This window comes from Scardinius erythrophthalmus (genome assembly GCF_964197995.2).
Source record: "Scardinius erythrophthalmus genome assembly, chromosome: 3".
NCBI lineage: Eukaryota > Metazoa > Chordata > Actinopteri > Cypriniformes > Leuciscidae > Scardinius > Scardinius erythrophthalmus.
The window spans coordinates 50686560-50758648 of record NC_138223.1 but is presented as its reverse complement, the minus strand read 5'-3'; the positions used below and the strand labels follow the sequence as shown (position 1 = coordinate 50758648).

Here is a 72089-nt window from a genome sequence, read left to right as displayed (position 1 = left end):
TCTCTATAGCTTCCCCATAAGCAGTGTGGTGCATTGACCATGACTTACCCCCGACAGCGTCCTGTGAGCCGAGCTCCGGTCCAGTTTTGGTCAAGATTAAATTAGTCCGGCAAGATTGCTGGGGTCACGGCAATAAAGCTTTTTTCTTCTCAAATCAATATGTGTTCAAAAGAGTGATATATTTGCGTCACTAAAACGTTGTCTATGGAGAGGTCAGACCTCGTAATGGCTTGGCACTATTTTCTCCCCTGTCATATCACTGCGCGCTGCCGCTATCTACAGCCAGCTGCGAGCTGCGCAGGCACACACCACTTTTTCAATTGTTCGGCAGTGTTTACAGCAGTGTTTACGTGCTCAGAACAGCTACACGAACGAGCTAACATAGCTACTCACCAAGAGCGATCAGTTTGTACAAGCTTTGTAGAAAATGGTGCGGACTTGTGACTATCCGGACTGTACAAACAAAGATGTGGCGCTTTCTCCTCACACATTTCAAAGATTTCCTGTGGCAGATGTTGCTCTGAGGCGACTATCGTTCTCTTTACGAGCTGTAAACAAAGTGACACGTGCTCGGCTCCCAGCTGGCTGTAGGTAGCGGCATCGCGCAGTGATATGATGGGGAAGAAAATAGTGCCAAGCCATTACGAGGTCTGACCTCTCCATAGACAGCGGTTTTGTGACGCAAATATATCACTCTTTTGAACACATATTGATTTGAGAAGAAAAAAGCTTTATTGCCGTGACCCCAGCAAACTTGCCGGACTAATTTCATCTTGACCAAAACTGGACCGGAGCTCGGCTCACAGGACGTTGTCGGGGGTAAGTCATGGTCAATGCACCACACTGCTTATGGGGAAGCTATAGAGATTCATGTCTAAAATCCTGAACTATCCCTTTAATACAGGTTTGGAAGAACATTAGAGTGCGTAAATGATGAGATCATTTTTATTCTCGGGTGAACTATTCCTTTAAGGACAAGCGGCAGCGTGTTTACTATTACTACTGTCTCTTTTAAGAGCTGCGCGCGACGCGTCTAATATACGGGCGTTTCTTCAACTACGGGCACTTTTAGGCTTGTGAAGTTGAATAAAAAAAACTTGTTCAGAAGTCACGTAACACAGTCTCATAAGTTTAAATAATTTGTCTAGTTTTAAGGTCTGTAAGAGGACAAACTTAGATTACAAGAGAAATTGTTAATATTTTACATTTTTTCCGACCTGCAATGAATAAATGTCATTTCCACCACATCTCTATATACAGCTGTTATTTAAAAACAGAATAACTTATGCCACTCAAGAATTGTCTAAGATCATTTTTGTAACTAGTTTTATCAGTTTTTCCACAATGTACAAAAATTATACATTTGTCAATGAGATAAATTAACTGTCCTAAGGACCAAATGGTGAACTGTACACCTGTCACTCTCTGAAATTTAATTTTGGTTAGGGCAAGAGCTTATTAGAAAATAAATAACTTGAATTTTTATATTAAGTAGAGCATGATCTCGTAAATTGTGGATACATATTTAATGTGTGATGAGAACTTTTTAAATGTTTTTAAAAAAATGTGTGTGGTGATGGAAATGACAGGGTGGTGGTGGAAATGACAATGAATTAACGTGAATGTAGAGAAACAGTAATATTTAGAGAAATATTTATTTGAAAAATATATTTTGAAAACTCTTAAACTCATCACACTCAGTAAACTCAATTCACAACGTCAATCTACTCTTGCAATCCATATCAATTGTACTTTGTAATCATAAATGTCATTTCCACCACATGCTGTCATTTCCAACACAGAGGGCAGTGTGGTGGAAATGACATTTCTGTAGTTTTTTGTGAAAAAAGGGAAGATAGCTTCACTGATAGCTTTGATTTAATACTCAGCATTTCATGCATGCAAAATATTCTTATTTAACTTACATTTTTTTACTTTTTAAAAACACCCTTGAAGGTACAGCATGTTTCCACCACATGCTGTCATTTCCACCACAGAGGGCAGTGTGGTGGAAATGACATTTCTGTAGTTTTTTGTGAAAAAAGGGAAGATAGCTTCACTTATCAGCTTTGAATTAATACTCAGCATTTCATGCATGCAAAATATTCTTATTTAACTTAAAAAATTTTACTTTTTAAAAACACCCTTGAATGTACAGCATGTTTCCACGACATGCTGTCATTTCCACCACAGAGGGCAGTGTGGTGGAAATGACTGTGGTGGAAATGACATTTCTGTAGTTTTTTGTGAAAAAATGGAAGATAGCTGCACTGATTAGCTTTAAATTAATACTTAGCATTTCATGTATGTAAAATACTCTTATTTAACTTAAAATTTTTAACTTTTTAAAAACACCCTTGAAGGTACAGCATGTTTGGAAATGACGTAGAATAAATATATTAACTGATCAAGCAATATTTACCTTGATTTTTCTTATTTGTTCTTGATGAAAATTTAAAATTGCCTCCATGTCCAACATGTGCTCTGATGTCTCTGAACATTTCCATAGAAACCACCTAAACAATATTTCACACAAACTTTTTAAAGGGACATTACAGTGTTGTGGTGGAAATGACACCAATACTGTGCGACAGCTATATTTTGTATAAAAAGTAATATTGATGGTGGTCTCACATTAAATACTATAATGTATTTTAATTATTTTACTAGTGCTTAATTTAAGTATATTAATAGTTACCAGATAAGCCATACTTTTAAACTGTATTTTCATTGTTGAAGTTAAAAAGTCTGGGTGTGCGACAAGGAGAAAACAGTGATTTTGACACCTATAAGGAGGTTGAAAAGTATGAAAAAATCATAATAGAAAGGTAGTAAAAAGTTTTTAAGGAGGTTTTATTGTTAGTTTGAAAAAGAAAGAGGATTTTGTCCAAAATTGTATGTATTTTTAAAAATATGACCAAAGTACATAAAAGTGCCCATAGTCTAAGAATCACCCATACACGCATTTGACAAGCAGATTTTCTCTCAGTTTTCTCAAGTTTGCTTTCACTTTAGACATAACCGACTTTGTTTATGTAAACCTTGTGTGTATTTGACAGTATTAGCACAATAAAACTCGAAAGATAACTTAGTCCAGTATCCAGGCGCTGGTAGACAGGCTTTTAGTGCATGTGTGAGCTTCACATGTACGCACTGAGAAACGCACACGTTAGAACAGCGCATCAGCAAGCGAATTAAATGTTTAACCGACAAGGCATTAAAGCACATGCAAAAATGCAGGGGCAACTTGTGCTTTTAGGGGGCACACCTTTAACATTCATATTAACCTATTTTCAGTATTATTTCAGGTCATTTTTCACCATGTCATGCATGACTGCAATCTCTAGGAAAAGCTAATAAATTATATTAGCTAAGCTAATAAAACAATTTCAATTCAAATGAATGTTTCATTATGTTTAATTGTAGTGTGATATAATGACCAATAACACATTTTTAGCATCGAAGCACATCTAGGCACTTTTTTACACCTGGGGTGGGCGATATGGCAATAATATCATATCACAAATTTTTTCTTCAGGAAAATCACGATTTTATCGCAATTCTTTTTTCATGTTGGTTTTACTATTTTGCATGTGACTGAGCATTACAGCCAAACTAATGTCCCTATTTTAAAAACAAAGCCTTATAGGTAACAAAATATAGGTAACAAAATATAAAATAAAAAAGAATGGCAGACATTTAGGCCAAAGTGGCGAAGATAAAAATCGTTGTCACTTTTCTTTGTTATTAAAAATTAAGAACGGAGATACATATTACACATACACAACTTAATAAACAAATGAAATAAACAGTGCTTTATTTTTTCAGCTATACACAGCAAAAAGTCCAGTGTTAAATTAACTCTCCTGGGAGTTTATATGGCTCCAGAGTCAGTGTTAAAATATGAGTGTTAAATTAACACTCGAGAGTGTTAAAGGTAATGAGCTCATTAAGTGATGCATTGAGTGATGATTGACCAATATTGAAGACACCTGATGTTAGCAAGCAGAATCACCAAAGGAGAAAATCTAATTTTTAAGACACCGTTATGGAGATCAGTGTTTGCTTTAGTTGGGCTCTTCACCCATAAAACATTAATTTTAAATTGTGTTTGGCTGTTGTATCTGAGTTATAACTCTCAGATGAACAAAGAGAAAAGGTGATCAGGTGGCATTGGTTATGATTTGATAATCATAATTTGACCTGAATATCAACTCTCATTTAGAGAATCAGATTTACCTTGTTGATTACAGCAGCCTGTGATTCTACAGCAAATGATTTTTATCATTATCAATATAATCCAAAATATTTCTTAAAAATTGTTATTATAAAAAGACTAAGAACATTAGTTTATTTAGACACACTGACATCAATAATCAGCCTGTGAATCTCAACAATGGTGACAATAATAAAGCATGTTGCAGTGCATTCTGGGTGCCACCAATCAAAACTCATTTATGGCTCCCATCATGCATTGCGGTATGAATAAATTATGATCTGAATTGTCTTACTAATTTCCTTTTCCTAATTGAATATTCTGTTTGTCACCATATTTGAGATTCATACACTGATTCTTGATGTCTGTATGTGCCTAATAGAAAGATTTTGTTTTATCAGAACAACTTTTAAGATATCCTTTAGACTAGTTAGAAAAAATGATATTATGCTGTAGAATCACAGTGATGCTGTAATCAACAATATACATTTAAGTCAGAGATTAAACTCTAAATGAGTTCAGTGATACAGGTGAAATTATGATTATGTCAAAACATAACCAACGCCACCTGATCAACTTTCTCTTGTTCATCTGGCAGTTATAACTCAGATACAACAGGCAAAGACAATCTAATGTTTACAGTTTATGGGTCAAGAGCCCAACTAAAGCAAACACTGATCTCCATAACGGTGTCTTAAAAAAACAGATTTTCTTCTTCAGTGATTCTGCTTGTTAACATCAGGTGTTTTCAATAATGCTCAATCATCACTCAATTAATCACTTAATGAGCTCATTAACTTTAACACTCTTGAGTGTTAATTTAACACTCATATTTTAACACTGACTCTGGAGCCATATAAACTCCCAGGAGAGTTAATTTAACACTGGACTTTTTGCTGTGTAGGTGTATTTAACAGAAGAATTGAAGAAAGTAATTAAATGAACAAATATGAAAATAAAACACAACAGACTTAAAGTTCTTAGTCAAGAGCAGTGAAGTTCTTAGTCATTTCATCTGTGTGTTTTGTTGTTTTATTAACATTAAAGGGATAGTTCTCCCCCAAAAAACTCATAATCTACTCTCTTAAGTTGTTTTAAACCTGAATAAGTTTCTTTCTTCTGTTGAAAATAAACGTTATTTGAAAGAATGTGAGTAACCAAACAGTTGATGTACCCCTGTGACTTCCATAGTATATTATTTTCCTACTATGTATGGAAGTCAATGGGGACCAGCAACTGTTTGGTTTTGGGTGAACTATCTCTTTAAGGACAAGCGGCAGCATGTCTATTATTAAGACTACTGTCTCTTTAAGAACTGCATGCGACGCGTCTAATATACACGCATATGACAAGCAGATTTTTATTAATTTTCTCTGTTTGCTTTCACTTTAGACATAACTAACTTTGTTTATGTAAACATTGTCTGTATTTGACAGTATTAGCGCAATATAAGACTCACAAGATAACTTAGTCCAGTAACAGGCTTTTAGTGCATGTGCGCGTCGAGTGTACGCGCTCAGTAAAGTGCATATTTGAACAGCGCATCAGCAGCGAATGACATGTTTAACTGGCAAGGCTTTAAAGCAAATAATGAACTTTTGTGAACTGCAGTGTCCCGTTCCTCTGCGTTAACATTTTATGTGAATATACGTCGCGTAATTCAGTATGTTGGGACAGAGGCGCCAGAACAGCAACTGATAGAATGCACGATATTTCTTCAAAAGCAGATCGTGGAGACATTTTAATCGTCCACGATCAAAAATCGTCATATCGCACACCCCTAGTCCCTTGTACTACCAACAACCTGCAATAGCAAAGCGAAACCTGACCTTCCATGCTGCCCCACCACAACCATATGTGCCTCTTCAGAATTACCGCCTACAGCCATCCAGTTGCATGTTTGTCTGCACTGAACCACAACAGCTTCACCATAGGAGTCTGGAGGTCACCTGGGACATGGCACACCAATATGAATGTGCTACCAGAGAACAAAGTTCATGTACTGAATGGCATCAGCTGAGGAGGCATAGACTGACTGCCTCACGATTCAGAGAGATCTGCCAGGTAGAAGACTGAAGAAGGTCTGGCTAACCGGATAGTGCAAGGGACCCGTCAGACGGCGGCTATGAAGAGGGGACACGAATTAGATGCTATCTGGGAATATTGTCAAATAAAAAGGGTCAACCACTACTCCTGTGGTTTGGTCATTCACCCTGACGCTCCTTGGCTGGGGGCGTCTCCAGATGGGATCATCTTTGACCCTTCAGAGCCATGTCCGTTTGGGCTGATTGAGAATGTTAAAAGCTACGTTGACTGCCCATATTTGAAAATGGAGTCAGGCAAATTGGAGCCAAAAAATAAAAAAATAAAAAAAAAATGCTTATTACTGGCAAGTACAGGGGCAGATGCTAATTACTGGAATGGATTGGTGTGATTTTGTAGTTTCAGCTGAGGAAGACATACTCACCCAAAGAGTTTACAGAGATGTTTTGGATGCAATCAGAGAAAAAGTAGACAGGTTTTATTTCTCTGTCTACATACGAAAACAAATAAAAGTGATGCAGAAACCCATGTTTTGTCATTAACAATTTTAGTATTGATATGTTTTAACGGAATCAATACCAAATAAGTAGCTTGTGGGAATCGATATATAGTAATATCTTCCTGTTCTCACACTCTCTCTCTCTCTATTTTAGACATGTATTTTACATAAAGGTTTTACTAAAAAAAAAGGCAAATTCATGACATAAATATGAATTTAATTGCTGACATGTGGCACAGTATGTGTGCTTTGATATTTTAAACATGCACAGTGTCATTCATCATTCCACATAATTTGCACACAGGAATCACGCGCATAAGGACGATTAAAATCACATATAAACGCAGGGAGACATGGATTTCATAAAAAAAGTGTCGGATGTTCCTGAGCTGATGAATAAAGCTGCTGATGAAAGATGCAAGTGACAAACTGAACAAAACCATGTCTGGAGGAACCAAGATGATGTTCAAGACACCAAGAAAAATTGTGCGGAGCATTGCAGCTGATATTAAAAAAAGTTTTAGATGACTAACAAAATAGTGCTATTATATTTTGAATATAATGTTAACTTTCTCATAAGGTATTTACTAATTTATCACTCTATGTTTCCTTGAATATTTGAATTTTATATAGTTTGTAAATGTCTATTACATATTTTCATATATAATTAAGAGAGCTAGTATAACACATTTGATTGTCATCAAGTCTTGCTTCAGCTCTGTAGTGTATAATGTGTGGCTATGAAGTGCATTATTTGATGTAAATGTTCAGTGTAAACCTTTAAAAATCAGACAATTAAAATGTATATTTCTGAAAGTGTGTTATGCATGCACACATTATTTTAGAGTCTTCTGATGGACATAACATGTAGATAAAGTGTAGTGCAACTTACCTCTCTTCACACAGTGTCAAAGCACTGCATCTTGTGGGAAAAGAAACAAGTGAATAGAGAGCCTAAGTCCCTCCCCTTCCGGTCGACCACCATGGGACCTTATTTCGGAAAAAATATTGTATGGGAGTCAATGGCGAGAGACAACAAATATTTTGATCTCGTTTGAATTGTGCCCTGATTTAGGCTACACATATGATGTTTGTCAATTTAAAAGATACATTTTAAAGTCAAGAAAGTCGCAGCTTGATGTAAAACTGCTGAGGTATAAGACTGTGAAAATAAGTAATTACAAAGACTACAAACCCAGAAGGCGCACATGGGACGTCACAACTTTCTCTTTCGACTTTCTCTCAATGAATGAAGCAAACTTTACTGAAGCTAACGTCTGTCATTTTTTCTATAGTCTTACATTATAATCGTAACGTTACGCCATCATGCCTGAGTGTTTTGAGCCAGAATACACACATACGAGCAACGGATCTCGTGACGTACATAATGGGAGACGAGCGATGTAGTTCATTGAGCGATTTTCACATAAAACTAAATGTTACTCTTCTGTTTTATGACAAACTGCGACTTTCTTGACTTTCATAATTACCTTTTAAATTGACAAACATCATATGTGTAGTTCAGGGCACAGTTCAGACGGAATAAAAAGATAAGTTATCTCTCGCCATTGACTTCCATACATATTTTTTCCGAAATAAGTTCCCATGAGCCAGAAGCGGATGGGCGGGACTTAGGCTCTCTATTAATAATATCCTCAATAAAACAGCTTTACTGTATCGTTTATTTTATATAATTAATTTATTTCCTCATTATAAACACAGAAGCTCGTTCTTTAGCCTGTCAAGACAGATTATTTGTAATGCGTCAGAGTAATATTGACTAGTCCCACCCACCGTAAAATCTGATTGGTTGTCACTCATTCTGCGAAACGGTGACGTGTTGCGCTAATCAACGTCGACAGCCCGTCGAAAACAAGTGAACACAATCTGATCTTTTCCAGAAGGGTCTTTCCATGAATTAGCCAAGTGTACATGTGATGGTCACTTCGAGGAAGCGCTTTTGCCGTCCGTTTATGATCACGTGATACAGGATTCATGAAAACTGAGGTAATTTACTGACGTTTCTGGGATAAAACCATAAAAACAAAATGTGAAATGTTCCTTACAAATGTATCTGTTTTTCCACACAACACACAAAGAAACAGTGCATAAACTGAAATAAGATGTAATTTAAGACACAAGAAGTAATATTTGATTCCAAATATTTTATTTATTTTAAATCTTAACAGAAGAATGAATTTCGATATGATTATGTCATGGCAACCCCGTTTCAAACACTATACCTTTCTAGTTTCTACAACAGTAATATAATAATTAATTTGTATATATTTTTTAATCTCAAGGGGCTCTGTTGTTTTGAACATATATATTTCCCACCACACATATTTCCCTCCATCTGGGGTATTTGGTCTCTGAAACCTTATTTACATTTTATTACCATTATCCACAAAGCACAAATATAAACATTTTACTTTTTGCTTCGCTGTCTGCTTGAGATCTGAAACAGACTCTGTCGATCCTGACTAGAGAGAAGAAAGGAGGAGGGTAAAGTAGTTGGATGCCAATGTAATCTGATACATTGTTTATGTCCCATCAAATAACAATAATTCACAAGTCAACCACTAGAGGTCCTACCAGTGCTGTGAATCCAGTAAAGACATTACAGACTTAAATATCTTGAAGGTTAATCAGGTTTATTGAAGCACTGGTCCTAGTTGTAAAAACAGAGTAAAACAGGCAGAGGAAACTCTTTATAAAATACTTTAATACATAAAATTAAATACTTTTGCATTTGAATATTAATAAGTTGTGCAGATATCACTTGTCTGATTTCTAATCTTACACCCCAATCTGAAGAGCAAAAAATACTGAATAACAACAAACTCTATACTAACAGATTAAACTCAATCAAACTTCAAAAAAAAAAAAAAAAAAAAAAAAAAAAAAAATTATATATATATATATATATATATATATATATATATATATATATATATATATATATATATATATAATTACACACACAAAATGAAACAAATAAGAACTTTACATCAGTCCAGCACACAGTTACTGTCGTTATCTCACAAAGAGTCAAAGACAACGAATGAGTCTTAATGTGGGTGATGAACATGTTTATATTGGTTGAGGTCTGAACAGATGAAAATAAATTATATTTGAAAGGTAAATTATTCCACAAATATACAATCATGCACCAATCGTTCATTAAACGATTGAACACAGGCTTTGTGTTTGCTGGTCTCTATCACTCATTTGACGCTGCTGTAGATCACTGATGGATCTTCCACAATCTGAACAGTTGATCGCCTAAACAATCAAAACAAACAGGAGCAAAACAGTATTATACTGTAGCCCAGATTATATGATCTGTGGTTGTTAAGATAGTACTGGTTAAGTTGGTGATGGTTAAGTTGTTTTTCTCACCTCACTGCAGCATCAGGCTGATGAACTCTTATATCATCATATAGACATTCATTCTCCTCTGCTCTCTTCGTCTCTGTCTTTCTGTGATGTTGGACATTTGCGTACAGGATCTCCTCAGTATCTCTGGATTCAGGAGTTTTTCCTCTGAAACTTCTGGGTTTCACACTGGCATACAGAGCGTCATTGGCTGAATCCGGTTCAGAAAGAGGCTTGTCATGGACTGAAACGCTGTGTGAGGCACCAGAATAGAGATCATTCTGAAATACAGGAACATTTGTAATTATTATTAAGACATGTAAATCAGTTTGATCTGAAGATTCTCAGTCTAGAGCAGTTTGCCTCAAACTTTTCAGATCAAGTATCAGGTTAGATCAAATCAATGTAGTGATGTAAAATACAGGTATATTTCTTTGATTCACACACGGAGTGGAGAAGAATAGGGCAGAATGAGTAAATTAAGTGACATGTTCATTCATCACACTATGTTAATGATTACGCAATTAGACCAACAAACCTATATTAAAAAAGTAAATATATAAGTATTCAAATAAACCATGGAAAAATTAGTTAAATGTTTTATTCAGTTTTATTAATTAATTTTTTTCTGGATTGTGTTGATAAAGTCTTTGATAATGTTAGTTTTCCATCAGTTCGTACAGTTACAGTCTGAGACACAGATAACGGCTGATCGACTGATTTTCTGCTTCTGTAAAGTCGTGTTGTGTTTGGATGATTTACCTCTTTCACTGTGAGATCTTCAGCTTTAACACTCCTTTGTTTCTTCCTGCTATAATCACAGACATTAACAGCATATGGCCGAATGCATTAAATTAAGAGAAAATATGAACACTGTTTTACTTGATTACTAAGATTACTAATAATCGAACACATATTAGCCATTTTCTTCTACATCAGACCAAAAGGGAACTTATAGAATCACTGCAGTTTTTTTAACTCACATTATAAACAGGATGATGATGAAGATGAAGATGATGAAGATGAATACTCCTCCAGATGCCGCTGTGATCACAATCACATTCCCACCAGCAACACGATGAACTGAAAGAGGAAGATCATCATGATTAACTCTCCAAACTGATGAATGATGTGAAGATACAGGAGTGTGTTAATAAAAGCTTCACCTGTGACAGTTACAGTGTCTGATCTCTGAGATCCATGTTGATTGTGAGCCTGACAGTAGAAGCGTCCACTCTGTAGTGCACTGAAACTCTGTCCAGATCCAACAGCTGAGGTTTCATTCTCCTTAAACCAGCTGAAGTTCAGAGCAGGAGGGTTTGAGTCACTGGTGCAGTTCAGAGTCACTGAATCTCCCTCCACTATTACACCAGATCCATTTATCAACACTGACACGCTCCTGGGTGGGTCTAATAACAATTATCAGATAATTATTTTTAAATCGTATTGCACATTTTTAAAATGCTAATATGAATTTATAAAAAAAAATCCATATGTTTTATCATTAACTCACACATGACGTTTAAAGTCACAGCATCAGAGTATTTCTCTCCATGTTTATTGATGGACTTGCACTTGTATTCTCCACTGTCATCAGAGCTGATCTTTGAGATGTTGAAGAATCTTCCAGATCCTACAATCGTTCCTCCTTTAATCCAGCTGATTTCTGCAGGAGGGTTTGAGTCACTGCTGCAGTTCAGAGTCACTGAATCTCCCTCCACTATTACACCAGATGGACTGATGGAGATCACAGGTTTCACTGGAGGATCTACAGATGTCAGGTAAAAGTATTTATCAGAGACGGCTGGTGGAAAATGTTCTAGGAAAGACTGCAGTTGGTTATTATTGGACAATTTCAGCAAACATCCCAGTTTAATTTTTCACTGTTTAATGCTCAAAGTTAAAGAAAAAGTTTAAGCAAAAAAGTTTTCAAGGAAAAACTATTAAGAATTTGAGAGGCTTAAAAAACATTTGAAATACAGACAAATGTTTTGCCAATTTCTGGATTAAGATATTATAAAAAAAATATAAAAAAAATAAGATTTTTTTTACTTTTCCTAATTTACAATGAATGTATATAGTGCAACTGCAAAAACTGAGAGGAAAAAAATACATGTTACATTTGTTTAGAGATTTTTTTATATACAACTACAATTTTGATACTTCTTTTCCTCGCTCCTCCGTCCTCCAGCCTGTGACCCAGAAACTGATCAAACTCAGCACCTTGAAGGACATCTCAATTCTTTCTATTCCCTTCACATGTCACAATCATTTTTATTTATGTTTTACCTTTGCAGTTTATATAAATTATGTAACCCTGTGAATATTTGTACTCATTTATTTTAATTTGATGTTTTTTTTTGTTTTTTTTTTTATAATACATGGGAATTTGCATATTGTCATGTAAAGGTTGTGTGAGGTATTTCAAATGTTAACCAATGAGTTGTTCCATTGAGTTTTGGTTTGTTCACTATCAGCCAATCAGAATGAGTAGGGGGGAAGAGAGAGAGACGCGAGAGTTGGAAGCTGGGGGTACAGGGAGGAAGAGCGCGCTGTTCGACCGAGTAAGAGAGTTAACTGAAACACATGCTGTTAAAATATATCTAGCGACAGTGTTTGTGTCCTATATCACATTCAGATATATTAATATATGTATTGTAACAACGGGAACGTTTTCTTTGTGTTTAAAGACTAAATGCGTTAAGTCTGCTCTGATCATCATAGCAGCCGTCATTTTATGTTTCGCTGGAAAGGACTATAGTGTTTCTCTATTGTTTCTCGGGATTCAAGGACTAAGAAGAGTCAAACAGCATCGGAGTATTTTCAGGCTGTTCTATGCTGAAAATAGACTTTACAACTTGTTGGAGAGAGAACGACAGCTTTCGTGCGTCTGAGTCGTCGGCCATTTTCTGGTGTGTGACGCATCACTTATTTCAGCGTCGGACTGTTTTCCTGTTCCGTGTGAGGAGATGAGGACACAAGCTTCACGTAACCACTTCTCTGTGCAGTTGGAGAGTTTCGCTGTAACAGAGTATCTGAGTGAGTAACCAGTGTGTCTACACAGCAAAAACTCCAGTGTTAAATTAACACTCCTGGGAGTGTATATGAGTCCACACTCAAAAGTGTAAAGTGTTAAAATATGAGTGTTAAATTAACACTCAAGAGTGTTAAAGTTAATGAGATAATTAAGTGATTAATTTAGTGATGATTGAGCATTATTGAAGACACCTGATGTTAACAAGCGGAATCACTGAAGGAGAAAATCACAAATTGTAAGTTACCATTAAGGTGATGGGTGTTTGCTTTAGTTGGGCTCTAGACCATTATATGTTTACTTTAGATTTTGCTTGTCTGCTGTTATTGATTTATAACAGTCAGATGAACAAAGAGACAATGTGATCTGATGGTGTTGGTTATGTTTTGACATAATCATGCTGTGATCCGAAAAACAAAACTTATTGAGATAGCTTAACTTGTTTATTACAGCAACTCTGTGATTCTACAGCACATGATTATCAGTATTTTTCATATAATCCAAAAATATTTCATAACCGTTGTTCTGATCAAAAGACTTTCAAATGAATTTATTTAGTAACACAGACATCAATAATCAGCCTGTGAATCTCAACAATGGTGACAATAATAAAGCATGTTGCAGTGGCTGCCACCAATCACAACTCATTAATGGCTCCCATCATGCATTGCGGTATGAATAAATTATGATCTGAATTGTCTATTGTCTAAAAATTTACTTTTCCTAATTTAATATTCTGCTCATCACCATTGTTGAGATGCATAGACTGAATCTTGACGTCTGTGTGTGCCGAAAAGAAAGACTTTTTTTTTTTTTTTAAACAACTGTTAAGAAATCCTTTGTATTATATCTAAAATTCTGGATATTTATGCAGATTCACAGTTATGCTGTAACCAACAACATAAATCGAAGTCAGAAATAAGAATCTTAATGAGTTCAGTGATCAAGTTCAAATGATGATTGTCATAATATAACCAACACCATCAGATCACTTTTTTTCTTTGTTCATCTGGCAGTTATAAGATACAACAGCCAAACAAAATTTAAAGTACACATATAATGGTCTAGAGCCCAACTAAAGCAAACACCAATCACCATAATGGTAACTTACAATTTGTGATTTTCTCCTTCAGTGATTCTGCTTGTTAACATCAGGTGTCTTCAATAATGCTCAATCATCACTAAATTATTCACTTAATTATCTCATTAACTTTAACACTCTTGAGTGTTAATTTAACACTCATATTTTAACACTTTACACTCTTGAGTGTGGACTCATATACACTCCCAGGAGTGTTAATTTAACACTGGAGTTTTTGCTGTGTATGCACATTGAAAACTGCGTCATCCATTCGTGACTGATATTAAGTGCACCACCGAATTTGGGCCCCAACGAAATCCAAGCGCTTGGTTTATGAACATTTGAGCATGTAAAGTGTGAATGTGATTCAAGTTACAGTTTGTAATTCATACAGGTATTCATAGATGCCACCTAGGTCACTACAAATAGAATGCCGCCATATTTGCGACCGACTCGCCCGGTATGGCCGCCCAAACTGCCCATTTGAATGAGAGAGAGAGACAGAGATACCTGGAGAAAATTTCTATTTTAGGCTCCGATCCTTATTTTTTACCCCCAGTTTTCTTTAGTCCATTATTATCTGCCCCAGGCTTGCCCCAATTGGTCTTTCATGATATAGAAATACTTAAGTCATAGAGCTTCATGGCGCGCGTTCATGAGAGTCGAGGCGATGTCATGAATGAATCTATGAATCTGCAGCTGTTTGGCTGGCATGAATGAATCTATCTAATCCGTCCATCAGCACAGCCAGAGACATCAGCCGAATATCATAAAAGACTGCCATATCTGTCCGAAAGAACAGATGTTCAATTACAGAGAGAAGGTTTAATACACACAAATATCGAAATGAAAGACTCTTTCCAGTCGAATCTTTTTGAATGATTCGGCTGCGATTAAAAGCTATCAAGAGGTACAGTAAGCTCAGTGATTATAATATAAGGACTTAAATTGCAGTTTGTTCGTCACATAAAGCTATCATACGAATAAATAACGATATTAATATAATGGACGAATCGTATTAGATCACTTTTATGATACTTTTGTGATGTTTTTTTTTTTTTTTTTTTTTGTCTTTTATTATTATTATTTTTTGCGTGACGGCCCCCAGTAGGCTAATGTTACTCATTCACTTCCATTACATCGACAAGAAGAGTCTCCATTAGGCTACATATTCAAACATTTCCCTTTGTCTTACACGGAAAGTAAACTTAAGGATTTGCACATGAAGGTGAGTATAAATGACGGCAGAATTATCATTTTTGGAAGAACTAGTCCTTTAATATGCATTTCAAGGCTGAGATTATGCATCGTCTGCAGAGCTAACGTTAACGTTACTTACACAAAATAACATATCCTCTAATTAATAGCGCATGTGACGAAGACAATATCTTTATGAACTTCAGAAAAATATTTATTAGATTTAGGTAGGTATTAACTAACAGACAGACAGACAGTTATATTCAAAACAACCCCAAATCTTACTAACTTACCATGATAAAGTGCATTTAAACAGATCCAACAATAAAATGAAGACAAAACATTATCTGTCGATATCTGTCTATAATGTCGGCCACTGAGAGTATAGGATGGAAATATAATTAACCACAAACCAACATGAGACTTCAAGTCTTTTAAATAAATTATTCTCTCTTCTCTCTTCTTTTGATATAGAATAAAATACCAGTTCAGGGTTCCCTCTTTCGGCTGTTGTTGTAGCCAACTGCACAACATATTGCATTACTGAGACCGCCGTGGTCGCAAAGATGGCGGCGCAAAGCTACAGTGACGTCATGTGAATCGAATGAATTCAACTGTAACAACTGGCATTATCCACCAAAGACCAAAGTTTTTTTTTTTCTTTTAGTTCATTAGAACTGTAATTTACTGACACCTTAAACAAGTGGTTTCATTTTATTTCTTCTAAAAAGAAGGTGATATTTTATTTCATTTTTTACATTTGTTTTTTTGTTTTGAGGTAAAATAAAAAAAGTCTCTATTTGTTTCTATTTGCTCTACGTTTGTATTTGTTTCATAGCTTAACTTGATTACAGTATTGTTGTAGGAAGAAAACAGCCCTTTACAAATAGTGAAGTAGCATTTTATTTAATCAAGGATAATGTGTACACATATTTGTGTATAGTTTAAGCTACGTTTCTGGAGGCACTGTGACAAATTATAGTTTCTGTCGAAATACCAGAGAAAATCCAGCCAACTCACCATCAATTGCTGGAGCCCAGGTCTTGTTGTGTTATATGCACTTTTAACAGTAGTGTTACAAATATATATCAAACATTTATCAACAGGGCATATCGCTTTATCTTTATTATTTATGAATTTCTTAAATAACCAAACTTTAACAACATAAGGGCAGATCCCTTGATCACAGCTGTTGATGCTTTGAAGTGACGCTCCAGTGATCAAGAATATTCCAATATACAAATAGAGCGCTTCTCATTTCTTATTTGTGTATCCTCGTTTCCTTTCCTCGTGTCTCAGTTCCACCCCCTGTAGGATTCAAGGGAAGGTTGCAAGGATAGAAAATGATTTGTTATTTAACAAATCAGTGACCACTGATTTGTCCCTAGCAATAATTTCAATAAAAAAATAAAACATATTTATATTGTATCTATTGCGTCTAGGTTACTGATGTAACCCCTGTTCCCTGAAGGAGGGAACCGAGACGTTGCATGACTGACGAATTTGGATCGCGCTTGAGAACATATCATCATCGAGTTTTAACAGAACCGCTCCAATGGACATTGTCGAGTGAGATTTGCATCGTGAACCACACCTGTGCTGTGGTTATAAAGGAAGCGATCAGACACACTCACCAAGTTTTCACAGAGGAGCCGAGTGGTGCTCAATGTCAACGGGACGTAACTTCTCCCAGTTGAGAAAGACGTACTGTTAAATGTATTAAAAATGTATTAAAGTATATTTGTATTGTATACTAAAAAACATACTCAAGTATATTTTTAATATATTTAATTGTACGTCTTTTCCCCCTTGGCTCCCTTCCCTCCTTCAGGGAACAGGAGTTACATTAGTACCCTAGACGTTCCCATTCAGTCGTCACTATGAGTTACGTCAGTGACTGATGAATTGGGATCCCTAAGAAAAACGCCACAAACACTGTCTTCCAGCTCCTCGTGTAAACCGCCTGATCCCCCGCACCCTTGGAGAAGGAGAGGGCTTTACACAGAGAAGTCAATCACTGCTGTTCCTGCTTGTTAACACCTACTTGTCACTGCCATTTTCACTATGATGGTATAAATAAATTAATTAATTAAATAAGTAAATAAATAACCCTTTAACTTTGAGTTAAAATCTGAATGGTAGAAACTTAGAAGATCCTACATTTCTCCAAGGACAGTGAATTATTTTTTGAGTCTATTTACCCGTGGAAGAACACACATATAGGATCACCACATATGGGCACCAGTCTAGCACAGGGGCTGACCACTGACCAGAGTCGCTTCTGACTCCAGAGGAGGAGATGGTGGGCGAGTTGCGACATGCAATGGATTAGGGCTGTCAACTTTAGTCGCTTAGTCGACTAATCAGTTGATGCCGTCTTGGTCGACTGACATTTTCATTGGTCGACCAGTTGCATTTTTTTTTTCACCAATAAAGACATTTTCATTGAGTTACTCCTTGATATTTATTCCTTTATAAGCAGTTATATATTACTGTATTCTAAATATAATTAGCCTATGTTGTATCCCCAACTTTAAATGCTTTCATTTAGGCTATTTTGTAACAGCGCCACAGTTTAGCGCACCATGTAGAACACTCGGGAACCGCACCTGTGGCTGGCTGCACTGCTGCTTCGCGCTCAGTAAGGAATATAGGAATATATCTCTATGTGTCTGTCTGTCCGTTTGCATTTTGATTATTTCGAGAACCGTTCATCCAATCGACTTCACAAGGGAGTGCAGTGTCGCATTTGGTGCAATATAGACAGACACGCGAGACGCGACACGTTCAGAATTAATAGTAAACTACAGAACAGCGCGAGCGGGAAGCGGTGCAGGGCTTGTTCTCCGAGAACGGACACTGCACTAGTGATATAAAACGCACACCGTCTGTTAACTTAAGCAATACTTTTAAGTCTAATATTTTTCTGACTAACAAATTACTGACACAGTAAAAGGGTAGATTTAAATAAAGAAAAACTAAATTTAAATAAAGAAAAACTAAATTTAAATAAAGAATAAAACTATTTAAATAAAGAAAAAACTAAATTTAAATACAGAAAAAACTAAATTTAAATAAAGACAAACGAAATTTAAATAAAGAAAAAAATAAATTTAAGTAAAGAAAAACTAAATTTAAATAAAGAAAAAAGAAATTAAGTTAGCCTAAATTAAAAACGGGATCCCAGGTGTCAATAAATACAATATAAAAAAAATAAACGTTTTTTCGTTGTTTTTTTATAAATGCTCTATGACAATTGTTTAATAAATGTTCAGTCAAAATGCAAAACATCGCGTCTTTTTTTTTTTTTTCAGTCGACTAGTCATTGCGCAGGACAGGACTTTGGTCGACTAAGCATTTCTTTGGTTGACTACAGCCCTACAATGGATTGTAGATCACCTTGACGGTTTATGTACGCATATCGATGTGTTGTCTGTTCTGTAAGAACTGATTTTCCTGCTAAGACAAAACTCACCCTGCAATAAAGCAATAAAACTCACCCTGGACAGAAGATCGAGAGCAAAGGACATTGTCTTGTCCAAACTTATCTCATCCCCCCTCTCCCTCCTCAAGTCACCAAAAGTTCACTAAGAATGTCTATATATCACATATGATGTATCTTGTGAATCTATTGTTTTTCTTTTTCATGTTTGGTATCATTTTAAGTGTCTCAGTGCGATTGGTAAAATAGTCTTAATTTCATTGCAGTCATTGGTTTAATGAGAAAGATTGAGAACTAAGGAGAATCCTGTTCTCCTCTCTGGGTGATGTCCCGTCAAGATATCTCCCCTGAAACCAGGTGTTACCCCCTGGGGGACATAAATTGACCCAAAACAACTCTAAACAATATTTGTATAACCCTTTTGTTCTGGTCTGGGTATTTAAGGCTAGGTGACAGAGCAGACTTTGGGAGCCTGTAACCAGGAACACCCCCCATACAGTGCTGTTTCCCACTGGAAAACACTCGCACACCACTGTGTGTCTCTGTCAGGAATGCATTGCTTACTGTTAGAGTCATCTTTGAGTCGTTGATGTCATGTATTTATTATTTATGAATTGGCTTTTAATCATTTACTTGTGTAATTGGCATGATACATTTTTGCCTGACAAATAAATGTTACATCTTGATTTATTCTGGAGTTTGCTGAAATCATTATTTTAGTAGGTTATGAGGAGGATGGTGCTACCGCAGCTCTGTGTCCAGGATAGGTCAAACTAAAGGCACATATGAACGGAGTAGTAAGCACGTCATCTGAAGACCTTTTGATTTCTGTCTATCACTGACTTGGCAAGTTGTACAGAAGTGGCTAAATAAACGACACTTTTTGTATGAGTGAGCAATAGGCAACCGACTTAAGAGGTATTAGCAAACCCTGCACCCTCTGACCAAGATCAGACTGGCGAGGCTGTGTACGTGAGATCCACGTAAACCCGGGGCGTGTGACTCTGTGTGGCATCGGGTCCCTTAATGAATGAATAATTGAAAATATGGGATGCTCAGAATAATCAAAGATCTAAATTAATTCATAATCAATATTTATGACTATTTTCTAATAGGAATAATTTTCTAATATCATTTGAAATTGGAGTCAGATTAAGCATAGAGCTAAAGTATTGAAACTTAAATTCCAATAAATGAAGTGAACTTCACTGGAGCGCTGAAAAGACATACACGCATTATCCCTTCGCCCAGGCCATTGGATTCTGTCTTTGGGCCAATGGGTGGTCTTTACAGTTCGGACTGGGGCTGCGTTCCAGTCCACTTTTAGACACGCACTTGCGAACTTCCCTAAGCACTTCCCCTTGGGGGAATCCCTGCCGCCATTTTGAAGTGCGTTCCACTTCGTGAAGTGGACGAGGGAAGTTTATATGGAAAGACCCTCGTTCCCTCGATTTTGACCGAGGGAGCGAGTCTGCTTCAAATGTACACTTCAGGCACCTATATGTCCCACAATGCAGTACGATTGTGACGCCACCACATATATCATCTAATCACCACCACAACAGACAACTCTATGATATATTAATTATATATATATTTTGTTTAAAACAACCCAAACACACATAAACATTTGGATGCTGCATTAAACAAATTCTTAAAGGAAAAAAAAATGTAAATAATAAATCAACTCTATAGCTGATTCCAAGTGATCAAGGGCTTAGGACGTTCCAGTTCAGCCCATTGCAGTTTCCGCCAGTAGTGGGCACTCGCAATGACGTACATCCGAGTGAACGAGACGGAGGGAAGTTAGCGAGTGAAGGGCATGACAGTTTTGGACTGGAACGCAGCACAGTATATGCTTGTCTTGCAGCAACAGCAGAAACCGGCGGAGAGCAAGGAATACTGTGAGCAACTTGAGGCAATTGATCTGCCACTGGAGTCGAGTTTGCTCTTTCCCAGTTGACCTGAAGCCCCAGATGGCTGAGGTGTCTGAGCACCAGGTCCCTGTGTTCACACAACTGATCTCGCGAGTGGGCCAAGATGAGCCAGTCGTTGAGATAGTTGATGATGCGAACACCCACCTCCCGTAACAGGGAAAGGGCGGCCTCCGCGACCTTCGTAAAGACACCGGGTGACAGGGAGGACTTTGTACTGGTATGCTCGTTCCTCAAACTCAAAGTGTAAGAACGGTCTGTGTCAAGGGAGAATTGAGACATTAAAGTGTGCGTCCTTCAGGTCGATCGCTACGAACCAATCTTAGGGGCAAACACATTTGAAAAGGTGTTTCTGTGTTAGCATTTTGATCAGAAGCTTGTGAAGGGTCGATTCAAAACACACACATCCAAGATTTGCTGTAACCCACCACTCTTCTTGGGAACAATGAAGTTGGGCTGTAAAACTCCCTGACCTCACATCGGCTGGAGGGACCGACTCGATCACGTCCTTCGCCAGGAGAAACATGAGGTCTGCAAAATCTGCATGCAGAACAGGGGCCTCTACATTCACCACTGAGGTTAAACGGATGCCACTAAATCTGGCACTGGGAGAACTGAATCGCATAGCCAAGTCTGATTGTCCGAATGAGCCAGCGTAACGGGCTGGGAAGCTCTAGCCAGGCTCCCAGCAACCGAACCAGCAGGACCACTGGGACCACAGACGTACCCGTGGTGGGGCAGCGAGGTGGAGGACAGGGACCCGTCCCAGAGTGGGGTCTGAGTGTGCAGTGCAACACTACATGGCTCCACAGTTTGCCAGGGGTGAGTGAGAAAGCATACGGCTTGTTCTGAGACACTGCTTATAATTTATGGGGATTAAAAAAGAAGAATGGGAAGATGTTTATCATTATAGGGTGGTTGTGTACACACACTGCTGATACATTTATGTTCAAACACCATGTACTACACAGTTTGCCAGAGGTGCGTGAGAAAGCATGGTGCTAAAGATCATAGAAGTTTAAGTTTTCTATAAGTAATTTTTATATTTTATATAAAATATATATTTTACTAAAAAAATTCAACTAAAACTTCAAGAAAATCAAAGATAAATATCTGAACAAATTCTGAGACAAATTTTAGGTTGATATCTAAAAAAAAAAAAAAAAATCAGTACGATTTTTTGAGCGCAGTACCAAACTTTTCCACTAGATGACATCCAGACTCCTCTGATGACCATATAAGGACTCTTCGATTTCCATATATGGATTAAATGATCTTAACTACAGCCTGAACACTTTCAAATGCTTTATAGTTTGTCAAGATTTCTTTAGGTTTAGACTAAGATATTATTGTTATAAATGTATAATGGCAAGTGTCCCACGGGTGTCGGATAGTCTTAAGAATAGTGGTTAAAACATTTTTATAAATCATAAATTCAGATATTTATTATTTGTGATGTTTGAAAAGTCAGTCTGTACTCACACATGACATTGAGCTGAACATCAGGAGAGATGTGAGTGTGTCCGTCTACAGCACAGCTATATCTGCCTGAATCCTCTCTTCTGACTGACTGCAGCAGGAGTTCATTGTTTCTGTCTCTTCTCTCAGTTAATGGCTGTGAGTTTCTGTACCAGATGAATGTTGCTCTGTCAGTCAGAGCGCAGCTGCTTTTACATCTCAGAGTGACTGAATCTCCCTCTGTCACTCTCTCAGGAGACTCCACCTGAAGATCTGAACACAACACACACATTATATCAAGTGCTGCTGTCATACACTGATTATTATTCAACATAATGCACAGAAGAAGAGATAAACCTCACCAAACTCACCTGTGACAGTAAGAGTCACTCCTGGAACACCAATCCATTTTCCACCACTGTTATGAGTGATGAATCTGAAATAGTACATGTGTTCATCCTTCAGTGTCACATGACTCAGTCTGACGGTGCAGTTCTGCTGTTTATCTCCCAGATACTGAAGCCTCTGACTGTATTCAGGGTCATTAGACAGATCTGGAGGCTCGACACCCTTTTGAATTGGGCCTTTTGTCCAGAACACTTTCTCGATCTTATATCCAGTAGTAGGGTATTTATAAGTGCATCTCATTATCACTGTTGAGTCCTTTAGTGCACAGATGTGTGAAGGACTGTAACTCACACTCCAATCATCACTAGAAACCCCTGAAACACAGAATTCATCAAACTGTAAATGTTGTTTTATCTGTTATATTGGATCATGAAAACATGACAATACTTTATTACTATATGAAAACAGCGACTCATTACAGGAAATATAAGATAAATGTGAATAAATAATCTCAGTGTGAATTACTTTAAGACAGAGGAGTGAAGAGAGAACCAAGAAATCAGCCAAAAACAACAAGCTGCATGTTAGGAATTAAAATTGTCCCACACGAAGTGCCTTTTCTTTCCGTCCTTTATTTAGGTAGTGAATGAATAAAACAAAAGAAAGAAACCAGCGCTGGGAAGCTCAGGAAGACAGCTTAGCTTTCCAAGAGTCTGGACAAATATATACTGAAAATGTATAGGGAGTATCACAATCTTAACCAATGAGAACATACATGACATCATATCATATCAGATATACTTATATAACAATCCTATAAATGGTAAATATCCGGTAAAGTTTTCCTTCTGAGCCTTGTGGTCCAAAAGGCTTCTGTAACACACAATGCATAGAAAACACATCTCTCTCCCCCCTTCTATATTTGGGGGTGCTTCTTAATATGAAACAGATGTGGCATTACATACATACAAAGGAATTTGCAAGCAAGGCTTTCTTACTGTACAGCACAGGGTCTTTTGTTCTCTGGACAAAACATAGTTATGAATAAAGCTATTGCATGGACAAAGCTGAGATAAAGAAAATACATTTCTGACACTGCACAATTACAGTTTTTCTGAATTGCTAAAACACAATTCTTGAAACCATCACTCACTTTCTCAAAACCTTAAACACAAAAGCAAATGTTCAAAACTCATTCAGAGAATCTCTGACTCTTCTGGCAAAATCAAACAATGCTTTCAGATCTTACACACATCAGTCAATATTAGAAACACTACAGATCATTCGTTAGACACTACATGAAGAATGGAGAACACAGAATCCAAAGCATGCAGTTACAGGAGAAATATTTAGTTATATATTGTAACAAAGTAATGTGTAAGCATGTTACTGTAAAGTACAGTCAGAAGAGTTGAGCAACTGCAGAATCAAGGTCAGTGAGAGAGATTTATTCTGCTTCAGCTTCACGTCTTCATGTCGGTCCGGCCGGAGAATATCATCTCTGCAGGAGAAGAGGAAAACCCTGAAGCAGATCCAGCCTTGACAACATTCTCCACACCTTCCTCTTCCTCCTCGTTCATCACCTCTTTCACACACTCTTCCTCCTCTTATACTCACACTCTTCCTCCTCTTATACTCATACTCTTCCTCCTCTAATACACACACTCTTCCTCCTCTTATACTCATACTCTTCCTCCTCTTATACACACACTCTTCCTCCTCTTATACTCATACTCTTCCTCCTCTTATACTCACACTCTTCCTCCTCTAACTCACACTCTTCCTCCTCTTATACTCTTCCTCCTCTTATACACACACTCTTCCTCCTCTTATACACACACTCTTCCTCCTCTTATACTCACACTCTTCCTCCTCTTATACTCATACTCTTCCTCCTCTTATACACACACTATTCCTCCTCTTATACACACACTCTTCCTCCTCTCCCTCTTATATTTTTCCATCCACTATTGCTATCAACATTCAGTGCAACATTTTGAGTCAATCTAGGCACTTTACAGTTTTTTTCAATTGCTTAAGCACAATTTTGAAAACAGGGCCCGGTTTTTCAAAACCCTTCACACAATTAGCACAACACTACACCAAAGTAGCACAACACCTCAGATCATTTGCAAAATGAAACACTTTTGTCAAAACTATACAATGTCTTATAAAAACCTTATTTTGTTGTCATAACATAAACACAACCATCATATGGTCTGACTCTGTTTGAATCAGTTTAACACTCCTGTGCTCAACCTAAAACACTTTTAGCATTTACACAGAAAGTGTAAAAATAAATTCACCAACACCACATGACACCAATTGTGCAGACTGATGAAAATAATTTATTTTCATGTACTCAAGTCAGTCAATACTGAACAAATATTCATAAAACATTTTCCAGTTTTCATATATTATTACTGAACATACCATTGTACTCTAAGCTTACAGTAATACTGTAACAAATTACATATCCAGTTCAGTACCGAAAAAAAAAAAAACAAAAAAAAAAAACTAAACATCTCTCCGCCTAGCTGGATCTGGCCACAGGGCTTCGTCAACATCACAGGCTATATTTTCATTTGCAAGGCAACGTGGGAAGAATCTTTTTGAGTGACGAATCCACCCTTGTATGGATGCTGGTTCAATTTGATCACATGCTTCCTCCATAGCTTGAATGAGGGGCATCTGGACATAGGGCCGGAGATCATAAACCTTCCACCGCCATGTTGAGAAGAACTCCTCGATGGGGTTCAGGAAGGGGGAGTATGGTGGTAGGTATTGAACTGTGAATTGTGGGTGTTGTTGAAACCAGTTTTGGACCAGAGCAGAACGATGGAAAGCTACATTGTCCCAGATGACAATGTATTGCATCTGGTCCCTTTGGTTTGCTGCTGTGATGATATTGTGTAATCTGTCTAAAAATGTAAGAATGAGTTCAGTGTTGTAAGGACCCAAGTTGGCATGGCGGTGGAGGACCCCATTCTGTGTAATGGCAGCACAAAGGGTAATGTTACCCCCACGTTGCCCTGGTACATTGACAATAGCCCTGTGGCCGATGATGTTTCTTCCCCTTCTTCGTACTGTTGTCAGGTTAAATCCAGCCTCATCAATGTAAATAAACTCATGTGGGACTTCCTCCGCATCCATTTGCAAAACTCTCTGAAATACAGCAAAAGATCACATTGTGTAGATCAGTATACTGTAGGTCTGCTATACAGTAAAATTACATGTACAGTAAAAAGGTTATGTGTGCAGTACACAATACTACAGTCAGTGAACAAAACGTACCACCACATATTCACGCCGCAGGACTTTCACCCTGTCTGAATTTCTTTCAAATGGCACTTTATACAGTTGTTTCATCACAACTTGGTGTTTTTTAAGGATACGGGCTATTGTTGACAGAGAGACCTGTTGGACATTATTGAAAATTAGGTGATCATTGACAATATGGGCTTGAATTTCTCGAAGTCTGATTGCATTATTGGCCAAAACGAGGTTTATGATCTCTCTCTCTTGCTCCTGTGTGAATATGGGGCCCCTTCCTCCTTGGTGTTCACGACGTTCAATCCTATGTTGGCCAAACAAAATACACAGCTTACTGTAAAATGATACACAGGAATATATACAGTACCAAAATATAGAGTACATATACAGTACTGTTGATATAGTACATGCAGTAAGCAATGGATTTTCTGTTGACTGAAGAGAAGTTTCTCACCTGTGCTCTTGACGAAATGTCCGAACTATTGATGCCACTGTGTACCTGCTTAGGTTAGGCTGTACTCTCAATCCAGCCTCCCTCAGTGTTAGTCCGTGGTTTATTACATGGTCCACAATTGTAGCACGAATTTCATTACACAGATTTGGTTGTCTTCTTCTTTGTGCATGTCCTACCCCTCCTCCAGGTCTTCCTCTCCCTCTTCCTCTTCCTCTCCCTCTCCCTCTCCCTCTCCCTCTCCCTCTCCCTCTTCCTCTTCCTCTTCCTCTTCCTCTTCCTCCACCTGGTACTCTCTGGATTCCCCCTCTCATCCGCACTCTCCCTCTTCCTCTGACACCATCCATTTTTGTTGAAGACAGGTGAACTTACCTGTTGCCTTTTTATAGTGCTTTAACCTGATTGGTGTGTCTACAATTAAGCACCAGTGTGTGTGCACACCTGGTGCCTGTGTTTAACCAATTGGTTCATGGGTGTGCTCATTTGAAAGCCTTTGCTTTGAAATTGCAAGGAAATGACATCATGATAAATTTCTGTGTCAAATGCATACAAGTGTGTTTAGTGTTTTGCAAATCACTGTGTGTAATGTTTTGCAAAAAGTGTGAAGTTGACAATGTGCTTACAGTTGTGCAAATCTAGGCCGGTGTTTTGCTCCTTGAGTGTAAAGTTTTGCTAATTGTGGGAAAGTTCTAATTTTAGTGTGTAAGCAATTGAAAAAAACTGTAAACTGTCTTGTATTTTGTACACTTGGTTTGGTCTCATTATTAGAAATAAGTCTGAACAATTTTGAGTCATTGTGTGTAAACGATGACAACTGTGTTGTAGTTGTGTTTAACTTTAGCCTGCCTGTGTTTAGTGTTTTGAAACATAAGTGCATCACAGTGAGAAATGTGTTTTAATGAGTGAGAAAGTGTTTTGAGTTTTGCAAAAAGAGTGCATGAGATTTGCAAACAGTGTTTTAACTTCCTGAACTTGTTTAATGTTTTACAGAAAGAGTGATTTATTCGACAAATTGGTTTAGGCTATTGAGAATTTGGTTCAGAGAAGTGGGTTTAGTGTTTTAGCAATTCAGAAACACTGTAAATCATGGAATATGACAATATAAATATTTAACATACACATTCACTTCCGAGAACAAGAGCAAAAAATATTCACAATCTAGTGCTAGGGCAGGGCTGCAAACTGTCACGCTTTCAGCCTGAGACTCTAATCGACACGTTTCACACTCTCTCACGCCACACACACATTTTCTCATGCAGATAAAAATTGCTAAACATTCATTGCGTGAGAACAGCAGAACTCGGCAAACTGCAAGCATCATCAAACGGTCAACGCCCCTCTATGGGCAGAGGTGTAAAGTCCAGGGGTCAGAAAGTAGAAGTCCTGCCATATGTTTATTACACCCATAAACTCAGTCAGCTGATTTCACTAATTAGTTCTCTCTCCTGTCTGAATTAACAAATCCAGGTGAACAAAATACTGACTTTTACTTTCTGAACCTGGACTTTACACCTCTGACACCGACAGACAAGACAAAGCTGGTTACTTTTAAATTCTAAGCTCTCAGATTCAGTCAATTTTATTATGAAATTAAAACAATAAATATCGTTTTGGCACTTGTAAGTGTGATGTTTCCTCGAAAGGGAACTCAAAAGTTGGCAGCTCTGTCCTACAGTGATTTTTTGATGAGCTTTGTTGGGCGGTGTTGCAGAAAAGCAGAAGTAAATGTACAGAGACAGAGGAGTGAAGAGAGAACCAAGAAATCAGCCACGAACAACATGATGCACTCTCAAATAATGAAATATCTAAAAAATAAGATGATGTACAGTGAGTCTGTCCAGTCATTGAGCTTGAGACATTGTTTTTTACTTTGTGTGCACATGCATTCTGTCCTCGACTATTGATTAAATGGTTAATATTTTTCACTTTATTTTTTTAAATTCTGATTATGTAATAACCTGACACAATTTGTGTGTTAAAATGACTTACACAACTAATGTGTTACATTTGACAACATGTGTTAAAACTGACACAACGTGTCATTTTTAACACAATTTTAATGTGTCATTTTTTTACTATTTTTAGAGTGTACTTATGAAAATATTGTTTTATCAGTTACACTGGACCATGAAAATATGACAATACTGTATTACTATTGGAAACATCGACTCATCACAGGAAATATAAGCTCATCTTCTCAGAATCTGTTATAAAGTTATAAATGTGAATAAATGATCTCAGTGTGAATTACTTCAGCTTTGATGGACAGTGTTGCAGAAAAGCAGAAGTAAATGGACAGAGACAGAGTGAAGAGAGAACCAAGAAATCAGCCACGATCAACATGACACACTCTCAAATAATGAAATATCTGACAAATAAGACAAAAATAATCAAAGTTGATTTATTAAATACCCAATGGCATCAAAATATTAGTTTTGTGGCTTTTAGTTCTAATCTATCAGTTCAGAGCTCATTTATGCTAGTGAACTCCTTTGACATGATAAATATTTAACATGTACACATTCACTTCTGAGAACATGAGCGAAAACATATTCATGATCTGCTGCTAAAGTGATTTTTGTCCAATCAAAAGCTCTGAACATTGAGAAAGTCCCTCCCCCTAAACCATGTGACACTGACTAGCAAGTAGCAAAAGACTACTCATGAGACTCATGAGGCCTTAAATAAAACATCAGAGTGTTTCTAATGTGAATGTAAGAGAGACTCACCATGAATCATGAGCAGAAAGAAGATCAGAGGAAGAGGAGGAGCCATTCTGACCCACATCAGCATAACATATATCTATAATACAGCATTCAATTCAATTCACATTTATTTGTATAGCGCTTTTCACAATGCATATCGTTTCACAGCAGCTTTACAGAAAATACACGAGTCCACATTACAATTTAAAGTGATCTGTTATCAGAGGAATCTGTCTAAGTTATGCATTTCAGAAATGTACATATACAAAATCACAGTTATCTAAAAATTTATTAATTGAAACAATGTAATAATAAAGGCAAAAACAATGAGCTCATTGAAGTAAGGGACCGTTCGGTATCTAAGGAATGGACCACCGGAGGAAAATATGGGAGGTTCATGTCTTTTTATTCTTTGTTGAGGGGAGGGTCACCCAATTTGTTTTAGTCTAGGGGGAGGGTTACCCAACTTTTGTCTTCATGAAAACAGCAAAATTTCAAAGTGGCTTGTTTTGTGCATATTTTTCCATCGCTATCAGATGGGTCTGACCCTACAAAAGTTCAGTTTGGCGCTGTTTGACAGTGCGCGCAAATAATTAACTTTTGTGATTGTGAATAAGTGCAGTGTCCTGTGAGTGTAACTCTACCGCTGCATTAACATACCGGTACAGTTTTGGGACTGAGGCGCCAGAACTGCAGCTGATAGAATGTGCGCTACCATATTTTAGTTTCCATGCTTATTATGTTTCCACAACAATGTTAGTGAGTAAATCTACTGAAATGGCCACCATAACAGTGGAGTGTGATGTGTAAGATGAGAAAGCTGAGGTAAACGCCTGTTTGTGTGCAGTGTGTATGCGGTGCAGGAGCAGCACGCTATAGTGCTTTCACATATGCTGCGTTTGCAGTGCGTAACTGATCCGCGGCTGTACCACAAACACATACTCACTATTTTACTTTCAAATCCAGAAGTTATCAGCAACTTTTATTAAAAAAAAGTTTTGTCAGCATAATCCCTAATGAATACTTGCCTTAATATATTCATAATTTAAACAAGTATATGTAAATGACCCTATTCTTAACATTTCTCATGTAAAGACACGCATGAGCAATAATCATGTTTCATTTAAGCAAGTGTGTTTGTCTTACCGTGTTGAAGCTCATCAGATCAACAGCAACCAAATGACTGTTTTAACACAAGCACTTTAGCTTTACAGTGAAGCTTTGTGTGGTTAACACTGTTTATTAATGACCAGCGACAGAAATATCACAGTCCCTCCCTCAACAAGAGAACAACATTACTGAACTAAACCTACTTAAACAGAAATTATGATCTTTTTCTGTAAGTTGAAGATGAATAATTATGAAGATGAATGATAGTGATTTACAGGTGAGGCTCATCAAGGTTGATGTCAGTCACAGGAGATGTGACCTCTGGTGGCAGTTTGAGGGATTGAACGAGCACATATGAGACGAGATGTGTCTGACTGCAGAACTATATACGTGACTGTAGTCTCCCACTGAAAAGGGGAACATAGAAATATTAAAACAACGACAGACACTTGCGTTTCCCTCAATCTCTGTGTTATGAGTGCACAAAATGACCATAAAAATGCATAACAACTTGCATATAACAATACTGTATTCTCAAATGACCCATATTGTATTTGCTGTCAAAACACATAAAGATACGAGCATCAATTGGCATAAAACACTATATCCATCCTGTTACAAACAATAAACAAGATAGCTTGCATCTGTGTGTGTGACAAAAGAAACTATTAAATAAAGAAAATGCAAATCATATTACTTATAAATCAGAATTAATGTAATACTGTGAATTATTCTCTGTACTCTATATGTAGCATATTAATCTCAAAACATTTTACTTGTCACAATATAATACCACTTTACACGTCATCCATTTTATGTGATAACTGCAGGCCTTCACACTTGAACATGGACGGTTCAGCATGTGACCCATTAACACTCATGTACGATACAAACTCAAATAAACATCCAAACTATCTTAACAGCATAATAACACTGTATTTTCATTATACGAATAGTTAGAAACCCATAATGAAGTTTCAGGCCAGCAGCTTCAGACCGGACGTTAGGAGCTGACGATCACCTAAAGCCTGCTTTATACCAGAGATGGTCTCATTACTGGGAGATACCAGGATCTGTGGATCTACCATTGGAAAAAGTGTAACGGTTAACTTGGATCACTTGTGCCTTGATAACCAATCACATTACAGCCTTGACATCATTGAGGCTGTGTCTGAAATCGCCCCCTATACCTCTAAATAGGGCATTATTTGAGGGAACAGCCATTTTTAGTGGTGTCTGAAACCCTAGTGGACGTTATTGAGTGCACTCATTCAATCCCACAATGCACCGCAATAACAAGTGCATAATAGCTGTGTCCCAATGCGATTGCTGCTTCCTCCGAAGGCCGTATTTGAAGGCCGTTTGGTCGCATTTGAAGGCCGATTGCATCACAGCGGCACGACGAAACGTCACAGCGGCGCAACGAACGATGTCCCAATTCAAAGACAATTGTCGATTGCGTCACGGCCAAATGGGTGAAGTATACTATTTTCAGCATTTTCAATATAATCAAAAAGATTTCTTAAAAGATTTTCTGATCAAAAGACTTTGAAAAAGTATTTTATTTGGACACACAGACATCAAGAATCTACGGAGCCCCTAAAGGGACGTGGTGGTGGAAAACACACCAAGCAAAAATCAGCCTTCCAAAAGGCATAAAAATGTGGTGGGCTCCTCTGCCAAAGAAATTGAAATAAAAGCTTTAGCATAAGTTCTGCCGGGAAGACTTAATTGTTACATCACTTTACCTTTTTATCTATCCAATCACATTCTAATACTCGTGGTATAAAAGATCGGAACTTACTCATGTTTGAGTTCGCAGATGCTGACGCTCCAATTCACCACCATCCTCCCCACCACCTGCAAGTCGAATCCTTCCCTCCATCCTCCCCACCACCACCACCAGGATGGTCCCTTCCCATACCTCACAGGGGGTGGGCTGCGCCCCTGCCTTTGTCTTCAGGCAGGATATGCAGAGTCCGGACCCTCAGATTGCGAGCTACGGACTGGGCCTACGCCAAATAACTTTATTGCTTGCTGGGTTGTTAATAAATGGATAATTGTCACAGTATTTATTCTCCCGAGTCTTTCTGGTAACAAGAGATCCGATCAGATTGAAAGAATGGTGAAGGAGAATTTTTCCAACATTGAAGCTTTGGGCAAATGTCTTATATGTCAGTTCATGATGATGTAATGAAGCTGCAGAAAGAAAACAAAATGCAAATGCTCTCCTAGGAAAAAAGTCAAGGAAATGAATATGAAAATTCATGACCAGGAACGTTACAGCCACAGATGGTGTCTGCGTTTATACGGACTTTACAAGCAATCCAATGAAAACGTGAAAACGAGAGTTGTGGAAATATGCAAAGAAGTGGCGTATGGTAGCGGATGCTCTGGATGTGGCACATCGTCTTGGCAGACCTAAAACCTCGGATGATGGCAGAAGAGTTCAACCAAGGTGATCTTGAGATTCATTTCTCGCACAGCCATATTTAATCTGGAAAAATTCACGAGTATCTGACCACCAAGGGGCTGTGGTTTAAAGAGGATTGACTGCTTTTGACATTGAAGCACGGAATCGTCTTTGGCCGGCTGTGGAGAGGGCGAGGAAGAGTAAAGAGATGGTAAAGAGATTTATCCTGAAGAGGGCATCGGAACTTCATAGACTTGTGGTCGTTTGGCAGGAGTCTGCAGTTGGCGGTATCCTGAAAGTCAAGTTTAATCTTCTCTATTAGAGACAAGAAGTTCTTTGGATGGTTAAATAACGGATGCACTTTAAGGTTTATTTAAATGTTTGCAACTGTTATACTTTTTGAAGATTGTTTGTGGGAATCCCATTATGTTAAAGTTTAAAGTTTAGGCTATTTACCTACTCTTGTGGTTTATTTTTTACTAATTGGCTACTTTTGACACTTTATGTCTCTTTCTTTGTTTTCTATCAATGTCAGAGGTATTCGTGATATCCTAAATAGAAAAGCTTTATTTTTGTATTGCAAAGGGAAATGTGTAGATTTATGTTTAATTCAGGAAACGCATGCATGTTCTTCAGATGCCATGTTCTGGAAAAATCAGTGGGGAAAAGAGATTTGGTTGTCATTTGGCAGTAATCGATCAGCGGGGGTCGCTATTTTACAAGATAAATTTACAGGACGGATACTGAATTATGAAAAAGATGATTGTGGTAGATGGATATTACTTGTGATAGATAAGGATAACAAACAATTTATACTAGTTAATTGCTATGCCACCAATAACAACATTAACAACGAAATACTCTTTTTGCAGATTGAATCTAGAATTCAGCATTTTATTTTCTTATATCTTTTAGCTAAAGTTATTTGGGGAGGAGATTTCAATACTGTGTTTGATGCAACCATTGATAGATGGCCTCCTAAAAGTGGGCCTGGCCCTTCGAGTGAACTAGTTAATGTATGTTTAAGACTGGGCCTTACTGATGTGTGGAGAGATAAGAATCCAGACAGGGAAGAATACACGTGGAGTAATAAGAACCTATCTCTTCATTCTCGTATTGACTATTGGTTAGTGTCTGATGATTTAACTAATAATGTGGACTCTGTCCTGATAGAACCTTGAATAATGACTGATCATAAAGGAATATTCATAAGAATAAATATGGTGCAAGATAAATCAGTCAAAAAAACTAATAGTTACTGGAAATTAAACAATAAATTGCTTGAAAATTAATGCATAAAGGAAAAAAATCAAACTCATTATTGAAATATATAGGACAATTGCAGCTATAGAAAAGAAGTGTGGAAAGTACTGGGAATTAATGAAGTTTGATATCAGAACGACATCCTTTAACCAAGGAAAATTGGAAGCAAAAAAAAAAAAAAGGAAAGAAAATTCAATTATTGAGGAAATATTAAATTTGAATAAAAATAGAAAAGAAGCTTTGACTGATATTGAATTTAAAATAAATAAATTTATTACATACTGAACTTGATAATATCTATAAGGATAAAGCAAAAGGAGCATTTATTCGATCTAGACTTAAATGGTTAGAAAAATGGGGAAAAAATACAAAATCGAAAAAAGAAACAGTGATTTTGCCCCGGTTTCAAAACTAATGATTAACAACAAAATAGTAGATAATTCTTTAGATATTTCAAAATACGTGGCTCAGTTCTTTAGTAATTTGTAGTGATGTAGTACTCGAGTCCGGTCTCGGAATCGAGTCCGGTCTCGAGACCGATTTCTGCTTTCTCGGACTCGACTCGGACTCGTTCTTATAAAGACTCGGTCTTGACTCGGACTCGACCCTTCAAAGACTCGGTCTTGACTCGGACTCGACCCTTCAAAGACTCGGTCTTGACTCGGACTCGGCATAGGCGGTCTCGTCCCATCACTAGAAAATTTTAATTGACTGTTCGCAAAAGACCCGCCCCCCTTAGTTACTGTCGCCATGTCCGACAAGCTACGCCGTTCTCACGCCACACCATGTTCTCACGCAGTGAAAAATACATTGCGGAGCAAAGAGGAGACTGACAACACGCTGACAGACAGGACAGACCAGGTTACTTTTCGGTTACTTTTGATATTAAACATATTAAACAAAGTCTCACCTTTCAAATTTGGTCATTTTATAAAAGAAATTTAAACAATAAATACCGTTTTGTTGCTCTTTAATGTGCCGTGACAGATCGCTGTAGAGCATCAGTTAAAGCTGCTCGTGAACCGATCATCTCTTCCTTCTAGTTAATTTATAGCCTCAAATAAACATTAACAAACATAAGAAGGAATGTTGTTTTAACCACGGAAAGGCGTCAGTAAACTCCGTGTTTCAAGTTCAAATCCTCCCATGTTAATCTACTAACTCTCCTGACTGCTTTGTCGGACAAAATGGCGGATGGCGAAGTATGATTGGTCAGATCACCTGTCAATCAAGCTCCCTGCAAAGGGTCAAATTGCTCTGCATGTCCTAACTATGATTTAAAAAAGTCAGGGTGGGCTTAACATGTTGATGACAGAGCAGCACTGTTGAAGCAGTTTAGAAAAATAGGCAGAAGATGATGCATGTGGTAGGGATTTTTTTAATGATAGTAAAAGCATAGTCCATATTAAGACGTTAAGACTGCTCCTCTAAACAATTCCCAATCTAGCTTAGTCTGTAGGCCTAAATGTTGATTATTAACTGGGGTGATATTAAATCATGAATATGAAAACTGACATGTTTTTATGGTCTTGGTCTCGACTCCTAAATACTCGGTCTCGGCTCGGACTCGACCCTTCAAAGACTCGGTCTTGACTCGGACTCGACTGAATTTGAAAACCAGCGGACTCGGTCTCGGCTCGGACTCGACCCTTCAAAGACTCGGTCTTGACTCGGACTCGACTGAATTTGAAAACCAGCGGACTCGGTCTCGGCTCGGACTCGACCCTTCAAAGACTCGGTCTTGACTCGGACTCGACTGAATTTGAAAACCAACGGACTCGGTCTCGGCTCGGACTCGACCCTTCAAAGACTCGGTCTTGACTCGGACTCGACTGAATTTGAAAACCAGCGGACTCGGTCTCGACTCGGACTCAACCCTTCAAAGACTCGGTCTTGACTCGGACTCGACTGAATTTGAAAACCAGCGGACTCGGTCTCGACTCGGACTCGACCCTTCAAAGACTCGGTCTTGACTCGGACTCGGCATAGGCGGTCTCGTCCCCATCACTAGTAATTTGTATTCTTCCACAATGGCTACTTCCAACATTGATATTTTTTAAATAGCTTTATGATTGATACCAAAAAAATAGATCAGAACATCCAAAATGTGTGTGATAAAGAAATAGATATTGAGGAGCTGAGAGAGTTCATTAACTTGCTAAAAAATAACAAATCTCCAGGCAATGACGGGCTAACAGGAGAGTTTTACAAGACATTTTCTAAAGAACTTTCCCCCTTTTTATTATTAGTATTTATAAAAGTTATAGAAAAAGGTGAATTAAAACAAAATATATATGTGTGTGTGTGTGTGTGTATATATATATATACATATATATATATATATATATATATATATACTGTATATATATATATATATATATATATATATATATATATATACTGTATATATATATATATATAACGCTGATTCCCAAACCTAACAAGGACAAGTTACTCATTAAAAATTGGAGGCCTATTAGTTTGCTCAATAATGCCAGTAAGTTGTTTGCAATGATTTTTGCTAGAAGAATGAAACGAGGTTTAGATAAAAATAATTGATATGGAACAGTCTGGTTTTATGCAAGGTCGTCATATTAGGAACAATATTAGACTAGTTTTAAATATGATAGATTATAATCAATTAATTGATGATGATAGTTTATTTTATTTATTGATTTGTATAAAGCATTTGATACGGTGAATCATGGTTATATTTTCAAAGTTATTAAATTGTTAGGGTTTGGAGATGTATTTCTGAAAGCAGTTAAAACATTGTACAATGGATAGTTCTGTCAAACTTGCTTATGGTACTTCACAAAGGTTTGATATTCATCGTGGCATTAGGCAAGGATGCCCCCTCTCTCCTTCTTTATTTTTGTTAGTCAGCCAGGTTTTGGCAATGCATGTAAAAAGAAATCAGTATAGTGGTATCACAGCTTTAGGTTTAGAATTTAAACCTAGCCAGTTTTCTGATGGCACTGCAATTTTTTTGAAAAACAAATTCGAGGTACCAAAAATAATTAGATGTATTGAGGCATTAACTGTTGTATCAGGCCTTAAAATGAATTGTGATAAATCTGTATTGTTTCCCCTTAAAGATTGCTCCTCTACAGAAATAGAGAACATCCCACACCAGGTGTAGTAGGTGTAGTAATTTGTAAAAATGAAAAACAGAGGAGTCAGTTACATTTTTAACCAATTATTGAGAGAACAAAAAATACATTTAATTGGTGGTTAATGAGAGATATATCAATAATTGGGAGGGTATTATTGTCAAAGGCGGAAGGTATTTCTAGATCAGTATATATATCTTTATCATTAGATGTGCCTCCTAAGGTGATTAAGGAATTAGATAAGATACTTTATGACTTCATATGGATAAAAAAGAAGGGAAAGAATGAAGGGATTATATTAGTAAGACAATTGGTTAATTCCAATGGATATTTGTTATCATATACTGAATTAAAAAAAAAAAAAAATTACCAGTTAAACCAAGAGAGTTTGCTATTGTTCTTGACGCGATTCCAAAGAGTGTGATGTTACTCTTAAAAAAAACACTGATTCAGTGTAAATCAACATGAACAATGATAAAATCTTCATTGATAATCTTGATGCTTTAAAACAAAAATGTAGCAATAAGATTATAAGGAATGTTAAGATTATAATATTATAAGGAATGCTCTTGGTTCTGTGTCTTTTCCTGCAGCAAGATTCTTTGTCTTCTTTATTTGGTGAAATCTCTTGGGTTAAACATGGAAATAAGCCAAATAAGTTTTGTCAATAACAAAATTAAGAAAGTGTCTTACAAAATACTTCACAAATTTATCCTGCTAAGCATGTTTTTGAAAGATTTAAACTTAATATTTCATTTGCTTGTGAATTTTGCACCTGTTTTTTCACTATATTTACTCAAGATTATTTTGGAAAGATTTAGAAACCTTTATTAATAGAAAACTGAAGTGTATGATGGAAATGTGTGTTTTTGATGTGCTTTTTTTAATACTCAGAATGTGTAAACCATATACATTAAAAGAAGTGGGCTCAAGGTAAACCAAATTTTACACATTTTATAAATTACTTTACATTATAAAAACAAAAAAGCAATGAAAACATGTAATGCATTAAAAGCACTGGATTTTATGTAAAACAGTTTTTTTTCTTGCAGCTAATGCTAATGTTCTTGTGGCATTGAATAATAATACAAAAAGAACAATAATTCACAAGTCAACCACTAGAGGTCCTACCAGTGCTGTGAATCCAGTAAAGACACTACAGACTTAAATATCTTGAAGGTTAATCAGGTTTATTGAAGCACTGGTCCAAGTTGTAAAAACATACAAAGTAAAACAGGCAGAGAAAACTCTATTAAAATACATTAATACATAAAATGAAATACTTTTGCATTTGAATATTAATAAGTTGTGCAGATATCACTTGTCTGATTTCTAATCTTACACCCCAATCTGAAGAGCAAAAAATACTGAATAACAACAAACTCTATACTAACAGATTAAACTCAATCAAACTTCAAAAAGAAATCAAACAAGTAAGAAACAGACTTTACATCAGTCCAGCACACAGTTACTGTCTTTATCTCACAAAGAGTCAAAGAGAACAAATGAGTCTTAATGTGGGTGATGAACATGTTTATATTGGTTGTGGTCTGAACAGAAGGGTAAATTATTCCACAACTAAAGAATCATCCAACAATCGTTCATTAAACGACTGAACACAGGCTTTGTGTTCGCTGGTCTCTGTCACTCATTTGACACTGCTGTAGATCACTGATGCATCTTCCATAATCTGAACAGTTGATCGCCTAAACAATCAAAACAAACAGGATACCATTTCAAATGTGAAGTGAGAACTTTGATAAAAGAAATTAGGGACTGAACAGTGTGAATAGCCAGTCGTTAGTAATTATAATGCAGACAAAAGAAATGCATATTTAGAGCCATAACCAGACTGGAGAGGTGTGAATGTGTGTAGGGGGAGACTGAGACTGAATGGGGATCGTTTGCACCACAAAACAATAGAGACAAAAGACTGAATAGATGACTTAGAAGATGACTAAACATCAGTAGCATTTTAGAGTCTAATCAAAATAAAGTCATATGACATGGTCTTGAAAAACATTTAACTAAATACAGAGTTTTAGACTTATCTTCAGGTTTTAAATATAAAATGGTCAGACATGTGGCATTAGCTGTAGTGCATTTCTAGATTGCTGCAGTGCCAACTTCAATTTTATTTTCATGAAGATGTTTTATAAAAATAAATTTCTAATAACTTTAAAAAACTTTGAAGCTATTTATAACAAATTTTTGTCATTATGACAATAATTAATTCTACATTTACAATAAACTGCCAGGTGTCAGCTTTCAAATGAGATCATACTTAAAGGGTTCATGAACTGTATCTGTTTCAGTTTGGGTATGTCATTTCTGGGGATTTTTCAAAAGTGGGGTTGCAGCTTAACATGTTAAGCTGGTACTGGTTAAGCTAGTACTGGTTAGGTTGGTACTGGTTAAGTTGGTGCTGGTAAAGCTGGCACTGGTTAAGTTGGTACTGGTTAAGCTAGTTAAGTTGGTGCTGGTTAAGTTGGTACTGGTTAAGTTGAGTTGGTTAAGTTGATATTCCCATGAGATTTTGTTTAGGCGTAATACTAAAAATAGACACTGGGTGACATACATTCCATTGAATTTAATTCGTATGCATTCTGCCGTAACAAATTACAGTTTTTCTCGATTGCTTAAACACTATAACCAGGCTTTTGAACTAAAATTTCAAAAACATAACGCCATTTATCAAAAAGCACACCCATTTCACTAATCTATAAACACTATTCCCTGTTTTGACACATGAGTCAGATTTGTTGAACTGTCACTGCAAAACTCTACACTCAAATCCCTTAATTTCTCATTGCTTAGACTATGTTGTCATTTACAAAGCACTAGCATTCAATATTGTTCACTCAAGTCAGCACAGCTTTAGCTCAGTTAGCACACAATTACCCAAGTGGAAACACTAAGAGTCAAAATTTAACACACATCAATCAGAACCTCAATAGATAGATAAAAGGGCCCAAATCAGTTTATTGCGTTTTGGAACAATGGATCCAGAAAGACATGAAGGAAGAGGGATAAGAATGAGGAGGAGGAAGGGCAAGGACAAGAAGACAAGCAGTCTCAGATGAAATTCAAGCCACTCTAGTTGCCCATGTCTTTATCAATGGTATGACTATGAGGGATGCTGGGATACGAGTAAGGCCAAATTTGAGTCACTTTACCGTCGCCTCGAGAACCTTCAGGGAGGTGTGGTGGCAAACAAAATTCTATCACTGAATAAGAGACAAACATTTCCAATAGTCTTTGATGAGTTTTATTTTCTTGCAAGAAAAGGCCAGCAGTCATACACTCACACAGAGTGACACAGAGTGTGACAGTGAAGGGAGGGCATCCTTTCTCCGTCTTGACTCCCAGAATGTTATCTTTCTTTATAATGATATTTCAACCATATGTGGAACATTCTTAGACATGTCCATCATATTGTCTCCTTGAGTGGCCTCCTGTTACGTCCCAACACTCTTTACCATTCCAATACAATTCGAATTCCATATTAGAATATGATTTGTGTGTGCTCTTTTACTGTCATATGAAGGTCACACACATCTTACTGTAAGTAAATATATATATAAAAAAAATAGAGGAAAGAGTAAAAAAAAAAAAGAGTAAAACAGGAAAAAAAAAGTTTTTGTGTGTGTGTGTTTTCTGTGTATGAATAAAAATGTGCCAATGTATCCACTGGTTGTGTCTTTTGTGTTCATCAAGTGAAAAGGTTTGTGAGGGGGGGGACCACAAGCAACATAACTTACCAGTTTTGGAAATGTTGTTTTGAATTTATTGCACCAGTGTTTTAGACTATGTTGTAGTGTGTGTGATTTTGAGGGCTTGTGTGTCCTGTCTGAGGGCAAAGTTTGTTTTTTCAGCAAGAGTGAATGGTTTTGAGTGTAGAGCTTCATTTTGACCTGAACATAGGATGTTTGGGGAATTGGGTGAGACGTTATGGATTTGTGTTTACAGTTTTGGGAATACGAGGCATAGTTTCAAGAAATGTGTTTAAGCAATCGAGAAAAACTGTAATAAATTTCTGTCCAAATATCACTTCTGTCACAAAATATCGAACCTTGAGACTAATCTTAAAAATATTTTTTTTAAGATTAGAAAATGTTTTGATCATCAATTATGAAACATGATTACGCCCAAAAGGGGCTGGTTAAATTGGTACTGGTTAAGTTGGTGCTGGTTAAGCTGGTACTGGTTAAGCTGCTGGTTAAGTTGGTACTGGTTAAGCTGGTACTAGTTAAGCTAGTACTGGTTAAGTTTGTATTGGTTAAGTTGCTATTGATTAAGATGATGCTAGTTAAGCTTGGTACTGGTTGAGTCGGTGCTGGTTAAGCTGGTACTGGTTAAGTTGGTACTCGTTACGTTGGTACTGGTTTAGCTGGCACTGGTTAAATTGGTGCTAGTTAAGCTGGTACTGGTTAAGTTAGTACTGGTTAAGCTGGTTAAGTTGGTGCTGGTTAAGTTGGCACTGGCTATCACTCATTTGACGCTGCTGTAGATCAGTGATGAATCTTCCACAATTTGAACAGTTGATCGCCTAAAAAAAATCAAAACAAACAGGTGCACACAATATTTTAACCCAGATTATGTGATATGTGGTTATTTAGATGGTGCTGGTTAAATTGGTGCTAGTTAAGCTGGTACTGGTTAAGTTGGTACTGGTGAAGCTGGTACTGGTTAGGTTGGTACTGGTTAAGTTAGTGCTGGTTAAGTTGGTGCTGGTTAAAATGGTATTAGTTAAGTTGGTCAAACATTCCAACAATCGTTCATTAAACGATTGAACACAGGCTTTGTGTTCGCTGGTCTCTATCACTCATTTGACGCTGCTGTACATCACTGATGCATCTTCCACAATTTGAACAGTTTATCACCTAAAAAATCTAAACAAACAGTAGCACACAATATTGTTACCGAGATTGTATGATCTGTGGTTATTTAGATGGTGCTGGTTAAGCTGGTACTGGTTAAGTTGGTGCTGTTTAAGCTGGTTAAGTTGGTACTGGTTAGGTTGGCACTGGTTAAGTTGGTACTGGTTAAGCTGGTACTGGTTAAGTTGGTACTGGTTAAATGTATGCTGGTTAAGTTGGTACTGGTTAGGTTGGCACTGGTTAAGTTGGTACTAGTTAATATGGTACTGGTTAAGTTGGCTAAGCTGGTACTGGTTAAATTGGCGCTGGTTAAGATGGTACTGGTTAAGTTAGTGCTGGTAAAGCTGGTGCTGGTTAAGTTGGCACTTGTTAAATTGGTACTGGTTAAGCTGATTAACTTGGTACTGGTTAAGATGGTGCTGGATAAGCTGGTAATGGTTGTATTGGTACTGGTTACGTTTTTGCTGGTTAAGCTTGTTTGGTTTGTGCTGGTGAAGTTGATGCTGGTTAAGTTGGTACTGATTAAGTTGGTTCTGGTTAAGTTGGTACTGGTTAACCCTCTGGGGTCTGGGCTGTTTTTGGGGCCCTTGAGATGTTCTGACATGCCCTGACATTTGTGCTTTTTTCAGTTACTTATAAACATATTAATGGCAAAGGTGTAAATTCACTCTATAAAGCACAAACAGGGCTACAATAATATGTGAGCCACGTGTATGTACATGTTTTCATTTTTGAGAGAATAATGTTTATGCGTGGATATTGAAAAAACTAAAAACAAAAATTTCTGAAATAAGGCCACAAAACACATAGTAAATATGTGTCAATAAGACTTTTGACTAATGGATGTCCTCGCCTAGGGTTTTTTCTTCAAAATTATGTGAAAATAGTCTTGCTTTATCGTTCACATAAAACCATACATTGATATAAATTGATGTAAAACAGGTTTTACTTGGAAAGCCAATATGCGAGGGGGTGTGAACGAGGAGTGGTTTACACCGTAGAATACAATGTCCCACCCACTCTGCATAAAGACTTAAAGACTGCATAATTAGCCACTCATTCAAGTGTGACACTGACTGAGCCACAATGCAAGGACAAAAGATATATTTAGAAGAAGACTTATATTGACCATTTAAGATTTTGCTTACATCTATCTTGTAAATATGTTTTGCTATTTTATTAAAAACTTAGATTAGATTAAAAACTTAGATTAAAAACTAGAAATTGCTAAACAAAAGCTTATTTGACGTGGCAGTATTCTACAGTAAAAACTGTACCCAAATCTAGTCAACAAGATGTTGTCTTTCATATTTCGCCTGACTGTAACGTTGTTTTGATGAAATATTAGGGCATATTGTTAATTTGCAGTTTAATACGTTGCTTATACGAATAGCCTACATTTTATTTCAACATATTTCAGTCGATTTTTACTCATCTCAGTATAGCAATACAGTTTGCTAAAACATCATCATTCATTCACACACGCGATTTAAATTTAAACTGTCTTTGCCAGCTGTGGTAAACAGCGCGCATCTCTGCCGTTCATTCATTCATAAACAGAAACCCACGTGAAGAAATTCGTGAAGGAAAAAAACTTACTAGTATTCCTCAGCTCGCTCCTCGATATACCCGCACTTCTGAGGGACATTTTCCATTATTATTATTATTCCTCACAGCACTGCAAGACGGTGTAAACAAGTAATGATCTGAATAAACTTGTGTTTTCTCGAGCTGATATGTGGGCGTTCACAGGTTTGCAGGATTGCCTCAGCCATTTGCGTTTGAATAGCGCACGCTCTCCGTGGGCGGAGTCACATTACATCTGAATCAGCTGTAATTAGCTCGACTGGAATCGCTCTCTTTTAATACAGATTTCGCAAGATGAGAATATTTGTTTTTTATATAAATTACTTCATTTAAAAGAAGAGAATTCAAGCTGAGCTACAGTTCATTTTCGGACGCGTTTCAGAATGGACTTTACTGGCAGAGAGAAGGCAGAACTCGCTTCGTGTTTATTTTTCTTTATTTGTCAAAAAGCACAACACTTTGTTTTTATTGTGAGTATACACAAAAAATAATACACATTTAACAGAATCGATTGATGTATGAAACTCCTATGGAAAATCAAAGTCAACAGAGTATTTATGAGTTTCTTTTACACTGATAAAAAAAAAGCGAGCTGGTATCGCCGGCGATACCGTCGACCTCAGGGGGTTAAGTTAGTATTGGTTATTTTTGTGCTGGTTAAGTTTGTGCTGGTAAAGTTGCATGGATTAAATTGCACTGGTTAATGTAGTACTGGTTAAGTTGGTGCTGATTAAGTTGGTACTGGTAAAGTTGGTTCTGGTTAAGTTGGTACTGGTTAGGTTGCAATGATTAAGTTAGTACTGGTTAAATTGGTGCTGGTTATAATGGTACTGGTTAAGTTGGTACTGGTTAACTTGGTACTGGTTAAGTTAGTACTGGTTAAATTGGTACTGGTTATGTTGGAACTGGTAATGTTGGTACTGGTTAGGTTGGTGCTGGTTAAGTTGGTGCTGGTTAAGTTGCACTGGTTAAGTTGGTACTGGTTAAGTTGGCGCTGGTTAAGTTGGTGCTGGTTAAGTTGGTACTGGTTAAGTTGTTTTTCTCACCTCACTGCAGCATCAGGCTGAAGAACTCTTATATCGTCATATTGACATTCATTCTCCTCTGCTCTCTTCGTCTCTGTCTTTCTGTGATGTTGGACAGTTGTGTACTGGATCTCTTCAGTATCTCTGGATTCAGGAGTTTTTCCTCTGAAACTTCTGGGTTTCACACTGGCGTACAGAGCGTCATTGGCTGAATCCGGTTCAGAAAGAGGCTTATCATGGACTGAAACGCTCTGTGACGTGTCAGAATAGAGATCATTCTGAAATACAAGAAAATGTGTAATTATTAAGACCATTAAATCAGTGTGATCTGAAGTGTAGATTCTCAGTCTAGAACAGTTTGCCTCAAACGTTTAAGATCAAGTATCAGGTTAGAATGTTAAAACAATAAATATATAAGTATTCTATTAAACCATGGAAAAATTAGTTAAATGTTTTCTTCAGTGTTATTTTTTAATGAATTTTTTCCTGGACTGTGTTGATAAAGACTTTGATAACGTTAGTTTCTCGTCAGTTCGTACAGTTACAGTCTGAGACACAGATAACGGCTGATCGACTGATTTTCTGCTTCTGTAAAGTCGTGTTGTGTTTGGATGATTTACCTGTTTCACTGTGTGATCTTCAGCTTTAACACTCCTTTGTTTCTTCCTGTTATAATCACAGACATTAACAGCATATGGACGAATGTATTAAAGTAAGAGAACATATGAACACTGTTTTTAAAGATTACTAATAATCAAACACAAATGAATAATTTCCTTCTACATCAGTCCAAAAGTGTACTTGTACAATCACTGCAGTTTTTTAACTCACAGTATAAACAGGATGATGATGAAGATGATGATGAAGACTAATCCTCCAGATGCCGCTGTGATCACAATCACATTCCCACCAGCAACATGATGAACTGAAAGAGGAAGATCATCATGATTAACTCTCCAAACTGATGAATGATGTGAAGATACAAGAGTGTGTTAATAAAAGCTTCACCTGTGACAGTTACAGCGTCTGATCTCTGAGATCCATGTTGATTCTGAGCCTGACAGTAGAAGCGTCCACTCTGTAGTGCACTGAAACTCTGTCCAGATCCAACAGCTGAGGGTTCATTCTCCTTAAACCAGCTGAAGTTCAGAGCAGGAGGGTTTGAGTCACTGGTGCAGTTCATTACCATTACACCAAATCCACTTATCAACACTGAGACGTTTCTGGGAGGATCTAAAGACAAAATGAAAATTCACAACACATATTAGAAAATTATGATTTTAAAGTTTTTGAACATTGTGCAGGTGATCATTAACTCACACATGACGTTTAAAGTCACATTATCAGAGTATTTCCCTCCATGTTCATTGATGGACTTGCACTTGTATTCTCCACTGTCATCAGAGCTGATCTTTGAGATGTTGTAGATTCTTCCAGATCCTACAATCGTTCCTCCTTTAAACCAGCTGAAGTTCAGAGCAGGAGGGTTTGAGTCACTGATGCAGTTCAGAGTCACTGAATCTCCCTCCACTATTACACCAGATGGACTGATGGACGCTGAGACGCTCCTGGGAGGATCTAAAACAGAAAAAAAAACAAACAAAAAAAAACATTAACCATCATATCGTCGCTGTCGGGCGAAAACCTCGTTTGTCCAAAAATGTCAGTCCCCACGTGGTTCTGTTATTTTTAAAAATGATTAACCAATCTAAAGTGTTGAAAATAGCTTGAGAGCAAATCTCTTAACTCCATTGGACACTTCAACTGTCTGAGAATCCTCGCAACTCCACCTCTTCTTCACTCTGCGGCGGGAGCCTCGCGGCGGCATTTTGTCTCCTCAGGATTGAAAGTCGCAATGATTAACCTCTTACACTCCTCGACCATTTTTGGGGATTTCCGCCTGGATTTTCCTACCGAAATGTAAAAGCCTCCCATTTCCACATATTTTTTCCAAAATAGACAATTTTGGTGTCATTTTACAGGAAACCCTTTGCAGATTCATAAAACAGTGCTAAAAGTGATAAACATTTAAGTATATGTTGTCTGAGCTGTAATAATAAAACAAAACAAAAATAGGCGCTTTTTGATTTTTTTATTTTAAATTCATTTTTGAAAGTGTGTAACTCAGGCCCTGTGGGGTCTAGCAACATGCAGACAATTATGGCTGTTTCCTCTAAATGCCAGCAAACACTGGAAAAAAGATTTTTTCTCTATACTAAAAAATGAAAAAGATGTGCATATTAATCTGTAGGGAGGAATATTAGCTTTTTGTAATGTAATTTCCACCTGCCCAAATCTAAACTCTGCTCCTACCCATATACAGTGGAATATATGCAATATTCCAGTGTCATTTTACAGAAAACAGCTTTCAAATGATACCATGAATTGTCTAATACCATATAAGGAAGCTTATAAAAAGAACGTAGGAATATCATAACAAAGATTTAGATAACAAAGATAACCAGACGGTTAACGCTTGCTTTACGTGTTGCTCGACGAGGGTTTCACATAAACTCCACAATCCCGGTACCGGGATCGAAAATCTTTGTTATGATGTTCGTATGTTCTTTTTATAAGCTTCCTTATATGGTATTAGACAATTCATGGTATCATTTGAAAGCTTAGAATCTAAGCTTTACAAAGAATACCATCACTTTCGTTTTCATGATACATATCGAATGAAATATTAGCTTAAATATGCATTGGTCCCAGGCAAAAAATTCCCCATTGTATCGATCTTGGTTGCAGTTCCATTAGAATTCCACTGGAGGTGATCGCGGGCGAGTGCAGACTGAATGGGAGTCTATGGGGCTAGACGGCTAAATGTGTCACCCGATTGCCGTTGAGAAATCTCAGATTTTTATTGTAGGTTTTGCAAGTTCAACATGGGTTATAGTTCGAAAGTTGAATGAACGAGTACTTATTTCTTTTCTATTTCTTACAGGTTGAGTTGTTGTTGCCCATAACACGCTAGCATTCTGCTAATGACGTCAGCATTCTGACGTCATTGACATTTTAAAAGACTTTTTAAACCAAATAAGTGACTCTAAAAAATCTAACACCCAGCAATGTGTAATTTCTTTGCATCTCCTTTCGAATACAACATTCAAATTACTAGACAAAAATTATATCCTGAGAAAAGTGGATTTTGAGGGTTTTTCGCCATAGACCTCCATTCATTCTGCACTCGCCTGCGAGCGCCCCCGCATGGACAGAGACGTGTTACTGCAGCCAGTCCAGAAACCGGAAGTAAGCAGAGAGTGCCAATTCTCGTCAGGAATGGAAGTCCTAAAAAATCGCTAAAAATGGGCTTCACTTGTCTCAATTGAGTTCCAATGAAATGGCTCTGTCCACTTCTTATACTGTCTATGTTACTTCCTGATGGCTGAGTGTACTGCGCAGACTCAAACTGAGCTTGATGACGTAGATGTAACGTGAGCAACCCGTCTGTCTTCTAGTTGCTGTGGCGTGAGAAATCTGAATCATTCCCTTCCGAAACTTGCAAAGACGGACAGTGTGAGTAGGAGCTGTCCATGAGCTTGGAGCAGGAGAAACTTTTGCTAAGTATTCTGATTAATTATTTTGTCACTTTGCCTCCATGTCCCCCCGATTGCCCTCGAGCTTCTCCTCCTGTCCATACGGTAATCACTCTCTACTGTGCGACAGAGAGTCGCATTGTTATGACGCAATCGTTAGCCTATTTTTACAAACACTGCTTCTACGGGGTCATAACGTAAGATACAAGGTAATGGAGCTTTTAATACATTTTCGTGTTTCTTTAGAAATAAATAATGGACAAATGGAGTCTTTAAGGAGCAGAAGATCAGAGATCAGGAAGAGATCTACTGGTGTCCCTGATTTTTTCGTTTTCTTTCGTTCATCTTTGAAACACAAATGTAGATCGTTTTAATGAAATCAGAGAGCTTTCTGTCCCTCCATTTCACAGTTTATGCAGCTACAACTTTCAAGCTTCAGAAAGGTAGTAAAGACATTTATTAATTCTAACAATAATCAATATGACTCCAGTGGTTTAACCTCAACTTTATGAAGTGATGTGAATGCTTTGTGTGCAAAAAAAAACATTGCATCTTTATTCACAAAATATACGTCTCTGACATATATATTTACATGTATATTTATACATTTTTAGTAAAGTTATTTTAATTTAGGAATATTTCAGAATATAACTGTTTTTAGGGTATGTCTGATCAAATGCAAGCTTAAGATGTGATCAGAAAAGTGATTTTTTTTGTGTGAAAGATGTATTTGATGTGACAATAAATGGTTTGCAACTCTTTTGTGAATTGTCTTATTTTGACAGTAATTATGAATATTAAATATAATCATGTTTATAATCGGTTGTAATTAGGCCTGAAAAAGACATCTTTTCAACTCACTTTACAACCTAATTTAGATGCGAGTGGGACGTCCTTTTATAGCCGTCTTTTCAACGACCTGAAAAAGACGGCTTTTCACCTTTCACTTTTTAACCAAATATTAAAGTTGTTTAGACGACTGGAAATGTCGTCTTTTCGACGTCTTTTCAACGCGTTTTTGCTGGGTGGGTAACGTTAGTCAGCTCATCTTTTTTGTTCTGCTTCACTTATGTTATAGCTCTTAAACCTTTAAAATGGAGTTTAGGAAGATGTATGTAACCACAGTCGTTAGCTTTGGTTAACCATTGAAGCATTTTCTCTTGTCAAAAGGCTTAACGCGACCGCCGATTTTGCGTGCAGATTAATTTCCGCCTATTTTAGACAGCCTATTATTTTGGTATTGCATCACTCATATCTCTTAAACGTTTAAAATGGAGTTTAGGAAGATGTATCACCACAATCATTAGATTTGAATAGCTCTTAAAGGGGAAATGAAACGTCCATGTTTTGGCACTGGTAGTAGCTACATATATTAGAAAAATCACCTTGCCAAAACATTTATTTAAAAAAGTTGTTAAAACCACAGATATGACAAAATTATTTTTGCAATTTCTAGCTAGCGAGTCGCCATTTTGGAGTGACGTCACAGCCTACGTAACGGGGTTGGTTGGTTCTGCTGGTGAGTGAAGAGAGTGAAGCGTTACTGGACCGGACTGAATACGCAATTGATTTGAAATGGAGGAAGACGAACTTGAAAGACCTGTTGAGCCCGTGTGTCCCATTGCTTGTCGATATTTGACATTTGAGTCGATACGGCGTGGGAACCGAGCAGTGGTACGTCGCTATGTCGAACAGCCGGTGATGGACATGGCCGTAACCAGCTATGAGGTCACCGTGACGAGGTCCGGACCTTGGTAATTTTTTTACATTCAAGAATAAAATTTCAAGCTCTCTGAATGATTAATTAGCCGTTTAAACCACCTCATATGAGCATTTGCAATTCATTTTCCTGTGAGAATCTAGCGCAGTGAACGGGGCTTGAGAGCGCGTTGTGAGGGCGCGGGTGCGATCCCGTGTTGCCAGATCCACCTAATGGAAAGGTGGCAGTAGTCTTCTGGACTTGTATTTCTGATTTAATGTCACACTTTAGGAAGTTATTAAAGTGGAAAGTTGCATGTTAGGGCGACGACGCCCGTGAGATATTTGGCATGCTAAATATCTGGACCTGTCGGCGATTCAAAATCCTGCTGTGTGAAAGTGTTCTGACTGAAAACTACATCGGCGATGACCGACAGCCAATGAGAGAGCAAGATACAGAGTAGGGGGGTGTTCGGGGAGGAGTTATAGACCACAATATCAGTATTTTAATAGATATAGCACATTGCAACATTATTTATTTACCCCAAACTCTCTTTGCAGAACACACAGTTCTTACTCCCCTTCTCTTCCCAGCCATTTCCTCACGCATAATCTTTTTCTCCTTTTCGCTGCAAATCAGTGCACAGACAATTTGGATCGCAAGCTTCTTGCAGGCTATCATTTTTAATAACAATTTCAGTCTCGCGCGAGATTTTGCGTTATTTGCTTATCACTTCTCGCGTGTGTTTGGTTGCGAAACGTAGTTTGCGGATCAGACAGAAGTTGTCGGCGATTCTTCCTCCTGAAAGTCATGCAGTGTGAAACCTCCTGTCGCCGATGCATCGTGCAGTGTGAACACACCAGCAACTTAATCTTACCCTGCATAGTCATGCAGTGTGAAAAGAACAGTGACACGACTCTTTTGAAAATTGTGCAGTCTGAACTTGGCATTAGTTGTTCGCTGGTTTGACCAGCACATGCATCTTGTTAACGAGCCAGTGTGATATGAGAGGTTTGACATGATAATATGATAGCAGATGAACGCTTTTTATGCGTAGTTTAATGTTAAGATTTATGTCTTTCACTGCGTTTTACTGAACTCAGCCCAGAGCCTTTAAAGCCAACCAACCCTGTGACGTCACCGGTTAGAATACTGCACAATGGCGGCGCCCTGGCCGCGAAAGATACAACGTTTTTTCTTTTTTTCTTTTATATGTTTACATTTGTCATGTTTCTTATATAATTGTTGATTATAGTGGAAATCCATTTTGTAAATCGTGTAAACTTGATTGACTGCTTCATTTCCCCTTTAAAGCCTTATCTCTTGTCAAAAGGCTCAACGTGACCGCAGACTTTGATGAACACTGGCAGCAGCGACGTCTGTGTCCGTACCATTCTTATCAATGACAGCGTGATCTCGTATCTCCCTGCTCCCAAGTCATAAATCTCGTATCTCCGATTAAACATGATTTTGGGGAAATGTTGTGTTAATGTTGGTATACAACAGTATATGATAGCAATATAAGGTATAATACCAACTTTAACGATACAATGTTTAATAACTAAAAAAATATGCAGTTTTTTTAATTTCCTGAAAAATAATGGTTTTGGAGATACGCGGATTCCGCCCGACAACTACGATATTACATTTGACATCATGAATCACCTTCCATTATTTCCCCAGATGGACTGATGCAATCACAGGATTTATTGGAGGATCTGTGTCAAATAGAAGGTATGAAAAATGAAAATATGATTCATAAAACTCACACATGACGTTTAAAGTTACAGCATCAGAGTATTTCTCCCCATGTTTATTAATGGACTTGCACTTGTATTCTCCACTGTCATCAGAGCTGATCTTTGAGATGTTGTAGATTCTTCCAGATCCTACAATCGTTCCTCCTTTAATCCAGCTGAAGTTCAGAGCAGGAGGGTTTGAGTCACTGATGCAGTTCAGAGTCACTGAATCTCCCTCCACTATTACACCAGATCCACTTATCAACACTGAGACGTTCTTTGGAGGGTCTAAAACAGAGACATATTGATATCATTAACAATCATATTAAACTTGACATCACAGATGTTTTGAGGATTTAATGTCACAGTTACTGGACCATCATTAACTCACACATGATGTTTAAAGTCACATTATCAGAGTATTTCTCTCCATGTTTATTGATGGACTTGCACTTGTATTCTCCACTGTCATCAGAGCTGATCTTTGAGATGTTGAAGATTCTTCCAGATCCTACAATCGTTCCTCCTTTAATCCAGCTGATTTCTGCAGGAGGGTTTGAGTCACTGATGCAGTTCAGAGTCACTGAATCTCCCTCCACTATTACACCAGATGGACTGATGGACGCTGAGACGTTCCTGGGAGGATCTGTAAAGACAAAAAGTGTAAAATGACATGCAGTGAGACAAATCATTGCACAAATAATGTTCCAGAACTGGTTAAAAATAAAGGCAGACTTACACATGATATTCACATTCACAGCAGCAGAAGTCTGAGATCCATGTTTATTTCTAGCAGAGCAATGATAGTCTCCGCTGGACTCAGACTTAATATTAGTGATGCTGTAGGTTTCACCAGATTGCAAAATATTATTTTTTCCTTTAATCCAGCTGATTTCTGCAGGAGGGTTTGAGCCACTGGTGCAGTTCAGAGTCACTGAATCTCCCTCCACTATTACACCAGATGGACTGATGGACACTGAGACGCTCCTGGGAGGATCTGAAACAAACAAACAAACAAACAAACAAACAAACAAAACATTAACAAATAAAATTTGACATCACACTTAGTTGAGACTTATAAATCACAGAGTCACTGAATCTCCCTCCACTATTACACCAGATGGACTGATGGAGATCACAGGTTTCACTGGAGGATCTACAGATGTCAGGTAAAAGTATTTATCAGAGACGGCTGGTGGAAAATGTTCTAGGAAAGACTGCAGTTGGTTATTATTGGACAATTTCAGCAAGCATCCCAGTTTAATTTTTCACTATTTAATGCTCAAAGTTAAAGAAAAAGTTTAAGCAAAAAAGTTAACAAGGAAAAACTATTAAGACTAGAATTTGAGAGGCTTGAAACATTTGAAATACAGACAAATGTTTTACCAAGTCCTGGATCTGATTAAGTTTGAAGATTTTTTTTTTACTTTTCCTAATTTACAATGAATGTATATAGTGCAACTGCAAAAACTGAGAGTAAAAAAATACATGTTACATTTGTTTAGAGATTTTTTATATACAACTACAATTTTGATACTTCTTTTCCTCGCTCCTCCGTCCTCCAGCCTGTGACCCGGAAACTGATCAAACTCAGCATCTTGAAGGACATCTCAATTTTCTCCATTCCCTTCACATCACAATCATTTTATTTATGCTTTACTTTTGCAGTTTATATAAATTATATATCAAACATTTATCAACAGGGCATCTTGCTTTATCTTTATTATTTATGAATTTCTTAAATAACCAAACTTTAACAACATAAGGGCAGAACCCCTGATCACAGCTGTTGATGCTTTGAAGTGACGCTCCAGTGATCAAGAATATTCCAATATACAAATAGAGCGCTTCTCATTTCTTATTTGTGTATCCTCGTTTCCTTTCCTCGTGTCTCAGTTCCACCCCCTGTAGTGGTGCTCGGTTACTCAGCGGTGAACACAGGGATTGTGGCAAAGGGACGTAACTTCTCCCTTCCCTCCTTCAGGGAACGGGGGTTACATTAGTAACCTAGACGTTCACATTCAGTCATCACTATGAGTTACGTATAAATATATTTATACTGTATTTAGCGTCTAGGTTACTGATGTATCCCCCGTTCCCTGAAGGAGGGAACCGAGACGTTGCATGACTGACGAATTAGAATCGCGCCTGAGAACATATCATCATCGAAATTTAACAGAACCGCTCCAATGGACTAGCCTGGGTTTCCCCATACTGCCTTGCTCGCAGCGCGATTTTATTCACGCTGCTAGGCAGTCTGGACACCATGGACAAAATTTTCCCCTGAAAAAGGGAACCAATCACAGAACGGGGAGGGAGCAGCAAGACGATGACGACACCGAAGCAGTTTGTTTATATCTATGGATCCAACATGGCATCAGAATCGACGTTACCTTCTACCCTCATGTGTATCTTGCACAAACGGTAATATTCGCTAAACGCCATCGTGTACAAATAAATCTTTGACCCATCGTCTTTTTCCTCGTCGAATTTCTGTCACTCTACATACGTCATCTGGTATAATTGAATCGATTGGCTATGAGCTACATACAGGCGCATTTGATAGACATTCATAGCGCCCAATAAACGGCTCTGGGCATTCGTAAACCACGCCTCAAATACGAGAAAATGAACACGTGGTTCCCAGACCAAGTCTCATGAACACGTGGTTCCCAGACCAAGTCTCAAATGAGACTTGGTCTGACGTTAGCCAGGCTACCAATGGACATTGTCGAGTGAGATTTGCATCGTGAACCCTGTGCTGTGGTTATAAAGGAAGCGATCAGAGACACTCCCCAAGTTTTCGCAGAGGAGCCGAGTGGTGCTCAACGTCAACGGGACGTAACTTCTCCCAGTTGAAAAAGACGTACTGTTAAATGTATTAAAAATGCATTAAAGTATATTTGTATTGTACTAAAAACTAGGGCTGGGTAAAAAAATATCGATTTCTCGATTTTAATTGAGCCTCATTTTTACGAAACCATATTGATTCTTAAATCCCAAGAATCGATTAGTCATCCTGTTTTCAGACGATGAATGGATGGAACATTTTTGCGCGCATCCCATCCAATAAATCGCAATAATCTTTGTGCTTTGTTATTATTGATATGAAACAAAGTCTCAGATTTAAAATTACATACATTTTCTTACGAAATTCAAAAACATAATTTTTGGCACTGTGGCGTTAGATCGCTCTGGCGCAGCTCAGCTCTAGAGAAGCAGCACATGACCTTCTCTTCCGCCTTAATAATACCAGTTACAGCTAGGCATGTGCCGGTATTCGGTAATGCGATAAATCGCGGTAATGAATATGCACGATATTGTTATCGTGGGCACTTCAAAATACCGTGAAAAATAATAGATCAGAATTTATATTTATAGAACGCGTATTAGCTTATTTTCCATCAACCGCTTAAACAAACACTGCGTATGCTGCGCGAAACACGTGCGCACTCTGATGTAAACAATCCCCACATGTATAGCACTGTGTGCATGCGACGCAGTGCGCACTCTAGTCTAAACAATCCTCACATGGAGAAGAAGCATGACGGAAGGAGGAACGCTGCCGACGATTTATCCCCCTTCTAAAAGCAGAGCTGTCAATACGCATTCAGCGTGAGACTCACGCAATTTACACTTTTCAAACGCTCTCGCGCCACATGCAGTTTCTCACGCAGAGAAAAATCGCGGAGCAAAGAGGACACGGAGACCGACAGACTAGACAGAGCAGGTTATTATGGTATGAAAACAATTCTCAGCTCTCATGTTCTGTCCATTTTATTACGAAATTCAGACAATAAATACTGTTTTGGTGCTTGTAAATGTGACTTGACAGATCACTGTAGCGCCTCAGTTCAAGTAAACCGATCATCTGTTACTTTTTATTTAAAGATACAGTAGGCTACAATTTACCGAAAGGTATATATGCCTCATACATAATATCGATCATTCAGTGTTTTTCAACCACGGAAAGAGGTCAATAAAACTGCAGGTGAACAATTATGTCACAGAACGTTCGTTACATTTACCTCAGGAAAGCCATTTAATGACCAAGTTAGTTGACTAGAAAAAAATAGCTATAGAGAGGAGTATTTTGCTAAATATGTGCACTATATTACATTTGTATTATATTTTTACTTGTGTCATAATTGTTATTATAATGAAAACCAAATTATATTTAATTTAATTAGTTAATTTTTAACCTTTAATAATACCAGCAGACAGGGCTCTCTGTATGTTTACAGCATTATGTGAGATATATTTTTTCTTGAGAAAAATTAACGTCTATCTACTGTAGCCTACCTAATAATTATCCAAAAAGTCAATACTGAATCAAGATTGAAATCAAATCCCAAGAATTGAAAGCGTGAAAATTGTGTAAAATTCTATTTAGTTACCAAATGTTTTGACAATCACTATTGTAATGCAAGTAGTTTTTTTTCTACATCCCCCCCACCAATCCATCCATTTCTCTTGAGCAATTAAAATATTGTGATAATACCGTATACCGTGGTAAAAGCTCAATCAATTAATCGCAGCATGAAAAGTTGATACCGGCACATGTCTAGTTACAGCGCGAAATAAACATGAATGAGCATCTGAAAGTATGTTAAAATATAGAGTACAACTTATCGAAGTCCGTATCATGTCACATGTAATCGCTCAATCAGTGTTTCGACCGTGGAAAGACGTTAGTAAACAATGTCATGTAACCAGTGATGTAGTGGTGCCTGGAGAAGTGGGTATACTCCAAGCGGCAACATTCTGATCTGAAAAAGGAAGCCTACCCGGAAGTGCGAAAAACTGCAATACATCGAAAATCCGCTAGGGGAAGGTCCCAAAAGGGAGCAAATGTCCATAGCCCTCATGTTAAAATGTCCGTTTTCACAGCATAAATTCATGTCTTTACAGGTTGGTCCCATGGACTTTTATTGTATTTTTCGATAGGTTCCGAGTGCCTGACAACGGCGAGGGTAGTGAATTTTTTTCTAACTCGTTAGTTTAGATCGTATTTAGATATAAAATGTATGACAATAAGGGCGTGGTTAACTTTGATTGACAGCTAACAAGGCAGCGCCACGGAGAATGACAACATAAGAAGCGCCATTTTTTAATACAGTTGACATATAATACTACTGTTTCTGTATCATGAAATGTAGTTTTAAGAGTTTTTCAGGCGAGAATGTCACCGGTGCAGGCCGGGGCGGACTCGGATGACCAGCCGCCCCTGACTCCAGACACCACCGTGAGGAGCCAACACCACAGGCACGCAACAGACGGACAAAGGAGGAGGCAAGTAATTAAGTTCAAAAGTAACAATCTTTATTGAATAGTAATCAACTTGAGAAAAGAATGAGCAACTCTTGTCTTCTCGGGCTATTTGACCGGAGTAGCCGCTGGAACGATTCTCCACTGTCTTCGGGTCACAATGGAGCGATAGTGGCTAGGGAGGCTTACTCCACGGCGTTGCTGCACATCTGCAGGACTCAAACAGTAAGTAACAGGTAATGTATGCTTCTCAGTATCAGATACGTCGTCGGGCACAATGGTAGGACAGTGACTCTAAAAGCTTACTTCACAGCGTTGCTGGACATCTGCAGGACACAGACGGTAAGTAACAGGTAATGTATTCTTCTCAGTATCAGATACGTCGTCAGGCACAATGGTGGGACAGTGACTCTAAAAGCTTACTTCACAGCGTTGCTGCACATCTGCAGGACTCAGACGGTAGGTAACAGGTAAGATTTCTTCTCTTAACAACAGCTTCTCTTATCAGGGCATAAAAGGGAAATTGTGACTTTAAAACTCACTTCACAGCTTTGCTGCACATCTGCAGGACTCAGACGATAGGTAACAGGTAAGATTTCTTCTCTTAACAGCAGCTTCACTTATCAGGACGTGAGAGGGGAATTGTGACTTTAAAACTCACTTCAAAGCGTTGCTGCACATCTGCAGGACTCAGACGGTAGGTAACAGGTAAGGTTTCTTCTCTTAACCGGAGATTCTCTCATCAGAACATCAAGGGGAAAACGTGACTTTAAAACTCACTTCACAGCGTTGCTGCAGTCTTCAGGATTCTTCCCTCAGCATCAAACACTTTCATCAGACATTAGCGAGAGACTCAATAGGCAGCTTTACCAGCGATGTTGTACATCTTCAGAGCTCCATCAGGAAGTATAACGGTTTAGACTTTTTCACAGCCATACGGTTCTTCACGAGACTTGTAATTTCAGAGAGAGAGAGGGTTTAACAGGAGCCTTCAATAAGGGATTACTTCACAACAATACTCAGTGGAAGAGAGGATAATACAAAGCATTACTTCACCAGTTCAGTTGTATCGTTCTGGAATTTGGATAGGGACAAGTAGATCATTTCACAAGAATGAAAGCAGGCGTTGGGAGACTCTTCTCAGCATAGCACACAGCACTCGTGTTCACTACAAATCCACAGCATTAATTCAGCGTGCATCGGGTAAGGCAAACAACTGCAAATCACACACACACAGTAGGGCTGATCAGAAACCTCGCTTCATCCATGCATTTCAATGGGAATATTCAACTCTCAATTCCTCTCCAACATATCTGAAACAGATGTCCTCCTCAATAATAAATCTCACATTCACAGTCTTCTCTTCAAGCTTTACATTTGATTCAACGATGTAATTGATTCACTTATCTTTCTCTCTTCCAGCGCAGATCCAAGCAGCAGATCAATCCAGTAATATTCCACAAGCAGTTCCAAACGATAGACTCCAATGGCAGTTCTTCACTTACACAAATTTCCAGGATTACAGCGTCCAATATAAGTGCTCAAACAGGAGATCTTCTACCCCAAAACACAACAACAGAGACCCAGCCAAACAACTGATCAACTGAACACCGATTGACTTTTACCAGTTCCAACCTCGACCTCAACTCGACTCTGAATGGCTCTTTTATCCTCCTCTTGTGAAGTGGAAAGCCTGTGCAAACACCGCTCCTCTCTCTCTCACACCTGTCGTGCATCGGCGGTAATTAGTTTGGACAATATCTCCGCTACACCCGGAACCGGAGTGAGGCGTTACACCAAAATAATTCCCCTCGGGGAACATGGAAAGAAAACAAAGGTTCCGCTTTTCCCAGCATTTTGTCACCCGTGACAAGAATGTAGTTGTTTAAAGCTCAAATCTGTGGTTTATTTAAAGATTTATGAAAATTTTATCCAGTTGATCCAGCGATGACCGGGTGCTCGGCGCGATGTACACCGCCTGGAACGGTCTTTCATCGGCTTGACGTTCTAAGGTTTGCCGCCAATGCCGCGGACTCTGGCGTCTCTGTAGTGGTTAAACATGAGATATAATTCATCTTGTGTATATCTAATGGGCGATTTTTGGTCTCGTGAATCTATATTTTTTCCCCTGGGCAATCGTTTTGGCTGAGGGGAAGTTTCATAACTTTATAAGCTATTTAACTTTACCAATGTATGGTTTAACTCGCGCTGACTTTGTATGTTTGATTGAATTGTTTGCTTTATTTGTATAGCTTCTCATACCTTTTACTTATACTTTTATAATGGCTAACATTGATAAAACTGAAATTTAACAAAAAGAGACTGGGTTGAGTTTTGTCATTTTAATACAACGAAGATGATATGTAATGTTGTTTACTGCAAAATCTGTTGTTTAATACAAATGCACATATTGCCTGGACCATAAAATGTTTAATATTTTTATAATATATTTAAAATGAAAAGAGGCAGATTTGTGTTATATTTTGTTTTGTTTTTCATAAATAGGCAAACGTTATGTGCAGTTGAATATAATCAATATGCGTTGCCTGAACCACATTTGTGTGGCTATAATGTTTAAGATTTCTTTAAATGAAAACGAAACGAGTTAGTATGGTGTTTTATAACATATTTCGTTGCCATAGACTGTAAAAAAATAGTTCATTGCCTGAAATATAACCGGAGTAGCAGAGCGAGCTGAGTGACGCGCGCTGCGTTAGAAGGTGGGCGGGGTTAGCATTTCCCAAGATTTTCCAAGATGGCGCCGCCCATACCCCCCATAAACGGCTTCAAACCCGTTCTTCAGAAAGTCTATGGGTGACGTCACAGACGCTTTGTCCATATTTTTTACAGTCTATGGTATACTCTTAATTTTTTTAAGCGTCCCAGCAAAGGATGAACGCTCTGTGTTATAAACAGTGACATGTAAGACAAGTCTTGTATATTAGTTCACCCCAAAATGGGCCAGTATAGTATTTGCACATTATCATTTAACTTTTGCTGCTTGACTTCACGGAGAAAGGATCATTATGAAATTAATATTAGCCACAGAAAAGGTGCAGTTTTTGCAATTAATACTGGCTTTTAATTATTTATTTATACTAAATAATTATGAATTTTGAGTGACTATTCCTCAGTCCATCCACACATGAAAATTGGACAACTGTTGAAGGGATCACTGCATCGCTGTCTTTACTGGGTGCAGGGCCGTACGCAGGGTTTTATAAATACCGAGGTCCCAAAAATGATCTTGCTAGGCGGGTTGGGGGATTATTACCCCCTCGAGAAAATATAGATTTTACTGATTTTGACGTGCATTTTAAGGTGTTTAAACAGTAGCTTTAAAAGCATGTCAGAGGGCAGTAGCATGAAGTTTTTTATCAGATATTTTTAAACATGAGAATCAGTTTAAATGTCGCAATGAACGATCCACGCTACAAAATGGAAATGCAGAATGTTTATGCTTATTGTTGACAATACACAATCACATATTCGAAACAGAAATGGCCTTAAATAAGAAATGATTCAAGGATTATTTTGCATAGATGTTACATTTCAAACAAACGCCAATGCAATCCTTCTGTGTCCAGAGGCATTATGAGCAATTAGTATGAGCATCAAAGATCAGTTTCAGCTACTTTTTCTTTCCTAAATTAATCAGTGTTTTGGACTAATCTGTTAATTTAATCAATGGTTCAATTGCGCACTTATAAAGACAGTCACTTGTCGCCACCTTCTGGCTTAATGATGCAAGTTGCACAAACACAGACAAGCGGAGTGATACAAACAGTGAAAAGTCTCAGTGCTGATACTGGGGAAATATTCAAACACATTCGAGGTAATGTTATACAAATACATTTAAACATTATAGTTATTATAATAATGGCAATATATTTAAAAGGGTGCTTGTATTGTTAAATTGAGCTTATAGTTTCCACTGGGTAACACTTTAGAATACTGTATCTTACTTACTGCATAACTAATAAGGAATTATTGAGGAACTAATAGATAATTATTAACACTTAAGTCACTACTGTTAACTACTAAGGAAGATGTGTTAACTAATTAGTATGTAATAGAATTGTATGATTGTGTTAAGTTTCAGTTAGTTAATCAATAACTAATGAATTATGTCATAACTCTTGAAGAACTATTATTAATTATCTATTAATTAATGTGCAAGAAAAATAACTAAGAAGTAACTACTAATGAACAGTCATACAGTGGTTACTACAATAAACCGTTTTATTTTAGCAGTGGAGTGGTGGATGAAGTACACAAATCAAGTACTTGAGTAAAAGTACAGATAACCCAATAAAATATTACTCCAGTAAAATGATAAACTATTGGCCTAGTTTGAAATTATTTCACAAACATCTACATGTGCATGTGCAGTTTGTTAACATAACGTTAGACGTCGTCTTTTTGTCTGGTACTAATAAACTTCACTAGCTAAATGTCACAGGTCGGGGTGGGCCAAGCCAGACTGCACCCACCCCTGGAGACCGGGTACCGCCTCGAGGAGCGTGTCAAGGAACCAAACAGCAGACAGAGGATAAAGGAATAACAATTTCTTTATTGAGTTAAAAGCAGATAATTTGAAAAGTCCTAATTAAAATCTTCCTTCTTGTCGCCAGAAGCAATTCGATGGGCCCTCTGGACCGGAGCGAGATGGACATTCGTGAACACCCTGCGGCTCATCGGAGAGAAATCAAAGGAGGACGCACACCATCCAGGTAGGTCACTGGGTAAGTACTCTTTACAGGGCTCACAAGGAAGTCTTGGATACCCGGACCCCATTCAGACTGGAACCAGGTGAATACTCGCGGTGAGGATGGAACGAGTGCTGGAGGCTGCCCAGAGGTAAGTATCCAGAGGACGGGGATCCTCAACTCAGACGGGTCACAGGGACGCAGGTGGCGAGCGGGCCGGGCCAGGAGGGGACCGTGGACAGCAGGACGACACTTTGATCGAGGCACGTGCCGCAGCTATTCTCCTTCCTTCTGAACAGCGGCAACAATTTGCAACACGGGCACGGAGGGCCACCCGGCAAGAGAACACTTCACTTTGGCTGTGCCCTGCAACAATACAACAGGGTTCAATGGTTCAACAAGATGCGACGCTCAACAGTGATACCTTCTCTCCTTCTGAACAGGGCGGAGGCTTTCAGTGGGGACAGGTTGGGACCACCAGGCGGAGAAGACGCTTTGAGGGAGACACTCCACTTGGCTGTACACTGTAACCAGGTAACAGGATTTAACTTCCCAACAGCATATGGAACGTTCAATTGAAATACCTTCTCTCTTTCTGAACAGGGCGGAAACCTTCAATAGGACATGTGGAGACCACCAAGCGGAGAGGACACTTTGAGGGAGACACTCCCTTGACTGTACACTGTAACCAGGTAACAGGATTAACTTTCCAACAGCATATGGAACGTTCAATTGAAATACCTTCTCTCGTTCTGAACAGGACAAGCCTTCAATGGGACATGTGGAGACCACCAGACGGAGAGGACACTTGAGCGGGACACTCCACTTCGGCTGTGCACTGTAACCAGGTAGCAGGGTTTAACTATTCAACAGCATATGAAACGTTCATTTCAAATACCTTTTCCTTTTCCGAACAGGACAGCGACTTTCGATGGAGAATATGGAGACCTCCAGACGGGAAGGATTCTCTAAGCAAGACACTCCACTTCAGCTGTACGCTGTATCGATGCAACAGGATTTGACCATTCAGCAGTAATGAAACATTCAGCTGCAATACCTTCTCTCGTTCCAACCAGGCAGCGGCTTTTGATAGGGACGTGTGGTGACCACCAGACGGGAAGGATGCTTAAGCAAGACGCTCCAGTTCAGCTGTACGCTGCAACAATGTAACAGGAATTAATAGATCAGCAGCATTAACAGAGCGGGGCGGTCTCGAATGGTAAGTTGGGCGCTTGATGTGACAAACCCTGTTCAGAAACAGCGGGTGAAAGACTATAGAAGAGTGCACAGCAGACTATTAATACTTCTCCACACGATAAACTTCACTCCATAACACAAACCGTGTGAATCGTCACTTCAGGCACTGCATTCCACTCGCACACCGTGCATTCGGGCCAGCACTCACCCACCGGTCTTTCTCCCACCAGATCGACTCTCGTCTCTCACACGGGCTCAACTTCTCTCAGAGACAGCCAAAACGGATGTAGCAATCGTCACATTCAGTGAAGGAAGAACAAAGGTTGGAGACAGATCAATAATTCACTCGGTGTAATAGTTCACTCGTGCCACACGCTTTCCAGACTCTCCACACCACTTCAGTGTCAGTGCATATAAACAACGGATCAAATACTCATCACTTTGCGTCTCTCCCACTGCTGACGATATCCCTTGGGTTTTCGTTGACAAAACTTCACTCTCTCCTTTCCATTTCTCGGCTTCAATCTTCGCCCTGCTGCACAGTCCAGCTTCAAATATAAACAACCCGCAGACAAAACACAGTATCTCACGGGAGGAGAACCACACCGACAGTCTGTTTCCTCTCTCTTTTTAAAGCCCCATCTGAATCTGTGTTCCTCTCCCAACGCTCTCTGTTAATTACTCCACACCTGCTGTCAATCGGGCAATTGGCCTCGCTGCCATAGCAACAGATTTGCGGTGTAACGAGATGGGTATCCACAGGAGGTCTCCAAATAACACTATTCACGAGGGTTTTTAATCTCTTTTCTCATTGTTTTTATCACACCGTGACATACCCCCCTGCCAAACCGTTCTAGTCCCTAGAACGGGATCCGGACACCCAATCTCCATACCTGGATGGGGGTTGTCCCTGGTTCTCCCTTTGGGACCGTCTTGGCGGGGAATTAGGTTCCTCGGGCCTTGGCCCTATCCCCACTCTCCGAGGGACCACAGCCCATCCCACCACGGGAGGCATCCACACTGGTTCAGTAGGCGGTCTCTCTACAGCTGGTTTGGGGTAATTTGGACAAGGGCGCATCAGATTGCGGTGGAGCACCCGCTCTGGCCCTGCTCCCCCTTCGGGACGAATGGCATACACAGGCTGATCGAGATGCGGCTGTCGTTGGATCACATACGGCTGGGACTCCCACCGATCACTGAGCTTACCCTTTCCTTGTCGTCGGTTGTCTCGAACTAGAGCTCTCTCGCCAGGCAGTAGCAGTGCACTTCGAGCCGTACGGTCATACAACCTCTTGTTCTTGGCTGCGGCTTGGTTGATTCAGTCCGAGACCCGTTCATAGGCCAGTTGGAGGCGTTGATGGTGTCTGGTCACCCACCCAGTTACGCTGCCTCCTTCTTCAGCCGCCGCAGTCCCCAGCAGTAGGTCCACTGGTAGCCTCACATGCCTTCCGAACATCAGGTAAGTTGGTGCGTAGCCGGTCGTACTATGAACGCTGTTATTATATGCCTGTACCATCGCCGGGAGGTTATCCACCCAATGTCCCTGTTGGTCACCTTCCAAGGTCCCCAAAAGACCAATCAGCGTCTGGTTAAACCTCACACCCTCCGTTCCCTTGAGGATGATAGGGCGTCGTATGGGTCTTCCTACATCCATACAATTGACAATTCATGTACTACCCTGGATTCGAAATTGGGTCCTTGATCCGAATGGAACACTTCAGGGCACCCGAAGGGCTGGATGACATACCTCCACAGGGCATTAGCGGTAGTGATGGCGGTCTGATCCAGAGTTGGGATGGCCCAGGCATATTTAGTGAATAGGTCTGTGATCACTAAGATGTTTTGGATACGGTCGACCGGCCTACCCAACGTCAGATAGTCCATAGCGATGATATGCATCGGTGCTTTGGCTCGAATGGGGACCATTGGAGCTCGAGGCTCTTTCCTGGGGACTCACCTCCAAGGTGGGCCGGCAGTCCTTCTCCAGCCTCTCTGCTGTGCATCCCCGTCTGCGCCAAAGCAACCTCCACTACGGTTGGGCCTACTTGGCTGAACTTGACTTCTCCTGGCTCTTGCACTTGCTGCGGTTTCACCGAGATGACTCGGGCTAGACACTGATGACGATACAGTTGGATTGGAAAAGGATTCGTGTTCCGAACTCTCACCCGAATTCGGCCTCTTTGGGCGGATGCCAGTCCTCTGGCCACCTCCACCTTAGGACCTTCGTTGTGTGGTTCCACCAGCACCCACTCCTCCGGGTGGTAAAGTCTAGGGGGCACCCTGACCCAGACCATCGCCTCGCTTCGAGCCGGGACGGACAAAGCATAACGGCAAGCCACTCTCCCAGTGCTCCCCCGGTCCTCCTGCTGCTCGGCCAGGCAAACTCAGCGACAGTCTGCCCGAATACGCTCCCATTCTCTGCCCTCAGGTGTCACAGTCGCTCGGGCCGGCCCACGCTGGAACAGCTCTTCCCAGCAGTCGGAGATGACATTCATGCCCAGTAGGGCACGATGAGACCCCAGACACACGTCACGAACCACCACCACTCCTTTCTGGGGTACAACCATACCGTGGATCTCCAGGTCTGTCACTACATAACCCACATACGGGATATCGAGCCCATTGGCCCCTCGCAGAGTTAACCAGGGGGCCTCAGTCGTCGGCCGGCCCTGGGTGCCGAATAGTTCCTGAGCTAGGCTCTCCGCAAACAGAGTGACTTGTGACCCCGTGTCCAACAAACACTGCACCTTCTTGCTGTTGACTCGGATCGTAATAACCGGACAGCGGCCCACCAGGCGTTCTTTGGACAGTCCAGGAGAAGGGTCTGAAAAGGGGGTCCCGACCACTTGACCCACAGTGGCCGGAGACTCTAAAAACCCCCTTGTGAAGCGCGTCTGGAAGGGCACTGACGGATGTAATGTCCAGCTTCTCCACAACCGTTACAGATAGGACGCCCCTGTTCATCCCACTGGAATCGGGGACCCATGGATCGGGCGAAACGACGCTCTGGAGGGCGACTCCCGTCAGAGTAGGCCCGCTCCCGCGGCGAAGGAAGTGACTGGAGGCGTTCTCGGCGGAGTTCTTCGACAACAGATTTGGACAGATCAGACATTTGTTCACGGATATCCCTTTTCAATTCTTCCCGGAGGGCATGCTTCCAATCGGAGGTGGCAGGGGCCGAAGGCCCACTAACAGCATTCGCCACCAGACAGCTGGGAGGATCCACACCTTCGGTGTGATCACGCTCAAGGGCTAGAGCTTCTCGCCGCAGTTCTTCAAACGTGAGGTCAGGATTTCGTCTCAACTGCACCCGCAGACTCTGACGTACTGGGCCCTCCCATAATCCTAGCAGAAACTGATCTCGCAGTAGGGTCTCCTCGTCGCCCAGGCCGTGGTCCTGTCTTCCCCTTAGCCTGGTAAACTGTTCACTCAGTTGCAACGCGAATGGCCGAACAGTTTGTCGAGGCCCTTGCCTACAATTGAAGAATTGGGTTCTCAGGACAGCTACCGGGGTGGTATCTCCGTATTGTACCGTGAGGAAATCAAAGATGGCTCGGACTGTGGTGCGGGTTGCTTCCGGTGCTGCCTGTACTTCTCTTCTTGCTTCTCCCTCTAGTGAATTTAATACAAACTGTACCTTCTGCAGGGCGTTCAGCCCTTGGAGCCCTGCCAGGTATTCCACCTGGGCCTTCCATGCTGACAGGCTTAATTCTGACCCCGGCCCTCCGTACTTCTGGGCCTACGGGGCCCCCATAAAGAAGGGCATAACCGGCTGTCTGGCCACTGGCTCTTCTTCCTCGGCCATTTAGGACCTTGATCGCTCCACTCGAGACGGTAACCCTGCCGACTACGCCAAGTTCTGTCACAGGTCGGGGTGGGCCAAGCCAGACTGCACCCAGCCCTGGAGACCGGGTACCGCCCGAGGAGCGTGTCAAGGAACCAAACAGCAGACAGAGGATAAAGGAATAACAATTTCTTTATTGAGTTAAAAGCAGATAATTTGAAAAGTCCTAATTAAAATCTTCCTTCTTGTCGCCAGAAGCAATTCGATGGGCCCCCTGGACCGGAGCGAGATGGACGTCCGTGAACACCCTGCGGCTCGTTGGAGAGGAATCAAAGGAAGACGCACACCATCCAGGTAGGTCACTGGGTAAGTACTCTTTACAGGGCTCACAAGGAAGTCTTGGCTACCCGGACCCCATTCAGACTGGAACCAGGTGAATACTCGCGATGAGGATGGAACGAGTGCCGGAGGCTGCCCAGAGGTAAGTATCCAGAGGACGGGGATCCTCAACTCAGACGGGTCACAGGGACGCAGGTGGCGAGCGGGCCGGGCCAGGAGGGGACCGTGGACAGCAGGACGACACTTTGATCGAGGCACGTGCCTCAGCTATTCTCCTTCCTGCTGAACAGCGGCAACAATTTGCAACACGGGCACGGAGGGCCACCCGGCAAGAGAACACTTCACTTTGGCTGTGCCCTGCAACAATACAACAGGGTTCAATGGTTCAACAAGATGCGACGCTCAACAGTGATACCTTCTCTCCTTCTGAACAGGGCGGAGGCTTTCAGTGGGGACAGGTGGGGACCACCAGGCGGAGAAGACAGGATTTAACTTCCCAACAGCATATGGAACGTTCAATTGAAATACCTTCTCTCTTTCTGAACAGGGCGGAAACTTTCAATAGGGCATGTGGAGACCACCAAGCGGAGAGGACACTTTGAAGGAGACACTCCCTTGACTGTACACTGTAACCAGGTAACAGAATTAACTTTCCAACAGCATATGGAACGTTCAATTGAAATACCTTCTCTCATTCTGAACAGGACAAGCCTTCAATGGGACATGTGGAGACCACCAGACGGAGAGGACACTTGAGCGGGACACTCCACTTCGGCTGTGCACTGTAACCAGGTAGCAGGGTTTAACTATTCAACAGCATATGAAACGTTCATTTCAAATACCTTTTCCATTTCCGAACAGGACAGCGACTTTCGATGGAGCATGTGGAGACCACCAGACGGGAAGGATGCTCTAAGCAAGACACTCCACTTCAGCTGTATGCTGTATCGATGCAACAGGATTTGACCATTCAGCAGTAATGAAACATTCAGCTGCAATACCTTCTCTCGTTCCAACCAGGCAGCGGCTTTTGATAGGGACGTGTGGAGACCACCAGACGGGAAGGATGCTTTAAGCAAGACGCTCCAGTTCAGCTGTGCGCTGTAACAATGCAACAGGATTTGACCATTCAACAGTGGATGAAACATTCAACGGCAATACCTTCTCTCGTTCGAACCAGGGCAGCGGCTTTCGATAGGGACGTGTGGTGACCACCAGACGGGAAGGATGCTTAAGCAAGACGCTCCAGTTCAGCTGTACGCTGCAACAATGTAACAGGAATTAATAGATCAGCAGCATTAACAGAGCGGGGCTGTCTCGAATGGTAAGTTGGGCGCTTGATGTGACAAACCCTGTTCAGAAACAGCGGGTGAAAGACTATAGAAGAGAGTGCACAGCAGACTATTAATACTTCTCCACACGATAAACTTCACTCCATAACACAAACCGTGTGAATCGTCACTTCAGGCACTGCATTCCACTCGCACACCGTGCATTCGGGCCAGCACTCACCCACCGGTCTTTCTCCCACCAGATCGACTCTCGTCTCTCACACAGGCTCAACTTCTCTCAGAGACAGCCAAAACGGATGTAGCAATCGTCACATTCAGTGAAGGAAGAACAAAGGTTGGAGACAGATCAATAATTCACTCGGTGTAATAGTTCACTCGTGCCACACGCTTTCCAGACTCTCCACACCACTTCAGTGTCAGTGCATATAAACAACGTATCAAATACTCATCACTTTGCGTCTCTCCCACTGCTGACGATATCCCTTGGGTTTTCGTTGACAAAACTTCACTCTCTCCTTTCCATTTCTCAGCTTCAATCTTCGCCCTGCTGCACAGTCCAGCTTCAAATAGAAACAACCCGCCGACAAAACACAGTATCTCACGGGAGGAGAACCACACCGACAGTCTGTTTCCTCTCTCTTTTTAAAGCCCCATCTGAATCTGTGTTCCTCTCCCAACGCTATCTGTTAATTACTCCACACCTGCTGTCAATCGGGCAATTGGCCTCGCTGCCATAGCAACAGATTTGCGGTGTAACGAGATGGGTATCCACAGGAGGTCTCCAAATAACACTATTCACGAGGGTTTTTAATCTCTTTTCTAATTGTTTTTGTCACACCGTGACATAAACACTAAGTTAGCGTTATTTAGCTAGTTCATGCTTACAGCTGTTAGCTAACAATGACTGTCCCTAACGTTAGTTGTTCGCTGGTTTGACCAGCACATGCATCTTGTTAACGAGCCAGTGTGATATGAGAGGTTTGACATGATAATATGATAGCAGATGAACGCTTTTTATGCATAGTTTAATGTTAAGATTTATGTCTTTCACTGCGTTTTACTGAACTCAGCCCAGAGCCTTTAAAGCCAACCAACCCTGTGACATCACCGGTTAGAATACTGCACAATGGCGGCGCCCTGGCCGCGAAAGATACAACGTTTTTTTTCTTTTTTCTTTTATATGTTTACATTTGTCATGTTTCTTATATAATTGTTGATTATAGTGGAAATCCATTTTGTAAATCGTGTAAACTTGATTGACTGCTTCATTTCCCTTTTAAAGCCTTATCTCTTGTCAAAAGGCTCAACGTGACCGCAGACTTTGATGAACACTGGCAGCAGCGACGTCTGTGTCCGTACCATTCTTATCAATGACAGCGTAATCTCGTATCTCCCTGCTCCCAAGTCATAAATCTCGTATCTCCGATTAAACATGATTTTGGGGAAATGTTGTGTTAATGTTGGTATACAACAGTATAGCAATATAAGGTATAATACCAACTTTAACGATACAATGTTTAATAACTCAAAAAATATGCAGTTTTTTTAATTTCCTGAAAAATAATGGTTTTGGAGATACGCGGATTCCGCCCGACAACTACGATATTACATTTGACATCTTATGAATCACCTTCCATTATTTCCCCAGATGGACTGATGCAATCACAGGATTTATTGGAGGATCTGTGTCAAATAGAAGGTATGAAAAATGAAAATATGATTCATAAAACTCACACATGACGTTTAAAGTCACAGCATCAGAGAATTTCTCCCCATGTTCATTGATGGACTTGCACTTGTATTCTCCACTGTCATCAGAGCTGATCTTTGAGATGTTGTAGATTCTTCCAGATCCTACAGTCGTTCCTCCTTTAATCCAGCTGAAGTTCAGAGCAGGAGGGTTTGAGTCACTGATGCAGTTCAGAGTCACTGAATCTCCCTCCACTATTACACCAGATCCACTTATCAACACTAAGACGTTTTTTGGAGGGTCTAAAACAGAGACATATTGATATCATTAACAATCATATTAAACTTGACATCACAGATGTTTTGAGGATTTAATGTCACAGTTACTGGACCATCATTAACTCACACATGACGTTTAAAGTCACATTATCAGAGTATTTCTCTCCATGTTCGTTGATGGACTTGCACTTGTATTCTCCACTGTCATCAGAGCTGATCTTTGAGATGTTGAAGATTCTTCCAGATCCTACAGTCGTTCCTCCTTTAATCCAGCTGAAGTTCAGAGCAGGAGGGTTTGAGTCACTGGTGCAGTTCAGAGTCACTGAATCTCCCTCCACTATTACACCAGATGGACTGATGGACACTGAGACGTTCCTGGGAGGATCTGTAAAGACAAAAAGTGTAAAATGACATGCAGTGAGACAAATCATTGCACAAATAATCTTCCAGAACTACTAAAAATAAAGGCAGACTTACACATGACATTCACATTTACAGCAGCAGAAGTCTGAGATCCATGATTATTTCTAGCAGAGCAATTATAGTCTCCGCTGGCCTCAGACTTAATATTAGTGATGCTGTAGGTTTCACCAGATTGCAAAATATTATTTTTTCCTTTAAACCAGCTGATTTCTGCAGGAGGGTTTGAGTCACTGGTGCAGTTCAGAGTCACTGAATCTCCCTCCACTATTACACCAGATGGACTGATGGACACTGAGACGTTCCTGGGAGGATCTGTAAAGACAAAAAGTGTAAAATGACATGCAGTGAGACAAATCATTGCACAAATAATCTTCCAGAACTACTAAAAATAAAGGCAGACTTACACATGACATTCACATTTACAGCAGCAGAAGTCTGAGATCCATGATTATTTCTAGCAGAGCAATGATAGTCTCCGCTGGACTCAGACTTAATATTAGTGATGCTGTAGGTTTCACCAGATTGCAAAATATTCCTTCCTCCTTTAATCCAGCTGATTTCTGCAGGAGGGTTTGAGTCACTGATGCAGTTCAGAGTCACTGAATCTCCCTCCACTATTACACCAGATGGACTGATGGACACTGAGACACTCCTGGGAGGATCTGAAACAAACAAACAATCAAACAAACAAACAAACAAACAAACAAAACATTAACAAATAAAATTTGACATCACACTTAGTTGAGACTTATAAATCACAGAGTCACTGAATCTCCCTCCACTATTACACCAGATGGACTGATGGAGATCACAGGTTTCACTGGAGGATCTACAGATGTCAGGTAAAAGTATTTATCAGAGACGGCTGGTGGAAAATGTTCTAGGAAAGACTGCAGTTGGTTATTATTGGACAATTTCAGCAAACATCCTAGTTTAATTTTTCACTGTTTAATGCTCAAAGTTAAAGAAAAAGTTTAAGCAAAAAAGTTAACAAGGAAAAACTATTAAGACTAGAATTTGAGAGGCTTGAAACATTTGAAATACAGACAAATGTTTTACCAAGTTCTGGATCTGGGGCCGTATTCACAAAGAATTTTAAAGCTAAAAGTAGCTCCTAACTGGCGAATTTAGGAGCAACTCCTAAAAATAATGGGCGTGTCACTCCTAACTTTAGGACTCCTAATTTTTTTCACTAAGAGTAATTCACGAAGCATTTTAGCCCTAAAAGTAGCACCTAAGCCTGGGACAGCTTAAAAGAAGTCGAGAGGACTCTTAACTCACTAAGAGCTATTCACAAACCGTTTTTTGTGGCATTTCACGTTGCGATGTTTTGAAACGCGTATGCGGCGGCTATAGATCGCTTCCAATCGCGAGGGAACAATTCTGCATTGTAGGCATAACTAGGGGTGTAATAACGCCACCAACAACAACCAAAACTAGGCTACTCATTGCATGTTAATTGTAACATTTCATTGTGAATCAAATTAAAATTTTCTTCTCTTTGCAAACGTAAGGCAGAGGCATATGTGACAGATTAATTCAATAATGTTGCAAAGATATTGCATCAATCCATATGTTTCATTAGGCTATAGGCTATTTGTTTTGCCTTACTCTTTATTCATTTAGGCTATTTATTCAGTTATTCATCATCTTCCGTCCTTCGCACTACTTGTGTAGCGCACGCA

General features: G+C 39.2%; 2 protein-coding genes across 2 annotated transcripts; both read right to left on the bottom strand.

Moving 5' to 3' along the window:
• Positions 1-21919: 21919 nt before the first annotated feature.
• On the bottom strand, positions 21920-22998 carry LOC308688257 (sialoadhesin-like). Its single transcript, XM_081361215.1, has 2 exons — positions 22654-22998; positions 21920-22555 (listed from the first exon to the last, which is right to left on the bottom strand). The coding sequence occupies exons 1-2, from the start codon at positions 22928-22930 to the stop codon at positions 22260-22262; spliced, it is 573 nt and encodes a 190-aa protein (XP_081217341.1). The 5' UTR covers positions 22931-22998; the 3' UTR covers positions 21920-22259.
• Positions 22999-38128: 15130 nt separating this feature from the next.
• LOC308688253 (B-cell receptor CD22-like) lies at positions 38129-71475 on the bottom strand. Its single transcript, XM_081361212.1, has 13 exons — positions 70809-71475; positions 70459-70716; positions 70109-70366; positions 69748-70005; positions 52164-52421; positions 51816-52070; positions 51455-51712; positions 45771-46028; positions 45459-45683; positions 45282-45375; positions 45071-45116; positions 44472-44728; positions 38129-38664 (listed from the first exon to the last, which is right to left on the bottom strand). Exons 1-13 carry the CDS (start codon positions 70810-70812, stop codon positions 38607-38609), a joined length of 2487 nt encoding a protein of 828 aa, XP_081217338.1. The 5' UTR covers positions 70813-71475; the 3' UTR covers positions 38129-38606.
• Positions 71476-72089: the final 614 nt, after the last annotated feature.

Excerpts from the sequence above, each read along its gene's own strand:
- LOC308688257 (XM_081361215.1), bottom strand. The coding sequence starts at position 22,930 with ATGAGATGCACTTATAAATACCCTACTACTGGATATAAGATCGAGAAA. Across the intron at positions 22,556-22,653 it reads AGTGACTCTTACTGTCACAG|ATCTTCAGGTGGAGTCTCCT; the intron begins GTGAGTTTGGTG and ends TGTTGTGTTCAG.
- LOC308688253 (XM_081361212.1), bottom strand. Across the intron at positions 45,684-45,770 it reads TGTGACTTTAAACGTCATGT|ATCCTCCCAGAAACGTCTCA; the intron begins GTGAGTTAATGA and ends TTTTGTCTTTAG. Across the intron at positions 45,117-45,281 it reads ATCATCATCCTGTTTATACT|GAAGAAACAAAGGAGTGTTA; the intron begins GTGAGTTAAAAA and ends TGATTATAACAG.